Here is a 72,089-nt window from a genome sequence, read left to right on the forward strand (position 1 = left end):
GCTCGGTGTAGTTTCACCAATCCACAAACACCTTGGACTATTGAGCATCCAACTACTCTCTACTACATCTTTTCTTGTCTTCAAGTTGATCTCTTCAAATGGATCAAGTTCTTATTGTTCAAATATAGAATTATCAATATCAGATGGTTCTTCTACAATGGTTGGCATTATCTTAGTTCTTACAACTACATAAAACCATAGAATATATTCCTCCCTTTTAGAATCTCTTCCACGAGAAACCACACGCATCATTCAAACTATTACATATACTCAAAACTTGAAGAAAGGCTCACAAGCAACACTTAAATGGCTCTAGGCTTCTTCTGGTGTAATGACATCAAGTGCTTTGGATAGTGCATGATTTAGAAGATAAACCATTGTATTCACAACTTCAACCCAATATGCATGTCCCAAGTGAGAATCCTTCAACATGTTATGAACCATCTTCATGATGCAATTTCTTTGTTCAACAACTCCATTTTGTTGACGTGTGTAAGTTGTAGTAAGTTGACACTGAATTTCATTGTCCTTCAAGTAGATAGATAATTCTATGTTGGTGTATTCCTATTAAAATAATATTGCAATATCGATATAATGGTCATCGTAGTCATTTAGTTAGTATTTAGAAACTTCCATTTATGTAATTTAATCTTTAGTTAGTTTTAGAAGGTTTCTTTTTTGTCTTTTGTGTTTCTATTCTCGATAATTTATGTTATGGAAAGATCATCATGTAATTATCTATATAAGGAGTATTCCTCTCCTTAATTAATTACAACATCGAAATATAATTTCATGGTATGAGAGCTTAGGTTTGTTTTTCGAAAAAAAAAATAGTAAAATTTTATGGGTTTTCTAATTTTTTCCACAAAAAATCATGGAAGGGTTTTGCTTGATTTTTTTCACAAAAAACAAAGAGTTTTATTATTGTTTACTACTCATGATGGCCACTAATAAAGTTTTGTATGATTTTTTAGGTCATGGATGGATTTTCTAATTTTCTCCGTGAAAAATCATGGGGAGTTTTTGTACAATTTTCTCCTAAGAAATCATGGATGGGTTTTTTTATTTTTCTCCACAAAAAATCATGGAGGGTTTTGCACGATTTTCTCTTCAAAAACTATGGTTTCTCTATTTCTTTTTTGCATACTTTTTTCACACAAAAATCTTGGGATTTTTTCTCTCTCGGAGGGTTTTCTGATTTTTTTTCATAAAAAATCATGAAGGGTGTTGTTGTTTTCTGAATTTTTTATTATGATGGGTTTTTTGCACGAGTTTTTAGAAGTTGATCTCGATGTCTCTAGATAAAGGGTGGGATGACTTTGTTACCCAGCATCATGTTGGAAGGATTGTGGTAAACTTGGTCATATCTAGAAGTTTTGCATAACCAAGGATGGTCTCAGCAGTATGTTCATGTTGCATAGAGTTCTAACGAGAAGGGGCAGCCTTTTATGTATTCGTAACCAAATGACCTACAGATTATGTCAATTATTCTATAGGGTAGTTAGTAGAATGACCATTAAGTGAGGGTATTAAAATAATATTGTAATATTGATATAATGGTCATCTTAGCCATTTAGTTAGTATTTAGAAACTTAAATTTATGTCTTTCATCTTAGTTAGTTTTAGGAAGCTTCTTTTCTGTCTTCCATGTTTCTATTCTCGATTGTTTCCATTTTGGAAAGATAATCTTGCAATTTTTTTATATAACTCCTTAATTAATTACAACATCTAATTATCATTTCAATTCCCCCCCTCAATCTAAGCAGAGGACACAAATACGATAATTTGTATCTTTCTCCTCAAGAGTGTGAAACTCTTTGAAGTAGGAAAAGGCTTCATCTTTACTCTACAAGAAATAGACCCACACTTTCCTTGTGTGATCATCAACAAAAAGTTAAAAGTACTTGAATCCATTGTGACTAAGTGCCATGGGTCCACACAAATTGGTATGCACTAACAACAAAGGATGACTTGCACAATGCTCACCAAGATAGAAGCATGCTCGTTGTTGTTTTGTAGAAATACAACTTGAACAAATAGCATTTGACTTCTCAAGTGAGGGAAGCCCTTCTACAATGTTTTTCTTACTAAGTGCTAGCAAATAATTAGTGCTCAAATTAACAAATCAGCAATGCCATAACATTGCAAAATCACTATCCTTAGTAACTAAGCCCTGATTATTGGCAATTGTATCAAACCTAAACATTTTTCCAAATCCAATGACACTTGCAACAATTTTTTCACTTGCAACTCCTTTTTATCCTGATTTATATCAAATTCAATCCTTTGGTTGTGATCAAGTAATTGATTAATAGATAGGAGATTTTTGGTTAGTCATGGCACATACAAAACTTTAGTGACCATGCAACAATGTATGCCAAATTGCAAATAGATGTTGTTGATACCTTGAATTTCATAGGTGGTATAATCTCCAAGAGAGACTTTACCATGATGAGGTTTCAATGTGAGAAACCACTCTTGTCCAGTCGTGCTTTGTAGACCCAAGTTTGCATACCAAATTGAGGTCGATTGTGAACTATCTTTTGAAGTGTGAGATGAAAACATGTATTTCTCTTCTAGAGAATCTTATTCTTCAACAACATTGCCATGTTGCTTCTATTTGTTCTTCTACTTCGATCTTGTATTACTACTTTGAAATTGCTTCTTTGGATTTGATTTGTTGGATGATCCTTTGGCCAAGGAGTTGAACCAACAATTTTTCACATCATGTCCAATTCTTTTACATTTCGACACTTCTTCTAAGATCTATATGAATTACTAAATTTGTGAGATCCACCAAGTACTTCTTAGGCCTCTTGCCTTTGTGGTGTGTGGTCATTGCATGATCTTCCTCCCCATGATCTTGGCTTCGAGACACTTCTTTCTGGAGTAAATTCATGAACTTCTCAAAAGTGTGTGTTGGTTATGTGATATTAAAAGTCATCAAAACACTTTGTATCCAAATGGCAATCCTTGCAAGACAATGGGTGCTAGGACAGCATCTTCAACTATTTCTCTTAAAGTTTGTATGGAAGCTCTCAACTCAACAATTCTTTTGAGAAAAGATTCCAGTTGTTCTCCATTCTTCATCTTCAAACTGTGTAGCCGACTTTGTAAATCAAGGATCCAATTTTAATTCTTCGCCTCATACACTATTCTAAGCTTGTCCCATGCATCTTTGGTTGTGGACAAGTCTTGAATAATAGGTTGAACTTCATCAGACACATTGAATATGATGATCAGTTTGGCCTTTCTGTCAGCTTAAACAAATTTCTTCTCCTTGTCATTAGTCTTATGTCGTGTAGTGGTACCATTGATGACATGCCAAACTTCCTCAAACTTGAGCTGAGTTTTGAGTGTGGTCATCCATGCAAAATAATCGTTTCCATATAATAGTTAAGAGATTGGAAGAAGGAAATTCAGAGAACTTACCGCCATTGTGTTAGCAAGTTATTTTATTGATAAGCAATACAATGAAGAGGAGAGGAAAGTATAGGAATAAATTTAACACATCCATAGGGCTGAATGTCTCTTCAAAATCAATCTCCTCAACTTGTGCATATGCTTTGCAAACAAGACTTGCCTTATTCCTAACAATTTTTCCATCCTCATTAAGTTTGTTCCTAAACACCCATTTAGCACCAATTACATTCTTATTGGTAGGTCTAGGAACTAACTCCCATGTTTTATTTTTTCTCAATTTGGCTCAACTCCTCTTCCATTGCTTTGATCTAACTTTCATCTTTGTTGGCGTCATTGTATGTCTTAGGTTCCATTTCAAAAGATAGATGAACTTCATCATTTGATTTTACAAGTCGTGCTCTTGTTTGAACTCATCATCTTTGTAACCTATAAACTGTTGCTCGGGATGATTTTTTCACAAATTCTAAAAAGGTCTTTTCAACAATATTTTTAAAAGTTTTCTCATCACTATTTACAGTATTTGTTTCAACAACATGTTCAAAAGTCTGTGCATCATCATTTTCAAAATCTTTTTCAACAACATTTTCAGATTATTTTCTATCATTAGGTTCTGACTTAGATTCTTTTGTGTTATCTTCCTGCACAATTTCATGAATTTTGACATTAACACTTTCTACAACTTTTTTCAACCTATTGTTATAGCATTTATAAGCCTTGGTACCAGTAGAATATCCAAAAAATAAACCCTCATCACATCTAGATTCAAAATACCCAAACCATCTTCATCTTTTTTAATAAAATATGTACTACGAAAAACCCTAAAGTATTTAACAGAAGCAAGTCTGCTATACCATAATTCATACCGTTTGGCCTCAATTGTACTCTATTAAGAGTACATGTCATTGTATGAACTGCTTCCACCCAAAACCTATCAGATATCTTCACTTCATTAAGTAGGGTTCTTGTCATTTCTGATTGTTCGATTCCTTCTCTCAACTACACCATTTTGCTGTGGTGTTCAATTTGAATTCAAAATTGAATTTTTGAGATTTACCTTTACAATCTCCATAGCTCTTTGTGCTAAAAGACTATCCTTGCAACTCTCTCTCTCCTTAAAGCTTCTTTGAATATGATAAGTCCAGCCATGCTTGACTTACAAAAATATATTTCAAGGAAGTCAACAAACCAATAATGTTTTGCAACATTAAGAAAATCGTTGCAAACCTTGTGATACTCGATTGCACCAAGAACCCAAAGGTGATTATAATTTTATTAATAAATTTTTTTGCACTTCTTGAATCGTCTACAAATGTTCTCACCCAATCAAGTTTGTCTATCTCCTTTAAAAGAAGGTCAAGACAATGTGTTGCATAAGGGGTCAAAAAAGTGACTGATGTTTCTCTTCAAGCAATTTCCCAACTGCCACATATGTTGTTGCATTGTCAATTATGATTTAAACTACATTATATATACCATCTCCAAGACAACTTTCTCTTAGACTCAATGTTTCTAAAAATTTTACTGTGTTAGAGGCATCAACTAAATTCAAAAAAATTAACTCACTATTTGAAACTACAAAAAAAAAATGGATATTGGTGCAATTCTTTCCATCTATCCATCCATCTAAAAGAATAGTGCAGCCATACTTGCTCCATTGCTTCTTTTGTTCGTCCACTTAAATCTTTCAATATAGTTCCCAAATTCTACCAATAAAGATTGCTCAACACATAAAAGGTTATTGAAATATCAACAATTGGCACATGCCTTATCTAATTCTTTATGAACCTTTCTATTTCACTCTGTACCTTCCAATGACGATTGTTCCAAATCAAAAAAGTTAGGTGGCGTGAATGTAGGTGCTCTACTTGAAGTAGAAGTGGATATCAATCTACTTTGTATGCATAGACCATGAAGGAAGCCCACTATGCCTTTAAATGTCGTTTCTTCATTTGTTTTTACTTGCATTTGATGACTATGACCAATAGTTTCCTCCTGGATGTTGTTATGGCTGTCCTAGTTTTCTCCCTTGTAATTTTTCCTCCTCTACAAATGCAAGTGTGTTCATCTCTCTACGATGTTGGTACAAGGCTTGGCACTACAATGAGTAATGCTTGTAAGATGGTATTTGAAGCGATTTATGCCTCCATAATATAGGTTCTCACATTTCATGTAAACAACTATCTCAGGTGTCAGTACTTGTACGACATATTTTCAAGCAGGGTCTCTAGCTCCAACAAGATGAGTGCTTATAACTGACATCGATTAGATTGAGCTTGATGCATAGGCTTCTTTATTTGTGATTATATCTTATCTAACCTAAAAGAAAAAAGTACCACATTTTAGCTTTTAAATACAAAGAAACAATCTAAATTCAAACATAACTTATTATAAATGAACATAAATCTAACCTAAAATTAGTATAAATCAACATTTATTAGTTTAAATAAACATAAATTCAATATCACCTCTTCGCAAAATAGGTTAAAATCAGAAAAAAAATGTGTAATGCTTACAAAAATAAAAACAAAAAAAATTTACTAACTTGCTCTCAAAATTCTTCAAATTTGCCTAAAAATCCTTGCAGTTGACACAAATTTTCTCTTCAAGTTCCATGTGAGTAAGTGCGAAGACATTATTGCATTTATAGGGCAAAATTGCAACTTTTTTTACTACTTTAACCATATTTTCAACATGTCTAGAGAGTTTTTAGCTCAAACTCAACAAGTTTCACGTTAGTACTCGCCAAAAAAAAAAAAAGGTTAGTTTGACAAAAACTCAACAAGTTTTCCTTATGAGTTTTCTAATGAGTAACTCATTTGTGCGCGAAAAATCAATGAGTACTCCCTGACTCAGCCAACTATGCTCTCAACAACATCATCCAAGGCATTAACATTAATACCTTCAAAGGAATGATTATTAATGTTGAAAATAGCCCACAATGCTAAGATGGTGGGATCACATCCCTGATCAACTAAGTGTTGATGCCATGTACAAGAGACAAAGGTAACAATGGCACCATGATCCACTTCATGGTTGCTGCACCAAAGATGACTAGAAGGCCAAATAACACAACATGCTAGAGGCAATATCAGAAAATTTTACCTCTTGTAAATAGGCAACAACCAGACCTGGAAAACGTTGTCAAGTGTCATTTACAACATACATCCACAGGAGGTCCATCAGACCTCAAACATAATTCATGAATGCATGTCTATAACATACTTTATAGAAACATATATTTATTTTTGTACCAATTCTGGTTACCAACCAACTGCAATGGTTGACACTAGATATATACGAAATGAGTCCTTAATTCTTTTTGGCCACCACTGGCTCACACACAGACACTTTACCTTCGTCTAAACCATCCATCTCCATGGAGATTGGCAAAGTTCCATCTTTGTACTGTATTCTAACATGTTCTTGCTCTGCACTTTCATTCTAAGTTCCTATTTTACACCATCTCCTCCTCATCAACTCACATGATTTTAACACGTGCCCATGCTATCTTTCGAGCACACCTATGTCAACCTCTGGCAGATATTGTAATAGTTATGTTAAATACAGTTTGATTTAAAGCTAATCAAAACTACATTGACATATACTTCATTGCATACCCATTTTAAAACAGCATTTGGGTTCGACTGAGCTAGGCATCAGATGAAAAATAATTCACCAATCCAAGCAGTTTGCATTTCAATTACATGTCACTCTGCTAGCTTGGGCCCAGTTACAGTGCCTCATAGTTGTTATATTTGCTGTTTAGTAAGCACTTATGTTGGGTGGTGTTCTGGGTTGAATATGGCCTGTCATATTATAGAGTTAGAAAATTGCTAGAGCAACTTGACTGTAGTTAAGTTAGTCTGTTTAGGTTCGATATGGAGTCCTCCTGTTAACTGATGGATTCATTCCAGTGGTTCTTACAACAGCACCACAGTTATATTTTGTGTCATCATATATATTTTTTGCAGTGGACCCTGATTGATACAAATCAATTACCATGAAAAATTTTGAAAAAAAACATTCATTTATTATTTAATACAAATAGTGATGTTTCGCCATTAAAAAATTGTGGAAACTAATCAAAAGGAACAGAACGAGTCCTAAATCAAAACTTGAATATCCAGAAATATGGGAAAATCTTCAACATGCTGATAGTGTCAGTTGTTCATTGATGGGCTGCTAAAATCGTCCTGTGGTTCTTTACTTTTTTTTTTCCTTTTTATCTTGCCACTAATCTGTTCACAATTCTCAGAGTCACTAATCGTCCTCCGGTTCTTTTCTGTTTTTTGCCTTTTTATCTTGCCACTAATCTGTTCACAATTCTCAGAGTCACTAATCATCCTCCGGTTCTTTTCTTTTTCTTCCCTTTTTATCTTACCACTAATCTGTTCACAATTCTCAGAGTCACTAATCATCGTGTGGTTTTTTTCTTTTTTTTTCCCTTTTTATCTTGCCACTTATCTGTTCACAATTCTCAATGTCACGTCTATCTCTCTTGTTTATAGAATCTTTTAAATTAACCTCCTGTACATCTTTATTCTATGCTTCAGTCTCTTTCTTCAATTCAGGCTTAATATCCTTGCACTCTTCGGTGGACTGTTCCAGCTCAGGACTCACCCTGCCTTCAGCCTGAAGTTGAAGCAAGAACTGAGGATCTCCTGTAACAGATTTCAACAGGTCAGTGATTTAAATTACTACTACTAGCACTTATGAAATCAAAGGAACAATCAGGATACCTAATAAATATGCAGCTGTCTAAGGAGAATGCAAACAATGATAAAACTTACCGACTTGTTCTTCGATGGCTTGAAAAGCTACAACGACAGCCTTTGCTTCAGCTTCCCTCTTACTCTTTGCAACACCGCCAACATAGGAAACCCCCCCAATTTGTACCGTTGAAATAAAATCTACCGTCTCTGTAAATGGAAACGTAGGAGAATCTATGCCCATATTTACAAGAAGTTCTGTAAGGAGTTTTTTGCCCATTGTCTCCTGCTTTGTTGTCACAAACAATTGAACAAGACAATTAGCATATATCTTGATATTTGACAATATTAGGATTTTACATAAAATGAACACCATCATATTTCACAAACAATTCAACATATCCTTGGAACATATTCCCATTATAAAAAGAGCATCAACTACAAAGCCCCAAACAAGTTTTTTGAGCCAGCACTATAACATCAAATTATACTTGCCTACACAGTTGAGGCCTACATTGACTTAGAAAGTTTGCAAACCGTGTAAAATTTTCTAGTTGAAGTGCACTAAGAGAAAAATTATTATTATTAATATAACACCCATAAGGTGGCAAAGAATGTATCAATGAGACATTTACCAGCATCTTTGATTATTAATTGATAGTTTACAGCACATTTAAGATGTGATCTTTGCATAGAAATGCGCTTATAGGAACCAAGGCATATCACCTTATGACTTGGAGCAGTAGCGAAAAAATAAAAATAAATAAAAAACCAAAAAGTAAAGATATTTTAGATTTTTCAATACTGAGAAACAATCCACCAAGCAACTGATGGGATCTGACAATTGATCGCAATTGACAAGAGAAAACTCCTTCCTAGATAAGGAGTGATTCCAATCTTATTTGGGACTCGATAAGACTGTCAGCTACAATACCCATGACCACAGAGCGATTCCAATCTTATTTGGGACTTGATAAGACTGTTAGCTACAATACCCATGACCACAGAGCTTAGTAGAATTACTTGCACTCAGGATTGACTAGGCAAGCCAAAAGTATAAATAGAATTCAATTACTTAGGAATAAATCAGAAGAAAAATGGAAAACTGAAAATCACGTAAGTATTCATATAGAAAAAAAACATTTTTTCGAAAGGTGACCTGGGAAGAAAGAATAAATATTTCTTAATTCATATGTCAACAATGTGTGAGTGAAAAAGTGAACCTGTAGCTGCAAGCACAACACTTCAATTAATTCATTATATGCATAGTTAATAATCAATAATCAATAAGTAATAAACCATAGCAAAGCGACCAATTGCCTTCTAAAAGATGCGAGTATAAGATTGCTCTAATATCAGTGACTAGACTACACCAAGACGAAGGATTTAATCTATATGATATTAACTATATGGATGCAAGATAGATGAATAATTCAAGCAATAATAAATTCAAGAAATGATGGATGCAAGCAATAATGAATGCAAAATGGATGCAAATAATCTAAAAAGCACAATAATCTTCAATGACTCTAGAGCGAAATTAGCGTGATAATAATCTCCAAGCGTATTCTCAAAAATCTCTGGGGTGAATTGGAATGAGAGCTGAAGACTGAATTTATAGAGAATCACAAGAGAGATGATGAAAAAGCTTAATTTTGGATTAATTGAAAAATTTGAGAAATGATGTTCAGTTAACCTTGAGATAGATTCCAATTATAGTTTAATTGAAATGCATTCAAATTAGAAGTCCAAGTTGCATTGGAAAATAATAATAAATTAATTCCATGCATATATGATGAAAATAGATAATTCCATGCACATATTTGATTTATTCAAGAAAAAGGTCTTTTCAATGCAATTGAACTTCTTTTTTCTGAAAAGCTTTGAGTTCCATTTTTAGAGAATAATTTAATAATTCAATTAAATTGCTTTTCTGATTTCAAGTTGTAAATTTAGAAAAAGAAATAATATCTCAAGTTTGATTTCTCTCTCAATTCAATTCTTTTTTTGTTTTATTTTCAATTCAACTCTTTGTAATAAATTAATTCATCTTTTGTAATAAACTAATCCTTTTTGCATGATTGAATGGCAAATTTATTAATTAATTAAATATGCAAGGATATTTAATAAATTAAAATGGGATAATTGATCAAAAAGATATTATTGGAAATGATTTGATTAATTAAATAAACATTTAATTAATATTGAGTAGTTGATTTGCCATGTGATATTTGATGATTAAAGAATTAACAATGTGCTCAAGACTGATTTAATTGCCTTTGGTTAAGACCTTGGTGATGTTGTCGAGATTAGGAGCCCATGGTTTAGATGACCAATTTTAGGGTATTACATTTGCCCCTCTTTGAATTAATGTGCGAGCAGCGCGTTGGTTCAAAGAATGTGTGATATCTAGGAGATGTCAGTTCTGAACTTAATTGATCACGAACTAGATGAAAAGCAAGGTGTTTAGCTTGATTTGAAGCGACAAAGCTGAATGAAGTCTGATTAAAGTGATACCGATCCCGAACTTGATTGAACTGAGGAACGGTAGAAGACAAAAGATACCGAACTTGAACTTGATTGATCAAGAAGCGAATCTTACTGATCTAGAACTTGATTGATCTTTAGATACAGTGAGTGATGATAAAAATCGATCTTGAACTTGATTGATCAAGACACGATTAGCGAAGAATGAACCGTTCAGCTTGATCAAGAAACGAATATTGAACACCTGCTTAGATTTAGTGTGATCAAAGATACTTTTGAAACTTTTGATTGAGTTTAAACGAATAATCAACTTGATTTGAAGCGATGAAATTGATTAACGTTAAGAGATTAATTCAAATGAAAGACAAATATCAGCTTGACTTGAAGCAATGAAACTAATATGCCCCTAGCGATTGATTCGATTCAGATGATCGAGAGATCTCAACTTGATGTGAAGCGATGAAGCTGAGATGCCCCTTAGCAATAAGAATTGATTTTCTTTAGTTGAAAAGATTTTGCTGGACTTTTGATGAAGATTTGAAAAATTTTCTCGACTTGTGAGATGTGAAGTCATAAAGTCACAAATATGCCCCCTCGGGAGCGAAATCGAAAGATAATGAGGGTACTTGATTATAGGCGATTTGGTGGCGAAATTAAGTTTTTTGAGCACAAATTGATTCTGAGGAAAAAAAAATTTTAAATGTAGGTGTTGATTGATGAAAAATTGAGTGCAAAGTTGATCGAAATGTTGATGTGTAGAACAAAATTGAATTAAGATTCAACGTTGAAATTGAGCGCAATTTGAAGAAAGAATGAGCATTTGATGAAAAGGGCGCTAAGTGGTCGAAATTGTGAAATTGACTAGCAAAAGGATCTCGAATTTTGATTTCGATCCCGAAAATGGAATCAGAGCAGGCAAATTAGCTAAGGGTACAATTTTCATGACCATCGGAGCAAGTTGAAAAATTAGGTTTTAGGCTATATATGGGACGAAAGTGTCATTTTCAAATCATTTTAACCCTCCAAGTTTGAAAATTCAAAAAGCCTTCTGCAAAGAAAAATGATGGTCCCTACTCGTTAGCATCGATTTGAGCGCCAGAGAAGACATAATCAACCTCGAAACTATGAGCCAGCGGTAAGTGATCGATCTTAAGCCTCTTTATGTTTCCAATTTTGAATTTTTTTATGCTTTTTTGAAGTTTTTCACGGGTTTTGGGTCGGGTGTCTCGGTTTATCGTGCGAGACAGGATCCTGTCTCATACGAGAAACTGGTAAAAAATATTTTTTTGTTTGAGCCTACTAGTTTTGTCGTACGGGGTCCACCCTCGTGTCGTACGACAGGTCTATTAAAAGACCATTTTGTCATGCGATGTGTAAAAGTTTATCGTTCGAGGTTGTTTTCTCGTATGAAAGCCATTCTTGGCTCGTACGAGATGTTGCTTGACTATGTTTTGTCGTTCGAAAGATAGTGATCATTTTTGAAAGTGTAAACATGAAATTTTGGTTTTGTATTTGACTTATTTGGATTTGTGTGATGTTTAACTTCTCTTGTAGGCTCATTTGGAATATTTTCTAATGATCGTTGTTGGGTTTTTGCAGGTTCGATTACCTCCTGTGCTCTTCAGATGTGTATATCCACCTACGATGGCATTAGTTCGTCATTTATCTGAGGTTGAGCAGGCTCATGTTGATTTATGCGGCTTGACTCATCTATTGCGATTACCTGATATCTGTGTGAACCACGGAATGCTCACGACATTGGTTGAGCATTTTCATTCGGAGCAGAATACATTTCATTTGCCAGTCGGGGAGTTGACTATCACTCCCGAGGATGTGTATAGGATCCTTCGTATCCCTTTTGCTAGGGATAAGGTGGATTATGATACCGCTTGTTACCTAGACTACAGGCACTTAGGAACGTATTCAGGGACCCAGACATTTTGACTCGTTCCATGAGTTGGGACATACTTATGAGCAAGTATAGTGAGGAGTATCCCCTGGCATGTGTTCTAACAGGGTTCATTGGCTGCTACTTGATGCCGAACAGAGGGCAGTAGGGTTTCCAGAGCGGATGGGGCCGGATGCTAGAGAGGTTGATAGAGACCCCTCAGAGACTTGGCTGGGGTTCTTGTTTATTGGCCCACATGTATCGGGAGATGCATGAGATTGTTTACAGAGATGGGCGGATCATGGCTGCAGGTGTATACATTTTATAGGTGTGGGCTTGGGAGCACCGTCCCGTTTGTCGGCCGATTGTAGATGACAGTAGAGAGCTTGGGAAACCGATCATTTACAGGTATGCCGGATATATCACATAGCCCCATCTGGGCAAGATAGACTTCTGGAGACGGCAACTTGATGACCTGATAGCCATCGTATGGAGACCATACAGAGGATTGGAGCTGTGGGATGATTGGCGGAGGGTTCACAGGGACCTTTTTGTGACACGCCCACTGATAGGGAGATCATAGACTGTTGTGGAGCGATTCGTCATTTCACGAGTGATGAGTCAGTATGGCCGGCCTCAGGGGATCTCGCAGGAGTATATAGCCTACGCACGCTATGCCAATGAGGAGAGGCAAGGATGGTCTCCACGGTTGTCATATGCTTTGGCTATGCAGGAGCTGATAGGTTTACATCACCTGAGATGGGATTACCTGGAGGATGTAGTGGATGTGGGGGTATTGCCCCAATATAGGGATTACTTTCAGCAGCATCCGTTCCCTCGATTTACAGATCCGGGAGAGCAGGCTCCTCATATTGAGGATTTGGAGGATGATGCCCCTGCACCGGCACAGGGACAGGGCCAGAGGCAGGAACAGGCACAGAGATCAAAGGATCCACGACAGACTGGTGGTGATCCTGATGCTAGCAGTAGCAGGGTGCCAGCTGATGTTGGACAGCAGAGGGGTGAGGGTGGATCCCTTGGGAGAGTAGGCGTGAGGTTGGGTGGCGGAGAGGAGGAGCGAGCAGCTCCGAGGCAGGTCCGGCAACGGCAGGATGAGCAGAGTGGAGCCACAGGTGGAGATGGTGGTGGAGAGCCTGCGAGAGAGCAGGGGGCCGACACGGGATGGTCGATGAGAGCACGTCTTGCAGAGCTGCAGTCACAGTTGACAGTGGCTTAGACTCAATTGGTGGAGCGAGACCGATAGCTGGTCGAGGTGAGGGCTGAGCGTGATCGCCGGATCACAGCATTGAGAGTAGAGTTGAGAGAAGAGATAGAGTCTCTACGACAGGAGGTTCTTCTCCAGAGCAGTAGGGCAACATATTATGTGGCGGCATATAGTGTCGTAGTTCCTATTGCACAGCAGGTGCAACCCTATTCATAGTATACGGCACGATCGGAGGGAGCTCAGGCACCGCGCCAAGATCCCGAACATCAGGCTCCTCCTCCTCCACCACGCAATGAAGGAGAGGGCACCAGCTAGATGATTCATTTGTAGCTCGGATTTTTTTTTTTTTTGTAGACACCTATTTTTTGACACCTATATGATTCTTGCTCCGATGGGAGTTTGTATATGTCATTGGACATGATTTTGTACTCTTATACTTGACATTATATATATATGAGATCTGATTTGACTTCATCGTACTTGTGTTGATTCGCTTATGAGATGTCTCCTATATGCTTTATTCTATATGTATGCATTTCTTTTCCATATGAATGTATGTAATGCAAATGATTATGAATGTATATTTTTGTTTCTTGTATATGCAAATAAATGATAATGCAAATGAATAAAATGAAATGTATGAAGCTATATGAAATGTTATGTATGTAGCTAAACATCTCAAAACACAAGTACTCGATCGGAGAAATAATGATAAAAAGACCACTTAGCGTAAGTAATGATGATGCTTTCAGCTCTCCTTCAGAAGATAAAGAGATTATTACCATACCGAAATCACTCTAGATTCACAAAAATGCAAAATGATATGCAAAATGATATGCGAAATGCAACCTAAACCTAGTCACTGGATTTAAAATACTTAAGATTCATCACTGAGCATAACAAACACAACAGGCAGGTTAGAGTTCCTTTCTTTTTTAATGTGCAATATTAATTATCTTGTCCACAATGACCCTTTTTTTGGTTCATATCCTTGGACAGATTTCACACGGACCTGAATTGCATCATAAAGAAATTCCCTCAAAACAAACAAAGAAATGATATGGACCTCCTTGTAGCATACAAATAAGCAGAGTCGAGGTATGTGAGGCGATTTCACCTTGATGTGAAGGCTCTTATCACAGACACCCAGCTAATTTATATGTTTCCAGATCATCGGGATCATTCCTACAAGCAGAAAACAAAGAAAATATTATGCCCCCAATCCTTGCTCCTCTTAGTCACAATAGACTTCCTTGAGTTACTCAGAGGGACAATAATCGAAAAATCAATATAAAAGATAGCATACAAAGAAAATTTTCATTTATAGCTCAAACTGTTTAGTGATTGTTTTGCTTGTGAACTCAGTGATAAAACTCTTTGGTAGTTAGGAGACAGGTGACTGACTCGGAGTGGATGAACAGGTTTCACTGACCAAAAAAATGACTTGGTTGACACTGCTTAGGATATGTAATGTGCTCTGTCGAGTAACCTAAGACTAGGATGTTGATTAGTTTAAAGTCATGAGGGTTCCAACGAACCAGGATGTCACAAAAGTGACTGAAAATATGTACAAGCGAAAACAAAAGAGGCATGAAAGCGGGAAATGCCAACGTTGCGTTGATAGATGGAGCGCTTGAGTACAAGAGGCGCCTGTTTGCCAGGTTTTCACCTGCTTGGCAGAGATTCATTTTTTTTTTTTACCAAGGTGCCTGTTTACCAGGTTTTCACCAGGGCAATTTCTCTCTTTATATATATATATATTTTTTTTTTTTTCTTTTCTTTTGTTTTTTTGTTTTTTTGGATTTCTTTAGAACTTTTTCTGATTTTTAGGATTTTTTTTCAGGACTTTTTTCAGCTGTACATGTTTGCTGGAGCAGAGAGTGCTAAGCGAAGAATTTCTTCAAGTGGATGGTTTTAATCGGTTCACAGAGCTATTCTTCTTCTGAGTTTGAGAGTTGATAGGCACCAGAGCCATATGCTGCAGTAACAATGTAGGGACCCAGCCAGTTGGGTTCAAACTTCCCTTTATTGTCGCGAAACTGTTGATTTTTTGGATTTTCTCTCAGAACTAGGTCACCAACTTGAAATTCTCTTTTTTGAACCTTCTTGTTATATCCTCTGGACATTCTCTTCTGATACACTCTGAGATGATCAAACGCCACTTGCCGACACTCATCCAGCAATTCAAGTTCTTGCAATCTAGATATTCTATGATCTTCATCAGTAACAAGACCTTGCAACAAAACTCTTAGAGACGGTATTTCTACTTCAATAGGTAATACTGTTTCGAACCCATACACCAAAGAGAAAGGTGTAGCCCCAATAAGTGTTCTGATACTGGTTCTGTAAGCCCATAGTGTAGGATTGAGCTGCAGATGCCAATCCTTCCCATACTTGTTCATTGTTTTGTGCAAGATAGTCAGTAGGTTTTTGTTAGACGCCTCAACTTGTCCATTACCTTGAGGGTAATATACTGATGACCAGTGTTGCTTTATTCTGAATTTCTCACAAAGCTCATCCAAATCTTTATTCTTGAATTATCCTCCATTATCAGTCACGATGGACGAAGGTATCCCATACCTGCAAATTATATAGTTTAGGATGAATAAGGCGACTTGTTTACCAGTTGCTTTGATGAGCGAAACTGCCTCTACCCACTTGGTGAAATACTCAGTGGCAGTTATGATGAATTTATGTCCGTTGGATGAAGTCAAATATATCTGACCAATGAGATCGAAGGCCCATTGCTGAAAAGGCCAGTGTGTTATAAATGGTATGAGGTCCCTTGCCGGGGCATGTATGAGATTTCCATGAAGCTAACATTTCTCACAAGTTTTAGCAAATTTTATGGCGTCTTTTTCCATATCTGGCCAATAGTAGCTAGCCCGTAATAGTTTCCGAGCTAAAGTAAAACCATTCGAATGAGATCCACAAGTACCTTCATGGACTTCTGATAATGCACGTTTAGATTCTTCAGTTTCTAGACATCTAATCAATGTACCGTCAAAACCTCGTCCAAATAAATTGTTAGCTATGATAACATATCGCGAAGCGTTTCAAGTTAGGTTTCTTTTCTCATTACGAGTAAGGTTTTTTAGGGATAATTTGATTGCATAGATAGGAATAGATGTGGCTGTATCGGGATGAGTCATGTCCAATAATAGAACAGACTATTTGGGTCTCAGGAGAATCATAAGCGGGGTAGTATAACTCTTCCACCAGGAAATCAAAGTGAAAATTGGACTCCTGTAGCTCAGGTATAGATGTCAAGGTGGCCATAGCATCTGCTGCTCTATTCGCTGATCTAAGAATCTGTTGGAATGATACAAAAGCAAAGTACTTCTTGAGATCGTCCACCATCCTCTTGTAAGGCATCAATTTCTCATCTCGAGTCTGATATGTATCGTTGATTTGATTGATGACTAGCTGAGAATCTTCATAGATATGTAATTCAGCAACCTTCCATTCAATAGCTAGTTTTATTCCATTCACTAAAGCTTCATATTCTGCAATATTGTTTGTGCAGGGAAACATAATCTTGTAAGACTTCGGGATTGAATGCTTCTGAGGAGTAATAAATAATATGTCAACACTTGAACCATTTTGAGTAAAGGAACCATTGAAGAACATCTTCCAAGGTTGTTGAGTAAGATGCATTATTAATTCATCTAGGAACTCGATGTGTAGTGGTTGAGTATCCTCAAGTGGAGCTTCAACAAGTTGATCAACAATTACCTATCCTTTTATGGCTTTGTGTTCCACATATTCAATGTCAAACTCTGTAAGGATCATGACCCATTTTGTCAATCTTCATGTAAGTGTTTCTTTATTAAGAAGATACTTGAGTGGACCGATTTTGGCCACCAACTTGAATGAATGTGCTAGCATGTAGTGCCTCAGTTTCTGTGATGCAAAGACTAATGCCAAGCATGCTTTTTCTATTATACTATAGCTCATTTCATAAGACACCAATGTCCTCCTGATGTAATAAATAGCTTTTTCCTTTTTGTTGTCATCTTGTTGTGCCAGAAGTGCCCCCAATGATGAATCAGTTGCTGATATATATAAGATTAGTGGCTTACCCTGAATAAGTGGCATCAATATCAATGGATTAGACAGGTACTCTTTTATTTGTTGAAGATGTTGTTCACACTGCTGATCCCAGTTGTATATTATTCCTTTCCTCAATACCTTCGTGAAAGGTTGAGCTTTGTCTGCTAGTTGATAAATGAATCTTCTAATGGATTGGAGACGTCCCTGTAGACTTCTCATTTGATTGATGTTCTTCGGAGGCGGCATTTCCATTATAGCTTGGACCTTCTCAGGATCAACCTTGATCCCCTTCTTTGAAATGATGTAGCCAAGTAGTTTACCAAATGTCACTCTGAATGCACACTTCTTTGAATTTAATCGGAGCTTGAACTTTTCCATTCTGTCAAGTATAGGACCTAACTCTTGAATATGCGTTGATCTTTTCATAGTCTTCACTAAGGTGTCATCAACATAATCTTCCATATTTTTATGCATCATGTCATGAAAGATAGTTGTAACTACTCTTTGATAGGTCGCCCCAGCGTTCTTTAACCCAAATGGCATGACATTCCAACAAAAGGTTCCCCACACACAGGTGAAAGTTGTCTTTTCTTGATCTCCAGGAGCGATTTTAATCTGATTGTAGCCAGAAAATCCGTCCATTAGTTAGTACATCTCATACCCAGCTGTCATGTCGACTATCATATCAATATTTGGCAATGGAAAGTCGTCTTTTGGACATGCTTTGTTGAGATCTCTAAAATATGTACAAACTTTGATAGATTTATCTGTCTTCAACACAGGTGCTATGTTGGAAATCCATTCAGCATAATCTATTGCTCTGATAAATCCAGCTTTGAGCAGTTTCTCTAGTTCAGCTTTGACCAATAACGCTACATGTGGGTGCATCTTACAGAGTTTTTGTTTAACTGGTTTTACTCCTAGCGTGATTGAGAGGTGATGCATTATGAGATCAGGATCTAAGCCTGGCATATCAGAGTACATCTATGCAAAGTTTATTTTCTTTTCTAAGAATAGTTGAGTGAACTCCTTCAATTCTTCTTCTGATAGTGATTGAGCTACGTGAATGATTTGTGGTGTCTCTTGATTCCCAATATTCACTGGCTGAGTTGGCTCGATCAATATGGAAGACCACTCCTGGAAATGACTGGGCAGTATACCAAGTACCTCACCTTCAGGTGCCTCAAAGAGGTTTTCACCTTTATGTATGTCCTTTATTTTCTCTTTTTTAGATTCTGACACTACCACAATATGGTTTTCGCCATCAGATCTTTTATTTTTATTTTTCTTGTTTTTGCGACTAAGATACTTGATATCTTCAGTCATATTTTCACTTTGTTCACTGGTGGAAGAGTTTATAGGTTCGACTGCATTGAGACAATAGGATAATGTACAGTCATTGGCAAAAGTAGGTATATCCATGCGTTGGTTCTGTAAAGTACAATCAATCAATTCGGGATGTACTAAGGACAAATTTTGGATAGGTTCAAGAGCGTTCACGGTGTGGTTATCAGAGCTGCAGATCGAAAAGTCGAGTTCCAGAATGATACCTTGCGTAAGTGTCTCGAGACCAGGAAGAGTCAGATCATGATTATTAAAGTTCATGTTAGAATTTAATCGATCTAATCCAATAGACATACTTGTAACATCGTTTACTATACCAGACTGGACGTCATATCGTGGTTTAACAACAATAAGACTAGTAGGCAACTTTTCATTGTTTGTATTAGATGATTCAGAATTTGAGGCTGAGTGGATATCATCATGAATAAGACTGTCATCAGAGTCATCAGAGTCATCAGATGGAGTTTCCAAGCCTCTTTTAGGTGATTTAATAAGCATATGTATGGTATCAATACCAACATCTTTAATGCTACAAGTTCCTTCATGTTGTGGTTCATTTGTCATTTGTATCTGACACACCTGTTGACATGATCTCATTGTTTCTGTGATTTGTTGTCGTCTACTCCATTCAGCTTCTTTTGGACTGATGACTGGTTCTTGTTCTGTAGCTTCTAACTCTTCCTGTGTAGTGCTATAACTGATTTGTTCTATTTTAGGTTAAGGGCACATAGATGAGAAGCTTTCCGGTATTCTTCCTTCTTTCAATCCTTGTTCATAATTTGCTTGCCTCTTTTGTCTAATTTCTTGTATTTCCTTCTCTAGTTTTATGCGCATCAGCTCTTGAGTATCATCTATGACACCACTAGATTCTTCTGGAGTTTCTGTAGTGGATGTGTCTGAAAGATAGTCAGGACCCCATTCATACTCATTTGAATCAGTCTCTGAATCATCTACTTGTTGTCTACCAGTATATGTGACTGGAACTTTTAATGGTGCAAACAATTCTTTGATTCTTATCATTTCATCTCTTATATCCTCATGAACCTCAACTTCTTGTATTATCGTAGTTGATACCATCGAAGCCTGATCACTGACTATTTCTTCTTTCTTGACTATTGATTCCTCTTTCTCTTTTCTACACTCTACTTTTGTTTGTTTAGTGTCTGCTTCATGTAATGTTAAAGGCGATATCTTTTTCGAGAACTTAGACTTAGAAACATGTTTTTGGTCTGATGTCTTTTTCGGATTATATCCCAGTCCAGCCTTATCATTTGTGGATTTGGTTTGTAGTTGAATTGGTTTAGTAATACCTTCTTTTTGTTTTCCCAGAGGACCAGTACCTGAGTATCCCATACGTTGAATTATTTTATAGCCAGGACCATATTGGTTCGAGGAAATCTCACAATGTCGTACCTCCTCATTTGGACTATCTTCCTTAAAGAGCCAGTTAAGCACAACATCCTCTTCTATTTCATCTAACAAGGAGGTAGACGACTGTACAAAGAGACCATCATATATGGTATTTGGAGCCAAAGTTTGTGTTCTCATAGCCTCTGATGGCTTGCCCAACTGTTTTGGTGATGGAGAGAGAGAAACTAATGACAGTACCGGTTCTATCTTGTAGCCATCCATGCCAGTATCTATAATCTTCAATCTCTTTTTTAAGTCTTTCATCAATGTTTCTGGATCTTCATTTGGAGAGGCTGCCCTATTATGAGGCACAAAAGTATCTTCACCTTTTGTCAATGCATTACAGATGACATTTGTATCAGCAGGAATAATGACTTCAGCTCCGTTATAAGGAAACTTTAAGCATTGGTGATATGTTGACAGTACTGCCTTCATTTCATGAATCCACGGCCTGCTCAATAGTATATTGTATGACAATGGAATATAGAGAACCTGGAAAAAGACATCTCTCTCTACCGGTCCCACTCTAATTGGTAATGATACTAGACCTTTGGAGGTCCTTTCTTCCTCATCATAGGCTTTTATTGTTATTTTCTTGCAAGGATCAATAACATTTTCAGAGAATCCTAGTTGTGTAAGCAGATGATAAGTACAGATATTCAACCCTGCACCTCCATCTATCAAAACATGTTTAACTCTGTGTTTGTAAATCATGGCCTCAATATGCAATGGCTAGTTATGTGGATGATTTGATGAATTGTCATCTTCTTCAGATAAGGTCAAATAGTGAGGTGAAGTCAGATGACCCACCATAGACTGAAACCGATCAATGTCTATATCTTTTGGAATGTTGGTAGTGAGCAATGCTTTGTCTAGGATTTCCTTGTGAGCAGATGAGAGTTGTAGCAATTCAAAAATTGAAATTTGAGCATTTGTCCTTTTTAACTGTTCAACCACGCTGTATCCAGAGGATGATGATGAAGTTAACTTTTTAAATTTGTCCAAGGTTTATTCTTTTTGTTTTTTTGACAAAGCTGTTGGATTTGATGTTTCTTGAGACGGGTTGGAAGAACTAGCTCCTTGGAGGGTAACTTTCTTTTGAGATCGGGTCAGAGCTCTTGCATATCGTGATTCATTTGGTTTATCTTGAACTATAATCACATTGCAATATTCCGAGTGTGAAGGCTCAATCATGTTGATAACATTGTCCTAGTTGGCATAAATATAATTTACCTTCGCACCTCCTTTGGTCTTTGAGGAATCACCTTTTTCGTAAGCAGGCAAAGGGTCTTTAAATGCTTTATGATCAACATTGGTTGGATGATTCCCAACAACAACTTTACCAGTGTCTATGAGATCTTGAATCTCATGTTTTAGCTTCATGCAATTGTTTATGTTATGACCCTTATTCTGATGGAAGTCACAATGTTCATTTTCTCTCCACCATCTTGGTTTGACATCTGGATCATATGGTCTGGAGTTATCTGGTAGTGTTATCAAGTTGTTTGCCAATAGAGTTTTGAAAAAAGATTCATATGATTCTTCGAGAGGAGTAAAATCACATTTAGGTTTGGAAAGCCAAGGCTTTTCTTTGAATCATTCCTTTGCTTTCTTTGGTGAATTCTCTACGGCAGCCTCAGCAACTTTAAGTGCTTGTGTACCACTAGCCAAGTTGAATATTGTGGATTTTGAGTTAATTTTAACAGTGTCTACTACTCCATCGTTAACAACATTCTTATTGTTGTCTTTGCCAAATTTCCAATACTTGTTTTTCTATTTAGAGCTAGATCATGTTTGTGTTTCTTTCCAAGGTGTGATATCCCCCTTCTTTATGAGCACATCTTCCATTCGAATGGCATTATCTACCATTTTGTTAAATGATGGGTGTACTTGCATTTGTACGCTATATTTCAGTTCGGGGACCAAGTTATTGACAAATATATCCATTTTCTCAAAGTCTAGAATAGGTCATGGGTACCTAAAGAACATCTTTCTCCAGCATTGGAGAAAAGTAAGAAGAGGTTCCCCTGTTTTCTGTTGAGTATTACAAAGATCGATCATAGTCACAGGATGTTGAATGTTGTATGAGTATTGTTGTAAAAATAGTTGGATTAGTTCTTCAAATGTTTTTATTCCTTTGGGTAGACTTGAGAACCATTCCATTTCTTGACCCCCCAAACTCCTTGGGAAGAGACGCATGAGGTACGTTTGATCGTGCATGAACTCCATACAAGCAACACTAAATTCCCTAACATGATCTTGAGGATCTGAGGTACCATCATATTTGTCAAATTTTGGGATTTCCACTCGTGGAGGAAATGGAGGCATGTGTCGATTCTTGTCAAATGGAAAGGGACATATTGTTTCCAGAGAATATTGTTTTGGAGACTTGTCCTTATTCTTCAGCTCTGTGACCTCCATCCACAAAGCTAGTAACTGTTTGTGTACCATGAGTATAGGTGAGTCTTCCTTTTTAGTAACAAGTGTCTGAACATCATATCCAGTAGGAAGTTTGGCACCTTGTTTTGCTAGTTCTAAGAAATAGTCTTCCTTTTCTCGGGTCATGATAACTTTCATCATTTTTCTAAAGTCTTTGTCCTTTTGATAGTCAAGGATTTATTTTTCTGGAGGTTCAGTGTCTTCGTCAGTCTCACTTGATGATGTGGAGTCATTATGATTTTCGGGAATATAACGGTCATTTTTGTTTCCATCATTGTATTTTGTCTCATGTATAGTGGGAGATTCAGATTCATCAAAAATTGGTATGCCCGATGATGACGGCATGTCAGTGAGTGGATCCTTCACGTAGAATGGATTATCTTGATAGGTGAAGGTTTGTCCTTTGCCTTTGGCTTCTTTCTTATGAGAACTCCTGGTTTGAATAGGCATTTTTATGGATTAGTGTGACCTAAAGTTGTTTTGTGATGTAGAGGTCAAGATCAATTTCAGAGCTAGTTATTCTGTTTGGAGTATTTGTTTGGGAGAAACAACTGAGATTCAGTCTGGTTTCAAGAACAATCTATCCTGTATAAGACATTTAGCCAAGTTGATTCTAAGAATAGTGTAAGATTCAGTCTGGTTTTAGGAATGATCTATCCTGTATAAGACGTTATCTAAGTGACTAAAATTTGATAGGTAGTTGATTGAACTAGTTGAAAGGTGATCGACCAAATCATGCAACGCAAATGGTAGAGGTACACTATCTTGATCTGTTTATGCTCAGGAAAATGATAACCAGTATTATGTTTGTTGTAAGCTGTTTTTAGGAAACTTTGACTGTTCTGTTCTGACAAAACCAGAGACTCGTACGACAGTATTTTCTAGATCGGACGACAATTTAGCAGCTACAAGACGATAATAGTTTTGTTTCGTATGAGTTGCTGCCTCGTACCGTACGACAAATGGGCATGTGCAGGATGACAAAAGACTGAGGGCAATTTTGTCTCGTACGAGATAGGATACAGTGCAGGACGATAGATGACTCAGACTTGTACGACAGATAATATGGTATAGGATGACAAACCAGTAGACTCATACGACACAAGACCTGGTACAACACGATGGATTATCAGACTCGTACAACTGTTCACAGGACAGAGCCTAGAAATTTTGAGTTTTTCCGATTGCTGAGTATGATAAATGAGTATGACTAATTCTGAGATGGACTGATTTTTGACCAGGATAGACTAGTTTCTGACTCGGACAGATTTTCGACTTAAAATGGACTAGTTTCTGACACGGACAAAGTTTCGACTTAGGATGGACTAGTTTCTGACACAGACAAAGTTTCGACTCAGGATGGACTTGTTTCTGACACTGACAGAGTTTTGACTTAGGATGGACTAGTTTCTAACACGAACAGAGTTTCGACTCACTGAGTTGTTTCTGGTCTTCACCAATTTTTGGTATTTCAGTTTTTGTTTCAGGGATGAAAACACATAAAACAAGTAGTATGTATAGTGACTCCAATCACAACATGAAAAACCCTAAGGAATTTGGTGAGGAAAGAAAACCTTTGCTTGTAGACTCAGGTACACACCCAATAGCTAATCAGAATATGGCCGCTGAGTCTCACACAATGGATTCTCAACGTCGTATTATCTGACTCCAAATGCTAATGGGGGCACAAAATGACAAGTATCTTGGGAGAGTTACTATCTCTCTTGCACAAAGATTATCTCCCTTTCGTAGGTGAACCGAGTAGCTTCTAATTTTAAATTGGATTTAGTCAGGGATCCGTTCGGCACGTCGAGGTATAAACTCAATTAAGAGGTCTCCCAGCCTTGAAAACCAAGGTTTAATATACCCGAAGGTACGAAGGAGAACTATTCCCGAGCACTGTCGTTGACTTGATTTTCATCAAATCATGTTTTTTTTATAGTGGGTTGGAGTACTTGGCGTCTAGCCATTCCCACTTAGGTCATTCCCCTCTCACCTGCTGTAAAGGCTATAGAGTTATTAGCTCCTTGGGAGGGCAAGCCTGCTAAAGATGTTGCAATCAATCTTAAGAAAATACTTCAAGGGTCTAGATTTCTGATTGTCTAGAAGAAGACAAGAGCATACTCTCCTACCTCTTAGATTTTTCTAAAAGCACGAAAGACAGATTTTGTTCACTAACCAGATAGCAAGTTAGGTTCCAAAAAATGAATTTAAAGAATACACGCTGCTTGGTCGATTCTCCTTGGGCAACCTGCAAAGACAACGAATCAGTAGTCATATTGTCTTTGTGCGACAAGCATATTCTTCGACAAGCGTTCTGCAAAAACTAGTTAGGCTGTGAAAAACTCTGAGAGAGACAGATAAACAGTCAGGGTCAGTCGTCAGAATAATCAATCAGAAATGATAAAATTATGAAATTTGCCTCTTTTACCAGAAAATACAGAATCGTACGACAGACACTTGACTCATATGAGACAAGATTTAGTATCGTATGAAAGAAGATTGCTGATGATGTCTGCTCGTACGACAGAGGACTTCTGCTCGTACGACAAAGGATTTCTGCTCGTACGATAGAGGATCTGCTCGTACGATAGGATATTGCAATTTGTACGACACCTGCAGTTTGTCGTTTTAGCTTGTAAAAATTGTCATATGAGATGTACGGATGAAAAACCGAAAAATCTGAAATTTGGAAAATAACCAAAAAAAAAAAAGTGGTCAGTCTTGGAGGCCGAAAAAGTGTAGTCTTTGGGCCCCATGGTGGGCGCCAGAGATGTGTGTGTGAAAAAGTGAACTTGTAGCTAAAAGAACAACACTTCAATTAAGTCATTATATGCATGGTTACTAATCAATAATCAATAAGTAATAAACCATAGCAAAGCGACCAATTGCCTTCTAAAAGATGCGAGTATAAGATCGCTCTCAGATTTTTATAAGCAATACCAGTGACTAGACTACACCAAGACGAAGGATTTAATCTATATGATATTAACTATATGGATGCATGATGGATGAATAATTCAAGCAATAATAAATTCAAGCAATGATGGATGCAAGCAATAATGAATGTAAAATGGATGCAAATAATCTAAAAAGCACAATAATCTTCAATGACTCCAGAGCAAAATTAGCGTGATAATAATCTCCAAGCGTGTTCTCAAAAATCTCTGGGGTGAATTGGAATGAGAGCTAAAGACTGAATTTATAGAGAATCACAAGAGAGATGATGAAAAAGCTTAATTTTGGATTAATTGAAAAATTTGAGAAATCATGTTCAGTTAACCTTGAGATAGATTCCAATTATAGTTTAATTGAAATGCATTCAAATTAGAAGTCCAAGTTGCATTGGAAAATAATAATAAATTAATTCCATGCATATATGATGAAAATAGATAATTCCATGCACATATTTGATTTATTCAAAAAAAAGGTCTTTTCAATGCAACTGAACTTCTTTTTTCTGAAAAGCTTTGAGTTCCATTTTTAGAGAATAATTCAATAATTCAATTAAATTGCTTTTCTGATTTCAAGTTCTGTGAGGCCTCACCTCGACTCAGTTTGACATTCAGTGGATTTTATATTTTAGACTACTACAGATACTCTGTTTTGATGCTTTTTTTGAGACTTAGAAATTATATGATTTCAGGATATTGGATAACATTGCTATGAATTGATGTTTTACTTACATGCTTTATGAGATAGAACACTACATGATTATTAGATAGAATGATATTGCAATGATAGATGTCGTTAATGAATTTGCAGGACTTTACTTTGAATATAGAACTATGATGTATGTTTAGTTTATGTGAATTGGGATGAAAATTGCTTATGTGAATTTGCTTGACAAAAGATGTATTCAATCTGTGCAGATGGAAATTGTATGCAAGTAATGATGTGCATTGTTATATTATTGAATTATATTTTATATGAATATTCGGGAGTACTAATGTGTAAATTGAGATGCGCAGGAAATTTACCATGTGACCATGGAAAATTACGGAGAATCAAACCTAGACTTATGTATGTTCGTAAAGCCAGGGTTTGTCTATTTGGAGAGACAACACCCCGTTTGTGTTGTATTTTATTCGTATCAGTATATGCTGCATGTGTGTTATGTGTTATTTAAATTTTTTTTGTGTAAAAACCTCAAGAGACAATTTCATGTTTATTTTGTAAAAGTATTTTATTAGTGTCACTTGACACATGTGTGGATTTAAATTTAAATATTTTATCTTGTCTCTTGATGGGAAAGTGTTAATTATTATTAGTTTTAAATAAAATAATGTGTTGTCAAAAAGATATTTTGAGAATATAATATTTGGAGTGGTCAACTTATGTTTGACCCGAAAATAAACTTCAGAGGGGTTTAAAATGGGTTAAATGAACACCTAGGGGTAGTTTATTAGGGTTTCCTGAAGCCCATAAGGTATACCTAGGGGTTAGGGGTAATTTTAGGCAAGTTTCTACTTTATTATGATCTTTTTAACGCTTTAAAAATTGGCTTTTTTGGGTTGAGCGAAAATTGAAAATTGAAGTGAAAATCAAATCAAGATTTTCCCTCTTGGAAGGAAAGTCTTTTTGCATTTTTGCTTTCTTCCTTCTTTTTGTTGATTTTTTTTAGAATCCTGTGAGAACTCAGTGAGTGAGCTTCTTAAGGAAGATTTTTGGGGAATAGCTGGTTAATCACCCACTCTCCATTTTTGGAGACAGAAGAAAATTTGGAAGAAAAATAATGTTATGGGATAAAGAAATTGATTAAGGAAAATAAAGAATTGTGGATTGGGCAGCTCTTCTTCAGATATCATTATAACCTTTGGGCAGATTAAGGTTGGTTTCATTTTTACTTTTAATGACCTGTTTTTTTTTGTTTATTTCTGAAAGTTGTTGAATAAGAAAATCTGTATTCTTGAAAATGAAAGTTTGAAAATCTTTTGGTTTTGTTTTATGAATGAATGTGTTTTGGGAGTTTTCTCAAGATCTCTCTTTCTCTTGGGAGAGAAGAGGATCTTGAGGGTGGTAGCAGTGACAGCCCTCGAGTGAGAGACTCTCTTTGGAGAGCGATCACAAGGGATCTTTGTGTGACCCTTGCTGCATGGCCTATTTGTGCAATGGGGGTCATAAGGAGGGTTATAAGGCTAGAATGCCTTTGGGGGGCATAAGGATTATGGGGTTGAGATTTGATATTGTATTTGTGCCATGAGGTGGCTTCTTGTTATTTCATACTTGCAGAATTCTCCTCAGGGTATTTGGTCCACTACCACCCTTGAAAATGTTCACCACCAGAGTGTGGTGCTGTGAAAGCCAGGTTGGGAATGTGTCTGGAATATTTGTATGCTTTGTGTTTCTTTGTGTTTGCCTGTTTGTACCCGTCTAGGAATTGGTTCTCCGAGCTCGGGGGTGGCTACCAGTTAGCCTAGGCTGGGAGGTGAGCACTCCGTGGTCAGTTTGTGTTTTCTATTATGCAGGAAATTCGGAAGAAAGAGGATAGGATTCATGAAAGATATTCAGAAGATTGTATTTGAAGATATTTGAATTCAGTTGCAGATGTATGTTTAAAGTTGTTGTAAATGAATGCCTCAAATTCAAGAGAAAGGAGAAGCAAGTTGAAATTTGTAATAGTAGACTTGAAATCTTAATGTTGTGACTGTTCAGAGAAATCATTCTGTAGATTTGGTAGAATATTTTAGAAATGTTTTAAAGAAAGAAAAGCTTGTTATTTCTACTTCGGGTTTATAAAAAAAAAAAAGGGGTTTAAATTGTGTTGCATGCAAAAAGCTTCTTGTATTATGGAAAGAAATAAAAGATTGGTTTTTTTTTCATTTTGACTTTAATTATATTTCACTTGTGGCAAATAAAAGATTATTGTTGTTGAAAGATTTCTATGCATTTTTTTTTTATAAAAAAAGTTGTTTTAAGTAAATATCCTATTTTAAAAAAAAAAGAATATATAAATGGATTTCTTTATTTCCAGAAAAAAGTATAATGTATCTTTATAAAATACTTTGAATTGTATTTTTGTTAACATTGATTTAAAAGCTAGCTTTATAAATGAATTTATATATATATATATATATATAAATATATATTTTTATTTTAGATTAAACTTAATGTTATCTTTTTCTTTATTATATTAGTTTAGAATTTTGTATGTAAAATTCTCTTCAAAAAAAAACCTTATATAAATTTATATTGAAATAAATTTCATTTTTATTTTTACTATGCTTATTTAAGTTATTTATAAATATATATATATATATATATATACATATAAATATTATTATGTATTTTAATTAAAAAAAAAATTTAATTTTAAAAAAAAAATCTAAAACGAAGTTTAGGGGTCCCCGCGGGCTCCTCTGTGCGTACGCACAGTGGACGGCCGCGGCCGCCACTGTGTGGCCACACAGTGGTGCCGCCAGCGGCGCCCACTGTGTGGGCACACAGTGGAGCAGCGGCGCCCACTGTGCGCTCACACAGTGGCGCGCACGCGGCCGGACCCGTTTTGCTCCCCCGTGACCTGCATTAAAATATTAATGGAATTCATGGTCGCCAAGGGCTTCGGCCCGGCCATGAAATTTAGCAGTTAAAAAATATATATATATAATAATATAAAGGGTTTAAAACCCTAACCGAGTGGAGGTTAGGGCAGGTTAATGTTAATTAAAATAATAATTAAATTATTTACCAGTTTAGTTAAATATACATATATATATGTTTCCATAAATACATATGGAAATTATATATATATATATGTATATAAATGTATGAATTTGAGCATTTTTGTATAAGTAATTAAATTTTAAATATATAAATATATGCATAAACAATTATGTATATATGTATATATTTATTTAATCCTGATTTTAACTTTGGTTAAATTATAAAGAGAAATATAAAAGAATTAAAAAGACTATAAAGTCATATTGGAGGATAAATTAAAATATCTCTCCTAATACTTCTAGTATGAATAATTTAACAAAACTATTAATTAAATATCTTTCGGAGATAAAAGTTAAACCAGTAGGTTTACCGCGATTAGAATATAACTGATTGTCGATGCTTCGTTCGTTTCAGAATGAGCTCGAACTTATTAATGGAATTTTCTCTAGCGCTTGTCGCAAGAGTGTGCTTTTAAATTAAATTAGTATCCCTTTTAAAAAAAAATTTGTTCCGTTTTTGCCCTAAATTTTGGGCATGACAAGTTCTAAATTTAGAAAAAGAAATAATATCTCAAGTTTGATTTCTCTCTCAATTCAATTCTTTTTTGTTTTATTTTCAATTCAACTCTTTGTAATAAATTAATTCATCTTTTGTAATAAATTAATCTTTTTTGCATGATTGAATGGCAAATTTATTAATTAATTAAATATGCAAGGATATTTAATAAATTAAAATGGGATAATTGATCAAAATGATATTATTGGAAATGATTTGATTAATTAAATAAATATTTAATTAATATTGAGTAGTTGATTTGCCATGTGATATTTGATTATTAAAGAATTAATAATGTGCTCAAGATTGATTTAATTGCCTTTGGTTAAGACCTTGGTGATGTTGTCGAGATTAGGGGCCCATGGTTTGGATGACCAATTTTAGGGTATTACAAACAACACCTCAGGCTTAGTAGAAAAGGGAGGAAGGGGTGAAAGTGGAGTGATGGTGGATGTTCACTGTACTCAACTTTTCATAACTGTTTGTAAGTTTCTGCTGACAGCTGTAAAGAGTTTCCAAAAACGCATCTACTACAAGTAGGAATACAAAGAAGTAATAAATAAAAAGATTCAAGAATGAAGATATTCCTGTCTTCAAATGTGAAGCTCTCACAATTATGACTGTTTAAGATTCTCCAACTTCACCTTTAATTGTTTGAAGAATGAAGATTTGGTCAAGAATAATGAGGACTTAGTGTTGGAGAAAACAGTGATAAAATTATAAGAAATGGCAAGTGTTATGAAAGTCCATATGCTCTTGAAGACCTTATTTTGAGCTTGGTGGAGGTCCATATGGTCTTAAAAGCCTTATTTTGAGCTTGGTGAAGATCCATGTGTTCTTCAAGACTAAAAGGCTTTTATTTGAGCTTGATGGACGGGCCTTATTTTTAAGCTTGGTGGAGGGGACTCCATACCTCAACAACACCCTGTATCACCAAAACCAATAAATAAATAAATAAAATAAAAAGTGTGTGTCTCACCAGCCAAATGTATGTGTCTCACTAGCCGCCATTCCCAAATTTGGGGACTGCCATTCCAAAACTGGAACATAGAAAATTACAATTTTATGAGGCCCGTGCCTCCCTTCTTAATGCTTTAAGCTTAGCTTTAGCTTACAATTTATGCTTCCTATTTTCAATTAGAGATACTAGTTACTACTCGTCCAAGCTTACATAAGCAAGCATAAAATCAAAGCTACAATGGTACAAGGCAAATCATACGAAATTCACTTCATTTTTGGCAAGTTCGGGGGGGATGCTTGCCTGTTAATTGTAGCTTTCCCATCTAGCACAATTCAAAACATTTTTAAATATTTCTACTTCTTCACCATAGAGATTTGAACTCTCACGCTAGAAAATGTACTATTCCCGTGTACTCAGAAAAAGCAAACAAACAACCGCATTCATAACCAGACAAACAGATGACAATAAAGAACCAATCCAACCACAGTGTCAGCATTTGGGCACGCACCCAAACCCCTGTTGTTCAAAAATAATCTTTGCATTAACTCAGAGAGAAGCGTATTGATTGTTATTCTCATCTGGGAAACTAACTGTGCCAAAAAAAAAAATGGTAAATAGGTGTCTTTTGGTACAATTCCAAATTTTTATTTCTAATCGTTTCATCACTAAACATAAAATACTTGCAGTAAATGAAAGAGGAAATATTAAGTGTCTACAAGCATGTGCGCATACATATGCAACCTTATGCACATGTATATAGATGAATGTACATACTATAGTTATGAAACTCTCTTGGTTTTGAAAACATAACTTTTATTTGCAAAATTGTACTAATGAGGAGAATGTGCTCCCAAGTTCACTCTTTCTTTCCAAAGAGACAAAGACTGACTTAGCGTCACACTCCATAGGAAAGGTTTGAAAGAATAACAGGCCTGACTAGGTTAAGCACGAACAAGTTAGGGGTCCCAACCTAAATCAGTTAAAACTAGTCTTGCTGACTCAACCTGGGAAACATGCCTTATCTCTGCAGAGACTCATGTAGCAAGTCCACAAGGCTTGCAAGTTACCCTGAAAATAAGACTCTAAAGGCACTCAATGAAATAAGTATAAGGGAAAATGTCGACTTGAAACATAAAAACATATTAGCAATGCAGTGGACAGAGGACTCAAAACATTTTTTTGCTATACAGAGGACTCATTTTGGGCAAATTTTTATGACTTTAATTAATTTCTCAGTGATTGTAATAAATTTTGCGATTACTATCATAACGAGTCTTGTCAGGTTTTCACCTTGGCTTAAATTGGGTCTCACTAACCCAAGCCATACCATCTCAATATTAAGGTAAACATTTTTTATTTCAAGTTGGTGAGGCTGAGGGCTCAAAACCACACTAAACACAATTCGCTTGACCAGGTTACTGCATTCGCTACTGGACGCACTCACTGATCTACCATGCAAAAAATAGCATGTGGACACAAACTTGTTGCTCATAAGTAATGCACAGCAATAGCCTTCCCTAAAATAGCAAGGCCTAGTTATCCATCAAATAAATAAAATTACCTTCATACGAGTTTCTAATAAATGCCCTTCAAATACCCCTGAAAAATGTAGGTTTTGGAATTGATTCTACAACTAAAAATCCTCACATTATTAATCTGCATAACTGACAAAAGTGCTTGCCCTTCTATACCTCAATGGGTGCATATGGATGTATATATAGAAACATCCAACTTGTTGATCACAAGCAATGCACACTCCACACTACAAGACTAACTTGTCGCGCCCTAATGACAACAATACCTAATAATCCCCTTTCTGCATACTCACAAACAAGGTTTTCCCTACCATACATGGATGTGCAGATAGAATCACACAAATATATACATATTACAAACACATTCACATACACACTGTTATCCAGCAATCATGTATGTCCACACAAAAACATATACATATATAATACAGTCCAATTACAGCATCTCTCCTAAGTATCCATGATTAAACCTGATATCTTCCTAATAACCATGAGTAGCCACAAAAAGATTAGTTTTGTAGGTCACCCCAAGTAAATACCAATTTTGTATACAAGATATTGTTTTTACAATCAAAAAACCTTTTGAGCATTTGGGCTAATCCAAAATTTAAAAAGTTACCTCAAAACGACAACCGGATTGTTTGATGGCCTATATAGCAACCTGAGCAGCAGACAGTTCTGCAGCTTTTTTGTGCTTGTAAACACCACTGGATTCGTATTTCGAGCCATTGATAGTGACAAAAGATCTGAAACTTGGTTGCCACTCGTAACCCTCATTCAAATTCTCATACGCGGGCAGTGCCCAACGCATCTTCATCGCATACTTTTGCAATATGCTCTTGGAAGACACCATAAAAACACTGAGAGCTCAACACACTTAAAAAAACACTGACAAAGTCAAACTTATAGTTTTTATGTTAAGGGTTGTTAGTTTCTCTGCTTCGTGGATTGGAGTCATGCATTAATGTTATTATGTAAATAAATAAATGTAACTGTTGGGTTTCCTTTCTCAAGGGGTTTACATCAAGAGATGTGACTGTTGGGTTTCGATCCTTGGAATCTTTTGAACTGATATATGTTGGATTTTTGAATTGAATAGATTACTTTTTGGCTTGCTTCAATTTTGTGTTTACCTTGTTCATGTAAACAAATCTACAATATGTAGGTTTTCACTCAAGTGTTGTCATCGGAATCCATAATTCGGATCAATATTGTTAAGTATGTCAATTTTTTTTTGAAATATATTGACAAAGTAACTTATTTTCGAAAATAAATATTTTAAGCATTTTAAAAATATTTAAATTTAAAAAGAAAGTGTAACATTCAAGTAAAAATGTTATATATATACAATATAGTAAATACAACAAAATATATATTTTTTATATACAAGGACAAATTTGAAAGTATGTACCTTCACTCATTATAATGAGAGTTGATGTAGGCGAGACCCTTCCTTTTTCCTGATAATTGTGTATGGATTGTTTTTCATTCTTGAATATCGATCGAAGGAGAATGGTGGTTCTATTCAAAGATCCTTTAATGAATTAACTCTAGATATAGTTGCAAAAGTTAGCCCTTGTCTTTCTATTTTACCTATATTAATTGTTGCTTTAGGGAGTGTTAGTCCTTGGGATTTGTGTATGGTGATTGCCCATGTCATGGATAGTGCTATTTGTCTATGATTACCTAGCGAGATTGGTGTTATAGGTATACTTTTTGGGTCATCTTGGTTCCAAGGCGGACCATGGTAATTATCAAATCAAACAACTACATACACATATAGATCTGGGGGTTTTGAGCCATTTGTGTACACAATATGTAGTACCTCTCCAAGAGACCCATTGACAAGCCTTGATTGAATCCATAGGTTTGTTGTTAACAGTGATACATTTGTTTTACACCTTGGATTTGTCAGATATTAGTTATGATATAGTGTAGAGGAATAACTTTACTCAAATAGGGTAAGGATGTCCATGAAAGAAAATGCAACTAACATTATGTGTTATGTGCCTTCGCAGTTCCACAACCTGCGTGGCCAACACCTTCTTTAGCCACACGATACGACGGATGCGACTAACATTGTGTGTTATGTGCCTTTGCACTTTCACAGCTTGCATGGCCAACACCCTCTTTAGCCACGCGATACGGCGAATGCAACTAACATTGTGGGTTATGCGCCTTCACAGTTTCACGACCTGCGTGACCAACACCTTTTTTAGCCACGCGATACAACGAATGCGACTAACATTGCATGTTATGCGTCTTCGCAGTTTCGCAGCCTATGTGGCCAACACCTTCTTTAGCCACGCGAATCGGCAATTTCAACTAACATGTTGTGTTACGCGCCTTCGTTGTTTCGCGACCTGCATGACCAACACCTTCTTTAGCCACGCGATACGACGAATGCGACTAACATTGCATGTTATGCGCCTTCGCAATTTCACAACCTGCGTGGCCAACACCTTCTTTAGCCAGGTGATACATCGAATGCGACTAAAATTGCGTGTTATATGCCTTCACAGTTTCGCGGCCTGCATGGCCAATACCTTCTTTAGCCACACAAATGGACAGTTGCTATAACTCCCTACTCATCCATGTCACCCAAAAACACTTATGTTTCATTAACTATATTGTGCTTGAAAAGACCATTGATGATTGTATGAGAATGTCAATTGTATTAGTAGTAAACCAGAAAGTAAATGGAAACTGTTAGAATAGAGAAAATGGTGTTTTATGGTTTCAAGATGAAAAGACTCATACGATTTTTATATATAATACCATATTTAATAAACTTTAAACATCGTCATACAACATAAAAAATTATAATCATTTAGTTTTCTACAAGGAGAACAAGAACAAAAAATGTTCAATAACCACCACATCTCAATTCTAAAATTTTCTTGGTTTCAATAGGCTAAATATTTCTTGCACTTTTAAAAGTTGTGAATTATGGGCTTGTGAGTTGACATTTTGTATTGACAAAAGAAAGACATGGACTGCATTGAGGTCAAAGGTATGTTTTTCAAACATTTCAATTATTCATTTTATACTTTCAGATATTCACAAGCTCCGGGTCATTATGTCATTGCTAATAAATTGTTTGGCAGTAGTTTTGGATGTGCGATTTCCATTGCCAATTAACTTTTATGGTCACTGTTTATGAAAACTCTCTTCTCAAAACCGTACTTTAAATTAAATAAAAGTTGAAACTTTAATCAACTTTTCTTGTAATAAACAATCTACTTTCTCTGCTTGTTATTGGTGTGTGGGGGAGAAAGCGTATATGTAACCATTCTAAACCATACTTTTAATCTCCAATGCAACTAAACCAAACTTACTTTGTAAAGCTTCTGCATCTTCTATTCCTTGTACTTGGAGATTGCCAAACACTTTTTCAGTAAGCTATTAATTTGAACACTTGTATTGTTCTACAACTTGCTTAGATGTCTTTAGTGATTTTGCACTTTAAACATTTATGAGATTTCACCTACGAGATAAAGTGTTTGCACAACTCTTTGTGAAGATTTGAACTCCTAAAGGATTTTTGAAGCCTTGTTATGGGAAGTACCATTTTCCCTGGAATGACTCCTGCACCATTATCTCCTTTTGCTCTTCTTCTCAAACTGTATAAGATAGAGAAAATAGTATACATGTTGGAGGAAAACTTATGTGCAAAGCAATAAAATTCCACATTTCTACAAGGTGCAAGTCTTGTCCATAGACATTCCAATTGAACAAAAGCAATCCACAACCAATTTTGTAGCACTGGGCAGGAACTGCGCTACCCTACAACCCTTGTTAGTGATGGGAGCAAGGAGAAGATCAGGCATTGGACACTTTTCAAAAGAGAAAAGTGCTCATAAAATAGAAATTGTGTCGGTCGTTCATAATTCACGCGAAGAAGGAAAAATATAGAAGTCTGTGTTAAAAGGATACTAAGAGAAAGTGGATGGAGGGGTGAAGGAAGCCCAAAACCCTGACAAAATTTTGGTGTAATATGCTACACAAAATTATCCACATTAAACTCTCATCTAACCCATTAGGTTTTGTTCACTATTTAGGAATTGAAAAAATTCTTAAAATAATGTGCTCAGTGAGCAGGAAATCAAATGCCAAAACGAGCATAAGAAAAGACACACAACCACATAGGACAAAATAGTTTTATTTGCATACTGTAATTATTGAGGCAATGTGAGTGAATATGGAAGGGCGCTAGGCAAGAAGAATTTAGAAACAATGAAAAATCTAAGGGACATGCAGGGAAAGTACGGCACCAATAGTAGAGTGGTAAGACACCAAGCATATATGAAAGAAGAGATTTAAAAATTGAAAGGCAAGCATACAGGGAAAGTACTGCACCAATAGCAAAGTGGTAAGTAAGACACCAAGAAGAAATAGAGATTATGGGTGTAACTAATGAAAGAGAAAGAGAAGGATTTAGGGGCAAATAGCTTTGTCCATAAGTCAGAAAAAGACACGAGTAGAAGTTAAACCAACACATAAAAATTAGCACAAGAATAAAGAAAAGACTGCAGGGCATGTGTATGAGTACGCAAGAAGAAGTGAAATTAGTTTGCAGATTTAAAAGAATAGATTGCAAAATAAAAGATTGGGGTGGCTTAGAGTTAAGTTGTTGTATTAATGTTTTGTGCAGTAATAGTTTATTTGGATTTGAATTGTCTCTATAAATGAGTGAAAAGAACATATTCCAAATGGAACAGAGGCATAGTAGAATTAAAATGGGGAGCGTATGATTTGGCTTTGGGATGATCAACTGCATGAGCCTAAATAATTGGGCTGCCTCAAAATAAGGATTCTGAACCACTTGTTTTTTTTTGCTATTTTGGTGGGTAGGTGCATTGGCATGTTGAACGGTTTTTTTTAATCGTAGAGGAAAACCTAGAATTGTAGGAGGTTGTTGCATCATAAGTACCAAATATGGATTTAACACAATGTCTCCTAAAATAATTACAATAGGGAGGGGAGACATGAATGGCTGAAATTTAAATATTTGAATAAAAAGCAATTCTGAAAGTCAATTTCCTATTAGTTTAATTTCATATATTGTTCGAAGAGTACTCACTATTGATATTTGTGTGGTCTTTAATCCGTCAAACCAATATGCTGCAAGCGGTGGATGAATATTTGTCTGGAAATACATTGTATATACAAACTGATGTATTTATAGAGTCTACAGGCCACCGACACATTCCGAGGTGACTATGTAGTACAATATCTTAGAAGAGATCAAACAAGATCAAATTTTTATTCAATAAGTTATTGCAAATCAAATTTTTTACCTGATATGCATTTATTTCTCCATTTACGACTACAACTTGTTCACTAAATTAAATGAAACAATAAGCGAAAAGGGGAAGTTATTCACTAATGCATTTATGGTCAATTTTGATACTGTTTTACAGCTACAAGTTTTGTTGGAGTTGATATGTTTTATAGCTGTAAGTTTCGTTGGAATTGATATGTTTTACAACTACAAGATTTTTTTGAAAGATTTCACATTGATTAGTAATTAGTAAATCACTTTTCTAATCTGAAAATGCATTCAATTTCCAACTTATATGTTGAGAAATTTACCAACCTGTATTTTTGGGAAGTTTACCGAGGCAGAGTCTAGTTTTGTGGCGTGAGATAGGTTTTGGAGTGAAACCTCGCGCTATATAGCCTATCGGCTAATTAACTAGCATTTGTACCTTGGTGTGCAATGGGTACGTCAAGAGGTATGGAAGGTCAATTAAGAAAAAAATGGTGTTTTTGGATAAATTTGTGTAGTACATGAGTTAAATTAGATATATTCATTTTGGGAGATATAAAGTGAATTTAAAGATAAATGATCTCAAGGACTAAAAAATTGATTATATTTTTCATTGGAGATAGTAAAAAAGGGTGGTCATTTCCCTCACTTTTGCTAGAGTTTATTTCCAATAATTTTGGTTCTCCAAGATTAAAATCCGTGTGCCTTTAATTTGATTGTGTAAGAGTGTATAATTATTAGTTCCTTCATTGCAACTAATATATTTTGTATGGTTTTATGCATAGGCTTGCTAGGCAAGAACTAAGCAAGATAAAAAGCATGAGAAGTGTATGTAATGAAGATAATAAATGATGTATGCACTAGCAAATGGAAAGAAATCGATGTCACTTTCTATATGGAATAGCAATAAGACCGATTATATAACTTTCAAAGGGCTAAATGTAATGTTCCATAGTGGTTCATGGATGGGGACAAGGATGAGAACAATGGGGGATGCATTTCAGGTATGATAGTCTAGAGGCCATTCTTTTGGGATGGTAGGGGATGATAGTATATGTATATTATTCAAAGAGAGAGAAAGAGAGAACTTTTTATAAGATTAAGTAATATTGAGTAATATGACGTCAAATTTAAGAGAATGACAATAACATAGCAACTTTGAATATATGATGACGACAATATAATAGAAATAAAATTAATCATAAAAATAGTATTACAACAATAAATATATTATGATCTCAATTCATAGCTAATGATATAAGTCTTAAAATAGCTATATAACAGGCAACAATTATATAAGTTTCTCCAAGTCAGATTCATAAGAAATTTTAAATCAATCTTCTTTTAATGCCATGAAGTAATATTTAAAACATTGCAAAAAAATTCCTTACCACCAGTAACATTTGGTTGTCCCCATGATGGTTAAGGGATGTATCATATGTCCCAAGTTGTCTTAGGGACAACCAAACATCCCATAACATTTCCTTTCCTATATTATGTTTCAATAATATTTTGAGATTTAGAAGATTTTTGGAGAGGATCAAGAGACATCCCTTGTCATCCCACCATACCCAAAATGCATGGTACTAGTTTTTAGAAATCTAAAATATGATATTTTATTTGTATTTGTTATTTATATATTATACTTGTATCATTTTCAAACTAATTTAAATTCATATATTATAATATAATAATTAAAAAGATCTTAAAAATAAAATCAAAATTAAAAAATTTAAATATATTTTATTTAGATGTTAATAATGTAATTTATATAAATCAAATATTATATATAATATGCACACATTAATTAAATGTATTCATCAAAGTTTTAAATATAAGTCAATATTCTTGATTAAATTATTATTGCTAATAAACTTCCAATTTCCATGTGGATGATGGAAGTGGCCATTCAAACAAGGTAGCAATAGCTATCAACCATAGTTTACCAACCAAACATAACTACAACTCATTGTTTCACTGATTTTTTTAAGGCAGCCAACTACGTTATTAACCCAATCTGATGTGGGGTGGTGGGGCATGTTATGGTCTAGACAATCGATGCATAGGACATGGTTGGTGGTGTTCTCTTTGTTTCCAAGTAGTCAAAATGCGCTTCTCTGTATGTGAGATCATCCCAACTAGGCAATGAGCAACTGACACGTATTTATCATCAAATATTAGTGGAGCTTGAACCGGGCAAAGGGTTTATCGAGATTTGAAATCATGATAAACACCTCAGAATAATTAAAAGAGGTGTTAGAATTGGTACGTAGGAGTCAGTAGTTGAGCCTCATAGGGGATTCTGATAAATACTACCTAGGTACTTTCTTCTGGGAAAAGTTACAGGCATTGTGTACGAAGGCTAATGTTGATTTTTAATAATATAGAAAAGTGGGATGCGTCTATTCTGGCTCCAAAATGACAATATGGATTGACTAACACGCATGTTAGTCGCGTGATTTACACCGTTGATTTTGCAATTAATGACTGCGATTGACTAACCTGTCACTAGCACGCTGTACGAAAGGTCTGTTTTAGAGCCAGAATAGACGCAGCCAGAAAAGTGGGAGTCAACAGTGTGGAGATCACGATGCGACGGAAAATTGTGTGAATTCAAATAAGAAAAATGAGTTCAGTCAAGACTTTCTCAATTGTCTTGCATGATTTCTTGTAAATTTTCAACCCTTGATGTTAAAAAATAGGTCACCCATCTTAAATAAAGAGACACCTTCGGCGTAATTAGATGCATTAAATGAGTTCTAAGCATTACGTGTTCTTGTCGGTGGTTAAGAGTACGTAGTTTATTTGCTAGCACTTGCATCAGAAGGAGATGCAAGGGTTACACTGATAGGAAAATATTTATAAGTTAATATAGAATAGATGTATATTATTTATTGTGTTTATAATTGTGATTATTTTGTAATTGAGAATCGTATAAGTATAAATATACCACAATTTCTAACAAATTTTCAACTAAAGGATGAACTTTACTCTTGTACATGGTGAAATGTTAGGACCAAAGAAACATTATTGAAATGGTAATAATCTATAATTCTGGAAAGGATCAAGAAAATAGAAATATATTACAATTTCAAAAAAGTTCCAACTAAAAGTAAAAGTATGCTAAAAATAATTATTTAAATGCTAAAATGAATTTTAAACAAAGTTTCAACTAAAAGTAAAAGTATGTTAAAAATAATTATTTAAATGTTAGAATCATATATTAGTGATGTCTTCATAAAAAGATGTATAACAAATGGAAAAAAATTAATATCAAATAATAAAATAAGAAGAACATTCTATCCTAAATTTTTAAACAAATACCTTACTCCTCATTGTTTTTCTTAAGATGTGATTGTTCTTATTTTTATTAAAGGAATGTATGTCAAACACAACAGTTCCTCTAAGAACAATAAGAAGGACCAAGGTACCGATAAAAAAAACTAAGAAGGACCAACATATAAACATTGAATACCGGAATAGAAAAAACAGATACCGACAAGCAATAAAACTCAAGAATGAAACAGAGAATTAACACAATGCAACCATACCACATAACACCATGATTTGTACGTGGAAAACCTGGTGAAGGGAAAAACCACGATGAGAAGCCTACCCATAGTTAGATGATACTTCTGCAGAAAGTATGTGATACAATAAGGGGCCTGAACATGCAGGAAGGCACACTGCCTAGAGTGTATTGCTCATTACAAAGGAGTCTCACTGACTTCAGAGAGGTTATAACCACCTCAAGATAATTGGACAACAATCTAGCAAAATGAACTGTCAGAGATAACCTCTACCATACCTGATTACAGTCTCGGTTAAGCTCAATACCGAAGGCCTTTGACCTCTTACTTAAACCCAATTCGATCACTTATGATTGACAAGATCTCCTTCGCATATGATATTTCATTCCACAACCACAACACCCGGTCTACAATGAGATCTTACATCATTTTATACAAACCCTAAGGCCTAAACCAATTAGGTCAGCCACCTAAAAGATATTACAATAAGATCATTACATACATCCATATTACAATGATATGCCATGTCGACTTTAGACCAAAACAACATTAACCAATCCATAAAACATCTTGGTAACGTGTAGAGAACATGTTAACATGATACCAAGCCATAACCTAGATAGATACCGGACCTAATCTGAGTCCACCATGCCAAAGTGACGTCTCCAATCAGTCAAGGCACGATCAAGGATCACCTTCTGCATCCCGAATTCCATCTAGAAGTTGCACCAACACCACTTATGCATCCTGTCAAAGATTCTCAGTAAAAGCTCTGTCGGTTAAACCTTAAACCCTTACTAGTAACACTAGTTCTTCTACCGGTAACCAACCATAACAACTAGTGTTGACATCAATGACAAAACATCAATGCGACACATAATCAATTCCTCCATATTGCCAACAATTTATAATTTAAATTAGCAAGGTATGTTGGCATTTGCATGAAGATTGCATTAATGATATGTTATGTTGTCATTGGTGTCAATTGAACTGGTAATGGTATTTATGATATTGCTGATATTGTTGTTATTATTGATATTGTCTTGTAATCGGTAGGAAGAGCTTTGTGGAAGATGTTGTAAACTGGTATGTTAGTTTGTGAGTTGAACTGGTAAACTGGTGTATAAAGTTAAACCCTTTTTTATGCAATGTAACCAGTAAACCTTACCAGTTGTTTTTTTGTTAAACCCTAACCGATCAAGTTTGTTGGTTTAAGATCTAATGATGAGCGGTAATGATGGCGACACATGTGATCATTGAATGAGGATTAGTTTAGATTGTTTTGGCGTGTTTGTTCGTTTGTTTGATTGTCTAGGGAATGAGCAAAGTGGATTGCATCTAATGCATAGCGCGTGATGAGTTACAAAGTCCGATGAAGAGGTGATCATGGAGCGGTTGGAATTTTTTTGAAGAATGTGAAAAGATTGTTATGATTTCTAACGGTCAAGATTGAACCGACTTGTTTGTAATCTCTATGAGAGAATTAGGTTTTTGTTGTGTTACCGACATAATTGATTTGTATTTAAGGTCGATGAAGTTGTTTGTAAAGTTGTTGGCAAAGTGTTGGCTGAAACCAGTTGAGTGTGTGGTTGCCTAACCGGAGAATGGATCTGTAATTTGTGTAGAAGCAGATTGAAGCTTAAAAGGATCTGATCAAGCAAATGTAGTGCTATTCAGACAAATCAAAAAACCTATTATTTTCTACCAATTACAACAGAATTGAAATCCTCTAACCGGGTAAGCTCTAACAAGCTTGGTTACTTCTTAAATCCTCTAACAAGGTGGTCCATTAGCTTGGATTCTCAAACCCTCTATTAAGGTTACTCCTAACGGGGTATTTTGCTTTTTCATCAAGGCATTTTGTAAATCCCTTAACCGGGTGATTCCTAACATAAACAATTCTTTAACAGGACTTATTATAAAAGCTTTAACAGGCTTGGCTCCTAAGAGGGCGAACTTCAGAAGAGTTCATATAGCTATCCTTGTGAGTCTCATCTCACCTTGGTTTTTACCTATTTGGGTTTTCCACATATAAACATTTGTGTCAAGTGGTGAATGTTTTTGTGGTTATGATCTTATTTGTTGATTTGATTGACTACTTAACTATTCTGATAAGGCATGATAACTGGAAGCATTGAGAGATTGAATATGTTGAGATATGATTATGCATTCTGATGTTTACAAGATTGAAGTTGTTTAATGTTAAGTTGTTATAACAGTTAACCGGTTGATGTTGAGTATTGATCTTGATAGTGAAAGTCTACTTTGTGAGTTTAAATTTGAGATTGTGAAGTTTCTATCAGTTTTTCAGTATACTGATTCACCCTCCCCCCCCTCTTAGTATTCTACCGGATACTTATTCTTTCATCATTACCATCAAGGTATGCAAAATATTTTTGTAATACAAAATGTTTTTACAATGTATGAAGAAGTTTAACTTAGGATATTGATTACATTGAGTAGATTTGTTGCTGGTTACACAGATTTCCCTATTTATGAGGTTTTTTTCTTAATTGTCATTTACGGTTTCTTGACAAAGGTTTCAAGCTCCATGATCTGTCTCTAGAATATAAGTCCTCATTGCTTTTTTGAATGTCATCTCAGCTTTGTCCACTATCAATATTTTCATTGTTACAATAGATATAAACCTCATCATGGCTCCAATGATAGCATAAGCTCTTTGAAATGGATAAGAAATCTACTCTCTCAAATGTTGTCTTTTACCTTTCTCATTTTTAGTTGACATGAGTTTGGCTACTGTGCTAGTATGATGCACGGGGGAACAACTGGGATAGCTACAATAGTAGAGCAAGGGATTGAAAATCCTTGTGTGACCAGTTCAAATCTAGTTCCTAGCATGTATACTTTTATAAGTATGAAAAAGGATCAATAGACCTTATTATCTACCACCTTTTCGCTTTTTATGGGATCACATTATGCTCTATCCTCTTATGTGCATCTATGTTTGTCCAAAGAGAGATTTGCTAGCAGTGTTCCCTATACTATTACTACTGCTAACAATATTCCCTATACTATTCCTATCACTTCCATGTTTCATACTTTTAGTTTTCCTTCTCTTCATAATTGTCTTCTAGCTTGCTTAGGATTGTCTAACTTATCTTTGTCTCATATTACTATCATAGGACCATGCATACTTGTCACAAATACATGAAATGTATTTATCACTGTCACATTTGATCTGCAAGCTTATTTAGTAATGCCCTTAGAGCCTTTGCCTTGTATTTTTTTTCATCCCTTTTATTACTTTCCTTTTGTCTCAACATGAATATAATTGAGTTCTTATGCATTTTTCTCTTTTCATGGAGTTCATGTTTTTTGTGTGCTTTTATTCCTTCTCTTAGGCTTAAATACTTTCATGTTGAAAACCTTCATGACACATTATCAACTGCACTAAGGGTTTAATGAAGATTTTGAGAAGGCTTTTTACATTAGACAAAAATGTATATTGTATCCTTTGTGATCACTTCTTATTTAAGGAATTTTTCTTAGTATCACCTTTGTGTCTCTCAAACTTTATGTTTACTCTACATTGCTTTCAACTGATTGCCATTTATTTAACTTTTTCCTTGACTTGTCACTTAGGAAGCCTTGTGCATAGCCTTCTTGTAGTCTTAACAGTCATGCAACACTGTTATCTTCTCTTGGCTATATGTTTGTCATTTATTTAACTATCACATTGACCTGTCACTTAAGAAGTCTTGTGCATAACCTTCTTGTAGTCTTAATAGTCATGAAATACTATTATCTTCTCTTGTCTATATGTTTGTCAATTTGGTCATCTTGGCACTAATATCAGTCTTCTTGTAGCATGATAACTATGCTCATGAAATCCTCATCTATGCTTTTGAAACACTGTCCTTTGGATGAATCATGACCTACCTTACTATCATCTCACTTGCTTGATATGTATCTCCCTGTCACTTTATATTTTATATGACTCCTATCTTGTCAACTATCAACACAATCCATATGATTTGAGATCTGCCATTATCTTCCATTATTATCATAAAAGTTGTCATTGGTATGTATGAACCCTACCATGTTTGTGGTAAGTCTCCTTGACAATACACTATCTTTTTCTCTTCACAAGTCTAGGAAATACTTCTGTCATTGTAATTTTATTTTCTATTTGTGCCTTTCTCTACCCTACTCTAGGGTGCTTCTATCTCATGTTAATCCCAAAGTTTATTTATTATACCCAAGGCAATAAATAGTCTTATTTTCTTTCACTATCGTAAGGAACTACTCTATTATCTTTGCTTTGTAACACTCCATACCATGGTGACTTGGTTATACATTCAAACTATCCTCAAACATAACTATAGCCCGTTTATCTATTCTTATTTCTACCAAGCCATGATTATGCCTACTTTACTCATTATTGTCTACATTCCTTCTTTCCATTTTTTTCTATTAATGCAGCTAATATTTTCCATTAATACATTGACATTTAGGGCTATTGGGACTGTCACACATCCGAGTCATATACTATGTGTATTTTTAGACTTCAGGATTGATGATAGGTCTACAAGCCTCTCACTGCAATTTCGGGCTTAATCAATGTCAATGGTTTGCTATGGGTTTTGATAAAACTTTGCTCCAACAATCCCCCATTCACTAACCAAGCATGCATATATTGACAACTCATAACAAGAGACAAGATTTATGGTAGAGACCCCTTCTCTGATGGACGCGTCTATTCTGGCTCCAAAAGTGACATTTCATACCAACGACATGCATCGACAAACATGTTTGAGACATGCATACCATGCCAATTTGGCGTAGCGGCTGGACCCATAGTATGTGACGTGGACTTGTCGTGGACTCATCGGTTTCAATCGTCGGGGCCCACGTGAAACTACGTGGACATGCCAGAGGATGACGGATCTTGGGCCGCGGCTCGCTTACTGGTTAGCAGCGATGTGTTGTGCATAACACACACATTAAACGCCATGATAAAGAAACAACCGGCGGTGAGTGTAGAAACTGCATCTGGATAACAAACCGGCGGGAAAAAGAGGGCGCAGGCTTAAAAAAAAAGCCATAAAATAAAAAAACCCATCGACGATTTAAGAAACTGCGTTAAGATGACATATCGACGGGAAAAAGAGGGTGCTACTTCCAAAACACGTTGGCTCCAAAATGAAGGTTTCGTACAACGTGTTAGTGACAGGTTAGTCAATCGCAACCGTTCATTGCAAAATCGACGATGTACAATGCGTGACTAACATGCATGTTAGTCAATCTGTACTATCATTTTGGAGCTAGAATAGATGCGTCCCTGTACCTTCATTTCAAAAAACGTGGCACCATTTTCTGCCTAACGTGGAAAAAAGGAAGACTAATATGCAATTAAAACATAAGGGCAGGTTGCGAGTCATTGTTGAACTGCTATTGTTGAAGAAGCAGGTTGTGAGTCCTTGTTGAAGGGCTCTTGTTGTAGTGGTAGGTTGCGTTGTTGAAGGGCGTCCGATTGTTGAAGGAGGCTACATTTTTTAAGGGCGTGAGGTATGTGGAAATCGGCCTCTACAAGTCGTCTTTTTCCTCTTTGTGTTTGGATTTTATTAAAAATGATGGACGCGTATATTCTGGGTTTGCATTGTTTGTTTTCGTTTCTTATTTTTCTTTATATGTAGTGGGAAAAATTTTTTGTTGTGGAGGTAGAATAGGGAGAAATTTTTCTTGTTTTGGAGGCAGAATAGGGAGAAAATTTACTTGTCTAACCGTCGTGTTAGGGTTCGATACCGCGTGGGATGCGTGTTTGCTGGCTCCAAAAAGCCTTACATCACAACTCCTGACTAACAATCCATGGTAGTAGCCGTCCGATAGTGGGTCATCTTTTTATCTTTGTGATTGTAGATTTTGGATTGGATGGGTGGGATTGGGTTAGAATGTGCATTAGGTATTCACGTTAGGGTTAGTCACGTTAGGGTTACAAGCCGCGTCAGTGTTAGAAGGCGAGTCAGGGTTAGCGGCATTAGGTTAGAATGCAGGTTGGGGTTTGAAGGCGGGTTAGGGTTAGCGGTGTTAGGGTTAGATGGCGGGTCAGGATTAGCCGCATTAGGGTTAGAATTGGTGTTAGGTTTTTGGTCGATCCTGTTTGGGCAAAGCTATTCAGACGCACTTCTAGCTCTAAAATGACGGAATGGATTTACCATCGATTTTGCAATAAATGGTTGTGATTGACTAACACATTGTTATCGTGTTATACGAAAGGTCCGACGGTGCAAAATGAGAGACTAACACTATTTCCCCGATGACTTTCTTTTCGCTACAACCTTCACCGATGGACATTTTCACTATTGTGCTTTTCGGTATAAGTCTTACCGATAGCCTCATCAGTTATCGACAAGACAATTTTCTTCTTTTGTCGCTTATGTCGATTTTGTTGTTCGCGGGACAAAAGGAAATGGTGGCCAGGCAGTCCACAAATCGGCGAAATTGACTGACACAACGTGTTAGTCGATTTCACTGATTCACGGACTGCCTGGCCGCCATTTCCTTTTGTCCCGCAAAACAACGAAATCGACTAACATGTCATGTTAGTCAATTTCGCTGATTCGCGGACTGTCTGGCCATCATTTCCTTTTGCCTCGCGAAACGATGAAATTGACTAACATTATTTCTCCGATGACTTTCTTTTTGGTACTACCTTCTCCGATGGACATTTTCACTATAAGTCTTACTGATAGCCTCATTGGTTATCGACAAGATAATTTAATACTTTTGCCACTTATGTTCACCATACCGATGAGCCTTATCGGTATATGCTTCTCTGATATAACCGCCGTTGACTTCATACTATAATCGATGAGACTGATGTCGATAGTTTCGACCTTGGATTTCCATGCATTCTTATCGGTATATGATACGCCGATCAAAAGCTAGTATTTATTGCCTGTGTTTTTATCGGGGTGACTTAGCCCGATAGTGTAACTTTTCATTATTTGTAATTTACTTCCTCTTCAAGATACAAAAGATTAATAATCAAACAAGAACTTCTTTCATCCATAAGGGCGCCTTTTCTCATTATGCTTCCTGAGATGTGGACGCGTCTATTCTGGCTCCAAAACCACAGTACGGATTGACTAACACGCATGTTAGTTGCGTGTTTTACACCATCGATTTTGCAATTAATGGCTGCGATTGACTAACCTATCGCTAACACAGTGTACGAAAGGTCCGTTTTGGAGACAGAAAATAACATAAACTAATACACACTATCTCAATCAAAATAGATTTATTAAAAAATAAAATAAATACAAAATTTAATATACTTAATCAAATACATTAAAAAAATTGACTTCTTTGCAGCTTTAACATGCAATATTAACTCTGTATATTAAAGGCTTCGGCCCCCATGGGAGCGGAGTTCGCATCAGAGGCATTTATTTTGGCTCAAAAATGATAGTATGGATTTACTAACACACGTGTTAGTAGAGCGTTTTACACTGTTGATTTTGCAATTAACGACTGCAATTGACTAACCTGTCGCTAACACGCAGTACGAAAGGTCCGCTTTGGAGCAGGAGCACCTATTGTACAGCATGTTAGCGTTGTGTTAGTCAATCCCTGCCCGTTGATTATAAAATCGACAGTGTAAAATGTGCGACTAACAGGCATGTTAGTCATTGTGTACTACCGTTTTAGAGCGGTCATGCGCGAAAGCGCATAACGCGCCTTGTTAGTCGATAAAACTTTTTATTAGCTGTGTGCGTCATATGAATCCAAGGTCTTCGTAGGAGCATGATATGGATATGTGTAAGTGTACACAAACGTCCACAGACTATGGTGCAGAATACAAGTACTTAGATTCTAGAATAACATTGAACATTAGGTAGATGAATTTAGTTATTAGAAAGCACTAAAAAATTAAGGCATAGGTTGATAAAAATTCAAATAATTTATAGACATCGTTGTTAGTCTGACAAATTTGCATGTCCATTTTGGAATCACAGGTATCTCAATTTCAAATATGGAGGCCAACTTTTCTTTAGAGACAAGCAAAACACAGGTCGCATTTTGGGGACGAATAAGCGATGATAGGTTGATGAACCTATTTATCTATGAAGACACCGTATTCCTTTCCACGGTGAAGTTGATCCTTGGACTTGAGTATGTAGATGGTGGATGGAAGTACAGAACGAATGCAGACATACTGTCTTTGTTTATGGCATGATGTTTGGAGCTCTGACCTATTCTGAAAGTCAGAGAAATCATGAACAGGTGTGTCAAGAAGGAATGGCTAGGGGGAATGGAAGCTTTATTAGGTTTGGAATGATACATGGATGACTTTGAAAGTGTGGACGAAGCATGGATTCACGTGAGTGAATTCACTCCTCCCTTTTGATTGTTCTTTCTCTGGAGTGCCACATTCGATAAAGAGGCAAGAAGAAGTGTAGCGCAGGCTAGAATGTATGGTATTGTGCAATACCTTGAGATAGTCGATGTCTAGCAAGCGTGTGTGGAGATGGAAAAATGGGGACCTTGGTCAGAATATAGAGCACTTGTGCAACAAACAGTTCCTGCATGCACAAAACAACGGGGTCGACCTTGTGGAAGAGGAACAACTAAGAAGGGTCGTGTGCTGCAGTTTGGTGAAGGCTCCAGCAGGGAGACATAAATGAACTAAGTTAGGAACATGGAAGTGTTGGATGTGGAAGAGGGCACGGTCACTGTTCACATGGAGTAGCGAGATGGAACATAAAACCTTTTTTGAAGCAAGGACTGCGTTTTTTTTTTAAATGTTTTTGAATGTGTTATGTATGGACCGTTATGTATACCGACTTCGATGGTCTAGTCAGCTAGCCGTTGAGGTTTATCTTTTAGAATGTAAAATTTTTCAGAATTAATATAAAATATAGCTTTACCGGACAAAAATAAAAATTGTTGACACCAACTGATACTCTTATCTTCCCTGTTTTGAAATTGTTGTTAGCATTTCATTATATATGGTGAAAAAACATTTTTTGATTGTATGTGCATGAAATTGTTCTATAACATCAAACTCTAGTACTTGAATATATATGACTACAAATAAAATTAAATTCTTGTAGCACAATTGAGTTTCTATTCTGGATCGGTAAGAAATTGGAGGATTTCAATATATATGGTGGAAAAAAATCGATAACCTTATCTTCCTCTTTTGTGCTCGACTTTGTCTCCCTCATCGGGTATCAGCGTAACCCAAAACTCCTCTCACCGATGATTTGAGTTATCCTGATGACTTGGTATTTCTACCTTTCGGTATTGCCTCATCAGAGTAAGTTATGCCGATGATACCACCTTTGCCGTCTAGCCCATCGGGTATCGGAGTAGCGTGGGATGACATTCTCCGATGACCCTGCTGGTCTCGATTTTCGACTACCTTGTTTTCTCTTCACAATCTTGTGCCTCTGTTTACAAAAGAAGAGAACAACAAGAATATGAAACAAGACAACAATTAACGAGGTTTACAAGGACAAACCTCCTACACTTCAAGCTTTAATAAGCTTAGGGGGGTAGACCTAATTGTGACTATTTTCTCACAACCTATTAGATGGTTTACAGAAAACTAGTGCAAGTTTATGCAAACTTCTTTGATTCAGTACAACCAAACATGAATGAAAAATTGTTTTGATTATATGGGACCACAAAGATGTCACGAATACTAGCAATTTAGACCAGCGCCTTATCCGGGCATCAGAGTCATCAAAAAATCAGATTGAGATCTGACAACAAAATTCGTATACATATCATTATTTTTTATCTATTAAATCTATATATGCCTAACATATGCAGACTTGTAATCTGTACTAGATCTGGTCATCAAATTCATGCGAACATACTGATATCAATGAAGATGAATTAAGTATATTTAATTTTCCTCCTTGAGAAAAAATCTTAAAACATTCCCATTAATTGCCTTGCAAATCATCTATTTAAACAATCCTTGATTATTTAATAAAAATGAAAACCAGTATGTAAACACAAAGACAACACAGATCTGAGTTCAAAATATTTTGACTGTATATTGTTATTCCCTCATCAAAAATTACAGTGATACAAGAATGACTCAAAATGGCAAAAACAAAGTCTGCATATATTTTGCCAGAACTTTGATACAAAATTTTGTGATCCCCTTCTAGGTAGTCCTAGTATCCATTTATAAAATTTTGGATGCAACAAGCTTCAGACTTCCCTAGAAGAATATTCCTATCTTAACCAAAATTCCCTCCAAAAGTTTCATCGATTACAAAACTGCAACTGAGGTAGGAGCATAATTGATTTTGGAATGTACTCTTCCACGACTGATTAGTTGTCCAGCTAGAAAATGGTCAACTAACTTCTCTATAATTATAAATCAGGCGCCAGATGATTTCAATCCTTCAAGGTTCAAGTTACCCAAAAATCCGTTGTAAAAAACCAACTACTTCAAGATGCCTGTGAACTGCCACATGCTGGAACATCAGTGGGATCTTCCTGTTCTTCTGTCTCTTTCACAACATACTTGCTTTCCCATAACTTAAACACCTCATCATTGGGCCAAGGGAAGCTGATAATTTTTTGCTTCTGTTTATTCAAACCTTTCCATGTCACCCTTAATTGTTTAACCTCTTTCTCTAGAAAGCCAAAATGTGACTTTATCTTTTGAATTTCTTCAATAGTTTGAACAAACAACGAAGTATCATCCATGTTTATAATATTATTTATTATTTGAGATAGCCTATGACCTAGCTCCTCAATCCATACTTCCTTATCTTTCATTTTATTGGCACTTAAGAAGCCCCCAGGAAACAATTCAAACTTTTTATTTGCATATTCCTTTCAGAACAAATTTGCCCTTCTTTCGATATTTACCCTTTCTACTGCAAACCTGGACAAGTCTTTTACTAATTCATAAGTAGATTTGATTGTATCATCAACACCTACTTCTTCTTGGGATAATGAATATATGGACTCTAAGTCCACCTCTTTGGCAATCCATTTGTCCAAAACTGGCTCCAAAGTAGCCTTTTCCTCTTTCAAAGAATCCAAAAGAGTCATTATTCTTTTCATATTCAGATATACAATTGCTGCCCCAATAGTATTAGCAAATTTCAAAATGGTACCTCTAACCTTTTCCTCATATTTATTTGCAAAAATCGACTGAGCTTGCTTCAATTTTTCAATTTCATCTTGAACATTTTCAGTTGACTGGAAGACAGGAGTCATGGGGGAAGGTGGAAATTCAAGGATAGGACTGGAAGGAGGGGGCCTAGTAGGAGAAGAAGCAATCATTAGTTGAGAGCACTCACCCTTATGCGGTTGTCCTTCCAATTTACCCTTTAACTCTGCAATGGTGTTGTCTTTGGAAGTTATTTCAAGCTTTACTTCATTATAGGCCTTGAGGACTACTTCTAATTTTACTTGAAGGTCAACTTTCTCTTTTGCCTCCTTCTTGGCCACTGCCATTCCAAATTTAGCAGACTCTAAAGTCATGCTAGCAGCTTCTATTACTCCTGTATCTTTGACTCTCTTTACTATCAAACCCCCTGAGTAGTCAGATCCTGAGGATTCTCCCCTTCTTCTATTCTCTTCTCTTTTTAATGACCATATTACCAGAGTTGCATGGTCATTACTATAAGATATCCCCTCCAAGAGTTTTGTTTCTTTTCTCACTGCATAAAAAATTACAGCATCTGCTATATCCCATTCTGGGAGAATTAACACTCCAACACTTTCGTTCAATTTTCTCCCCTCCTTAGGGGTAATCACCTCAAACTCCTTTAGCATTTCTTTCTTTATTTTTGCTTCAATAGAAGATGAATATTTATTTGGTTTCTCACCTTTTCTTTTTTTACATCTCTTCTTAAATTGATCCATATGCTTTCTCCAACAAAATTGTAAAAAGGCTCCTGACTTCACAAAATTGTCATCGACCAAAAATTCATCACTGGCCTGTTTTATAACAGGATCCAATTCTCTGCCAGCAAATTCCTTAGTAGTTAGGTCCATTTTAGCACCTCCTAGCTCCTCTGGTATTCCCTCCTACAATTCTCCAAAAGTGAAAGAAATATCTCCCACGCTTCCTAATTGCATTAATTGCTTAGCTACGGCCTGCTCATCACCTATAGGTAATGGGGATTGGGAAGGTGAATACAAAGCTTCACTTGGTCAGGCCTCTTCTTCTGATCTCTACCTCTTTGGGGAGGTTTGGGACTCAGGAGCATCCTTTATTGGCCTTTTTCCCTTTGATGTGGAAGGTTCATCCCTCTTAGGCATCACCACATTATAGCCCAATTTCTTGTACATTACATACTCTCCAGGGGGAATGATCTTAGAAAAAATGGGTTTGGTCAAAATGAGCTTGGCCTTCTCAGGTTCTGCCTTTATTATTGCATCCTTTTTCTCATTTAAAGTTTGCATGGCATCCTCAAAATACTCTATCAAAATTTTTATCTTTTCCCCAAATGGGTTAAAACTCTTTAATGGATCATAATTATTATCAAAATGTTGGACAAAATCAAGAGTTTTCTTATATACTGACCATTTTTCTTTCCTCACCTCTTGCTCAGCCAAGTTAAACTCATTCCTTATTAAATCTTTGGGGAAGTGGAACTGATGAACTTTGGCCCCACACCTGACCTTCTTTCTAAACATACCATTGAAAAAATCTTCTAGATCAGCAAATCTGGCAACTGTTGTTGGCAATCTGTATGGCTTGAAGAATTTATCAAAATGCAACCAACCCCCTTTAGTAATAACAAATTGACATGCCATGGTAATGGTTGGAAAAATTGTTCCTCTGCCCTTATTTGTCAATTTTGTTTCCTGCAAACCCCCAATCTGCCTTATGATTTCAGCAATACATATTTTCAAGGGGACCTGATAAGGGAGCAAGTATGGGGTTCCCCTAAAGCTATACACTCTAAAGACAGTAGAACCAGGATATAGAATTATATCACCCCAATTATGTACAATTTTAATGTCTTCTGCAAACTCCTTGGCTCTGATAAATTCAAGGAGAACTTTTGGGATCCTAGGGTTCTCTTGACATAGAATAATTCTTAGCTTGGATGCAAAGCATCTGTCAAATTTCAGATAACTAGCATCTTCTCTATCTCAAGATAAATCTGTACTCCATAATTATATAGGCATGTCTTCGCCATCTTTTTCTCTTAATAGGTCCATACCCTTTGCAAAATATTCTGCACCCTTGAACAAAAACATGTGCATTAACATAGAATACCAGTCAAAAGGTCTATCCACTTTGGCATTATTGATCCCAATCAACCCCTCATGGATGGCATTTGCAAGATTAGATGCAAAGTCATAAGCTACTGCTATGGATGATTAAGAATTTGTGCCATCATGAGCATGTAGTGAGTTGGCATAGCATTCTCTGCATCTTCTCCAAAAATGTGACATAGAGACCAATATATACCTCTAGCCCTCAAAGTGAAGAAATTCATAGGGAAAGGTTCAACTATACTAGGCCCTACCAATGTTAGCCTTCCTATCTTTGCGAAGAATTCCCTCATTGGTCCACTCCTAAGATGATCCTTTTGAGCATCATAAACCTTCCTTAGCATTTCAAAATCAATAGGCTCTAAATAACTTGAGGGTTCATTTAGCCGGAATACCTTTTTAACCTCATCAGTTGTAATTTCAATCAGAGGGCCTCCACTTATAATCCTTACAATCCTGGTAATAGGGTCATAGTTCTTCACAATTTGGGTCAACAAGTCAATATCCATGAAGACTCCAGGGACCACCAATTTCCCGACATCTAATTCCCATAGGTTGTTTGTAGGAGCAGGTGCATTTCGTTGACTAAACCCTACCCTGAACAGACCTAGACCAGACATGCCTATCTGAGGATCTCTTAGCCAACATCCTTTGTCATACAAACCATCACCAATCTATAGGTGAGAAGACTTGGGCACAAGTTCCTTTAGTTTGGCAGCATTATTTATGGACTGAACCAATTGTTCCAGAAAATCATCGCAGATAGCCCTTTCCTGATAGTTTACTTTTCCTTTAAATTCCCGTCGTAGTGCCATTTTAACAATCTACGATTTATCTTACTTCAACTTTTACTCAAACAAAATTTCAAAATTTCTAGAACTAGACAATATCAACACACAAGCAGAAATTGCAAATCACAGTCGCAAAACAACTTACTTGTCGCCTGAGAACTCACAGAAGATGCACACCTTGTCTCTGCTAACCTTCATGAATGTCTTTTACAATTACAATCTCAAAACAAGGTTTTATGAAGCAACCTCGACGGCAAATCGACATTAATTACCATCAATGGAGCCATAGGCTCTGCAATTAATTTATTTGAATTTCAAATTTCTGCTCCAATGGACCAAAGGGTTTCTTCAGTATGCTTTTTCCTTCAGTCGCTGATCCGCGAAGAGTAAAACTCTAGCAACTCTCCATCGCGGTCTAGTGACAATCGTTAGATCATGCAGACTTACCACACCCTTTAACCATGTAGGCTTTCAAAGAGGGCCAACCATACTTCATGCACTTGCCTTTTGTCACTGAGTCACGATGGGTAAAAGGAATTGCATCTTCCTATTGCGGTCTCACGACTACCGTTGATTTTCCTTGGACCTAACCACAGTTTAAAGCTCTTTTTCCTCTTCACACTTTTCGGGCCCACCATTCAGTCATTGATCTGTGAAGAGTAAAAGGACTCGCAACTATTCATCGTGATCTAGCGACAACCATCAGATCAAATCCTTACTGCTCAAACTTTAAGATCCCTTCATCACTTAATCCCCAGCGCTTAACTGCCAGCGTTGGATCTCTGACCGGTTCCGCCACTAGCAGCTTGTCGCTGAGTCACGATGGGTACTCAACATGAAACTTCCCATTGTGGTATTATGACCACCACTGGATCAAAATAGACCTGCCCGAATTTTAAGAACTTGATGCATACGCTAGAAAACCATACTTAGACTTAGGAAAATTAAAGCGATCCAACTTAAAAGACGAAACCCGCCTAGACTTAAAACTCAAATGGCCCCTTTTCAACGACATAAAGACCCTTCCAGTTAAGTGGAGAAAAAGGTAATGAACAAACAAATTTTCCTTAGAGACAATAAGGCATGAAGGTTTTTTATCAAATGTTCTCGAAATTATTAAACCCAAAACCTTTAGAAACCATTGTCTTGCAGACAAGGAACAATCTGAAAAATTGTGGAAAAATTTAGGGATATGAGGAATATTTCAACACCATCCAAAATACTGATAACAACAGCTCTGACTGGGGATGGTTGGACATGAGATCAAGACAAGATCCTAGCAAAACTCTGGGACGCAGACCAAAATAAAACCCTAACCAAAGCAAACCTAGTATATACAATTCTTACAGCAAGTGTGCACGGATAAAAATAATTATGAGAAGTAGTTCTTCAGGAATTGTCCATGCACTGGTATTTCTTGTAGCTCACCATTCATCCTTTGTAGAAAGTATGAGTCTTTTCCATTGACATCAAAGACAATAAAAGGGTCTATCCATAATGATTCAAACTTCTTGTGCTTTCCCTTATCATGTTCTCTAGCATTCCATTGAAGAACCATAATTCATGGACAAATTGTTGCTCATGCATTGGGCCATAGCTATTCTGGCTCCAAAAAAAACCTTTCATACAACATGATAGAAATGTGTTAGTCAATCCCAGTCGTTTATTGCAAAATCGACGGTTTAAAATGCATGACTAGCATGTGTGTTAGTCAATCTGCTCATGAACCCTTGCTCAGGCCAAGAGCAATACAAATTTGTAAACACACCTCAAACCTACACCAAAATAAATTACAAACACCTCCTGAGCAATAAAATAAAATACACTAAACCACTATGAAAGAACAGTCGCAAGGTCAATCCATTTGGTACAAACTGCTGCTACAAAAATGACAAAATTACAAGGTAAAATCTGGAAATTATCTTCAAAATTTATTCAAACTTGCTCACAAATGTTCCAACCTGTGTAGAATCATTCTCAGAGCATTTTATATGCCATTTTGGTCATAACCAAATCTTCATTGGTTTCCTAACCACCGATTTGCTCAAAAAATGCAAAGTTTCTCAAAAAGTTACAAAAAGTTGTCAAGCAACAATGACAACTTTTGCTCAAATGTGCATTTTTGCCTTTTATGCATTTTTACTTATACTGAACCTCCTAGCATGAATTCCTAACATTAAACTGACATGCCTAAATGTCTAATGAGGCTTTACAAGTTGTTTTACATCATAATGCAAATTTATGCCATTTTAGGCTTACAAGGGCTCATAGGCCAGATTCGAGAAAAGTAACAACCTAGGTGACAATCATCCTTCAAATGACTATAAAACACACATGTGGAGCTCTAAGTAGTCCATTATTCAAACACCTAATCCAAAATATGGATCATCACCTCAAAATGTGGAAAATGCATAAAAAATGGTTAAAAGCTAGGTGCTCCTGCACCAATGGGTGTCCAACTTACCTATTTCAAGAACTTTGGAGATTCAACATTATACATTATGATTGTAATTAAATATTAGACTATGTAAACACAAATTTAGAGATAGACTCATTTAATAGTATTTGGAAACCTTGGTAAATAGTTTCCTAACACCTCACTTGGTATGACCAATCTCTTTAGCATGGTCTTAATTTCCCTATCTCTTCCATTTGGTGGAACAAGCTATTTTAGTATAAGGAACGCCCTTTACTCTTCATCAACAAGTTTAAAGGAAAGAGGTTTTTTAGGAAAGGCTTCTATATGTTCAAAGAATTGGGGCACCTCCCAAGCTCCAACAAACATCGTGAACCAACACGGATCTTGAGTTGTCTTATGATTGCGCATCGGATGTCGGTGAATGTGGTTCGAGCATGGGAGCTTCATTTTAGCTAGAGGTAGGCCATACCTTAGTGGAAGGACAAACCTGAGACCTTTGTTTTGTCATGCACTTTGGCAGATTGGTATCAGGCCGGTTAGATAAAGTACATACGAGCAAGGACTTGACAAGTTCTCATAATAATAAAGATATGTTATTCAGATGAACCTTGATTGGAATTAGGGCCTGTTTTGGTCTCTAGAATTCTCTAGAAAGTTTGAAACTTTATATAAGGAATGGTTCAGATTGCAGTCTTAAGCCTGGAAGTATTGATCTCAACCAATGGTGCATCATTTTGGTCTCAGTTGCCTGTGTAGAGAGGAATCGATCCAGGCCCAATGCAACCGGCTATTTCAAGCAAACGATGTGCTCTGGAATGCTGTATGGCAGGTGGCTAATGGTATATTGGGTGCTAATAAACACTGGTGTGATGGGTTTGTTTATGAGGCTGTCATTTGCCCTATGGTTGACATATTTGATTCAAAGGAAGTGAGCATACAGTGGATTGACGACTTTTTCTGCCCATCTGATGGACAAGCCCTGGCAAATGCCATTCTAGAGTTGGATTTTGATTATTGGGTAATCACCCTCGACATCTATTTTAACCACACCAATTACATCTCCTCTGAATCGGAGGGGTCAGACAGTGAAGACGAGGAAATTTCCCAAAAAAGGGCAACACGGGAGAGGAGGAAGAACTTTATCCAAGAGGCATGTGAGGTGTTTAGGGTAGGGGTGAGGAATGAGAATCTGGATCCCTTCCGTAGACTACTCAACTCTGATGATAACTGGCTCTCGGCACCAACCACTGTCAAAGTAATGGAGATTGGAGAGAACATGGTTGTCATACTCCAACACATTGGGAATTAGTTTTGTTGTTTATCTATAATTTCCTGTTTTGCATGTCACTTGAAACTACACTTCTATGACCCTATTGCAGACAATAGGAATAATTTTGTAAAATTAGCAGTAGCACTATTTTAGGTACTTACCCACTATGTTATAAAACATCTTGTCATGGTAAATAGAAAAAAAAGTCAGATGACACTATGTTAAAAATGGCTCACCATTGTAGGTGCATGGAGCTCCTATGATGGTCATTTTGTAGCCAATATTTTGACGTTTAAATATGTCATTTTCATCTACATGTACTGATGATGAATGGTAGACATTACAATTTGTAAAGAAACAATGCTTCTTACACTTCATGCTGCCAATTTTTTAACACAATGTGTGTTAAGTATTGATGTAGTCAAATACAAATTTTCTGTCACATGAAGTATTGATCTATAGTTGTTAGTTTTGCCTTTTCTACTTTCTAGTTAAAAGCATACCCATAAAAAAGTTAAATTACATCAAACAAGGGAATTGTACCTCTAAAATTTAGAGGAAAAATCACTTATTTAATAGTGATTTCTTCAACTATTAGTGATATTTGTCTTTATTGGTTCAGTAATTCAAGTCATTTGAATTATTATTTAAAAAAGACAAATTTGTTTACTAATAATAGGGAATGGTTTAATGAATGTACACAATGCAAGAATACTCAATCTTTCAATAGTTACTGTTATAGATACAACAAGTTTGGTCATAAGGCAAGTAACTGCATATCCAATACAAGAAGTAGAAATGATCCACAAGACATTACATGTTATAATTGTAACAAATACAAAAAATATTAATAATTATTGCAAAGGAAATAATACCAAGTCTTTTCTTTCACAGAAGATGGAAAATATGTAGGTTCAAATATTAGAAGAAAAAGAAAGATGATTACACTTGTTTGCACAAAATGAATTTCATTTTTACGGACTTATGTTACATAACACTATAAGTTCCAACAAACAATCTGAAAAGACAATAATCTTACTTATGTTCTGTGTCTTACAGAATACACATCGACTCTCTATATATACATGACTAAAATGATATAAATAAAAGGACACACCCTTTCATTTGTACAAACAAACACTAACAAAATTCCTAACTATCCCTCTTAACTGCTATAACTAAAACACATGACAATAACATAGATTAGCCTTTTCCATCCAGCCGCTGACTACATTTCTAGATGTGCTGAAGATATTTTTCCTCTTTATATGTAGTAGCGTTGAAGATAATACCTCTTACCACTATCTCTGCTGTAACAAAACCTTCAACTTGCTCCCTTGTTTTATTCATGTCCAACACATCCGCATGGGCAACACTAAGGGTTGAACTGAGTAGAGACCTGCATTCGGTAATCCACTAGTGCTTTTCCTTCATGACCCTTGTATCATCAACTACACCTGGAAATCCATGATTGACGATCCCTTTACACTCCTCATACTCGGTATTTAATTCTATAGTGAATTATTGATGAGTGTCAATTAGCCTTTTCACTTTATTTATCCTTTTGTCACTCAGTGTCTGATCCTACAGTAGCATGTTTAACCTATTAAGGATCCTCTGGTGCAATAATGTGTTATCCATGGTTTTCTGGTAAATAGTCCAAAATTCCTCCAATACCTAATGCAGCTTTTCAAACCATTTTGTCAATAAGACACATGCCGTGTCTGTCCTTATGCTCTGTATTCTTTCCTTCAATTTTTTTGTTTTCCTTGTACACCTCTTCACACTTCTTTTTGAATTTAGATTCATCTGGTACTTGGGGTACAGGCTGGCCCCTACTCCTCAAAAGTTCTTCATGCAACAATTTATACTTTCCTGCTCCTTTCATCAACATCATTATCTGTGCTTTGTTTAATTTTGAGATATCAACTCCCATATCTGTCATGACCATGGGATCAACCTCTCCAACCTTCAACTTCATCAAGTGTCCAAAAGCCTTCTCCACATCTATAATCTTTGGCCTTTTATTTGGGGGATAAAGAGCCCACAACTGCATAGCCTCATCATCTAGATCATATCTTGATTCGATGAAGATGCCATTCACACCCTGAATGTCCAATTTGAAATCCTTCTTCTCTGAATGTAACAAGCTATCAAAAATGAAGGACGCGCTAAGATCCCACCCTGGAAACAAGATAATCCCTGCCTCTACAAGAAGATGCCTTCCCCTTTATGGAGTCATGCTTTCCACTTCTGCATCAATAACTTCCTTTAGTTTCCTAAGCATCTTTGCCTCATTCTTTGGTGTTATGTCAAGCATTGCTTCTCTTAGCCTTTTCCCCTTGAAGTGATACAAGAAAGACTTGAGTTCCTTTGACTTGATGAAATCATCATCGGACACAAAAGAGGTATGCTCCTCTAGCCTAACATCCACATCAACATTTATCCTTGCAACAATTATGTCTTGTGCTTCAGGTTCTTCCCCCCTTTCGGGCCTCCTAAATCTTGAAATAGCTTCATTTTCTCATGATTCACTCTCTGCCTCTTCTTCCTCTCCTATCTCCTGCAGCCATTGCTTCTTCTCATCTAGTTTTCATTCTAAACTTTGGACTATTTGCATAGCCTCCTCAGACTCTTGATTCCTGAAGATATCCCAGGCTTCTACATACTCATGAAAGTAATCACCCAGATTTTTCTTTTTCCTGCCCTAGTGGATATAGCCCTTAGGGTCATAGTTCTTTCGAGCTATGTGCTCATAGAGGTTGTAGTCTTCTATCAACCTCTTGTCAATGATCTCATATGCTTTTGTGGAGATAATAATGAAATCACCAAAATGTAAGGTCCCAGGCAAGAAAACTTGCTTGTGAGCACCCCCAAAATGCATTGCATTTTAGACACTCATCTGCCTTACAATCTCCATATAAGCGATCCTGTCAGGTGCAGGCTTTGACAGCACATAAGGAGCTCCTTCAAACTTGAAAACCCTAACATAGGTGAAGTCTTGGCACACATACCAGTCACCCCAATTGTGGTTTACTTTGGTATCCCCATGTTCATGGGGTCTAAGGAATCTTTTGATTTCCTCCAAAAAAGACCCATCAAAAGACACTCCAAAAGCTCTGAATAAAGGCTGCACAAAAATCTCTTCAAACTTGATATAATGGGATCTCATGAAATGTGAATCCCACAATGACCACCATAACTATACAGGTTGCTCCTTTCCATCCTTACCACGAATATTCAACTTTAGCTGCTCAGGCCACATTCCCCTGAGTCATCCATAAAACAAGACCACATGCATCAACAAAGAGTAAAACTTAAAATATTTATGAGGGTTATTTTGAAGGCTCAAGAAAACCTCATGTATTTTCTCAACAACACAAGTAGCATAGTTGAATTGCCTCGGCTCATGCATCTATGTGTCGGAAGCAAGGACCAGAGGTCCTATCTGAGCTATATCAAGGACTTCAACTCCTCCCACCTGACCGCCTACCATATACTGCTTGAAGATATTGATATCAAATGGGGGTCCGTCCTCTTCTATCAATTTTCCTTTTTTGGCCTTATGAATGGCCAAATTCCATCCATTGTACATGGTGTCCATCTTTGTATACTCTTCCTCTGGCTTCTCAAAAGACAAAGGAACATTAGATTCAAAACCTAGACCAAAAACCTCTTGGATGGTGGCTACTGAGATATGGATGAAAGCGTCGCCATTTGGTAACTGGATACATCTTTTTGCAGCATTGTAAGCCCTAGCCAATGTTTTCATCAATTGGACATTTACAAAGACGTTAGGGACTACAAGCTTACCCAATCAAGTCATCCATGGGTTTGAAATTGGGGCCAACTTATTTCTCCTTATATAATGATATAAGAATAATTCATGACCTCTGATCCTGGTCCATACATCACCAATTTCTTTGAACTCATCCTCTAGCTGGTCACAGATGGGTAGGTTAACTTTTGATCTCCAGGATTTGGCTCTTAGTGAGCTAATTTGATCGATCATATCCTAGTTCACCTTTCATTTTGGTGCACCTTCTCCCCCTTTAGATTTCTTAGAAGCGCTTTCAGAGACTTCTGTGACCTTCCTCTTGCCCGTAGAACTAGAACCCTCCATATTTGAATCTTTCAAGCTTTCTGCAGTTTGATTCTCTGTAGTTTAATTTTTCTTCAATCTCTCTATTAGCTTCAAACTGTTATGCAAAATACTTGTACCAACTCTTCATATATGGATTTGATGGATTAAAAGCATTTACTCAACTAAAATCCTACTATGATTTGCCTCGTGTGAACACTAATCTACTCATTCTCTAATAATGGCGGGTTTAGGGTTTTACAATCAAATTCCGCAATGGCTAATTGGCATAACTATTCCGATAATTCAATTATTTGGCGCCACCCGTCCTTCAGTCGACATAGGTCTTACCGATCACTTCGCCTCCTGGCAAGGTTCTACTTTCACCTTTATATCACATCAGCGTAGGTCATTCCGATACACCCTCCCTTTATTCCTCCGTGGCATTCTACCTGTCGGGTTTCAGCATAGCTCCAAATATGTTCCTCCAATAGTGAAAAGTATTCTGATAAATCCCCCTTTGGCAGTCTGCATCTCATTCGTTACATCGGGTCACCTTATCGGGTATTGGGATAACTTATTTTATTTTTCCCCGATGACCCGATGACATTTACTTCATGCTTGTGGTTCCTTTTTACTTCTCCGGTCTATCGACATATAATTTCCTGATGAAACTTACCTATTGGTCATTGTGTTGCAAATCTTATCGGGTGTCAGGATAACCCTTCCTATGTTTAACCGATGACCCAATGATATCGGGCTCCAACCTGTTTGTTTTCAAATCCATCGACTTATGTTCCCCCGATGAGGTCTCCTTCTTGATAATCGCTTCAGATTCATCATTGGGTATCAACGTAGAGGAAAATGTCTTCCTCCGAAGGGCCGATGCCATCCCGATGACTTTACCTTGTCACTCTTTTAGTCACTTACTTTGGTGTAGGCTATCCCAATGAAACCTCATTTCCATCCATCATGATATATACCCTATCGGGCATCAGGGTACCTTTTTCTTACGTTGTCCAATATCCCGATGATTTCAAAACATACGCTCTGCATTCTCCTTAGTTGGTGCAAGTCATACCGATAACCTCCTCCTTTGTGCTCGACTTTGTCTTTCTTATCGGGTATCGGTGTAACCCAAAACTCCTTTCACCGTTAGTTTGAGCTACCCCGATGGCTTAGTACTCCCACTTTTTGGTGTTGCTTCATTGGATAAAGTCATGCCGATGACACCACCTTCTCCCATCTAGCCCATTGGGTATTGGGGTAGCACGAGATATCATTTTCTGACAACCCGATGAAATTTACTGTCTACTTCACATTGTCTTTCATCGGTGTAGGTTATACCGATCACCTCATCGACTATCAACGCAACATTTTTCTCATGCCTCCAATAATGAATGTTATGCCGATGAGAACCTTCTTCTAAACTTCCTTTTGGTGCTCCTTTGGAGTGATTGGTCTAGGTCATGCCGATAATTTTTCTCATTATTTATGCCAGTTGGTCTTATCGGGGTAACTTACACCGATAGTTCATTTTTGACAATTTATGCAAATTAAGCTCTTCTTCATATATCACTCGCACTTGTAACCTTTTATGGAAACTCTGCATGTGCTAATAGATGACAAAGACTATTCACATAGGCCCAGAGAATGCCTTATAAGGCTCCCAATGTTGTCATGATGAAACTTCCCCATGTAGTTCATACTTAGTGCCAACCCTTAGCATGCCCTAGAAGTGCTTGTCCAATTTTAAAAAATAGGGTCTCAGAGGGATTTTTTCTGATACTGCAGCACATATCCTGCACATACAATCCAACAATAAATTCTCTTATGTTTAAATGTACATATAAAACAACAAAGTAATTTCTAAAGGAGGCAGAGTTAAAACTAAAACTCTCCATTGTTAGCTTAGATCTATGCAATGCATGAGCAATAGTTTGTCCATGAATTAGGGAGATAACATATTCTGGCTCCAAAATGGTAGTACAGATTCACTAACATGTGTGTTAGTCATGCATTTTACACCGTCGATTTTGCAATAAACGGTTGGGATTGACTAACATGTTGCTATCATGTTGTATGAAAGGTCTGTTTTGGAGCCAGAATAGCCTCAACCCAATGCATGAGCAACAATTTGTCCATAAATTACGGAGATAACAGACTTTAAGTTGTGCTAACAGTAATGTAGCTTTGTGAAGTCATTTGTGCCAAGCGACCAATATCATGGCAAACACATTTGACATCAACCACTATCTCAAAACACTATCACATTGAAGGTATCATCACTGTGGCTATTTACCATTGATATTGTCTCTATCTTTGTCCGATATGTACAAGAACAAGATGGGAAAACACCAAAAAATGGCACAACATTATGGTATTGGAAGTTCAAGATGCTAGTGAAGGTTTGTGTCATTTCTGTTCAAGGGATATTCAGTGGACACCAATTTGTGTTGAAAATGATTCAACGAAAGACCTTTGTGCAACAATTCCACTTGGTAGATTGGATGCATTCATCAGAGGGGAATCGTTGCGCGAAGGTGTTGAAACCCAATTCCTCCGAAAGAGGCACCGTGAGCATGATAGTGGTGTGCACAACACGCATACAACAAAGATGTACAACCATTTCATAGACACATTATTTCCTATTCTTTGTCTACATTTAATGACATTACAACTCTTGTTGATAATACAAGAGTTGTTTTTGAAGGTATTGGTGTTCATATAGACCAGAAGACAATAGGAAAAAGTCACCGAATAAGAAGCGCGCCCACACATATCAGAAAAAAAGAGGTTGTACATGCCACTGCATTGTTAAGGTGTTATATGGTAGGCCAGATGTGGCCATCTTGATATTGAAGCAACCGTTGCATGTAGACAAGAATGGTGAAGCTTGTCATGGCGTGGATGATACCAGCAATGAGCTGTGCTCTCAATTTGCACCAAACCTTTCCGATGAATGCAAAGCATATATAGAGAGGTTATTGTTGATGGATGTGAGTGTTGATGCTATTGTAGCGTCCTAAAATTGCGACACTTGCAATTTCGACCGCATTTGGGTCTTCACGATGGCGACGCAACACTAAACTTGAATGGAGACCCCGAAACTTGCTCACGACACCAAAAACTGCATTTTCTTGCACCCTGGCCTGATCCTCCTTTGCACCTTGCTGTCCCGGGAGGTGGGACCAGAGCGCCCAGCGCCCTGGTCCCCTAGGACCATGGCGCCCAGCGCCCTGGTCCCCTAGGACCATGGCGCCCAGCGCCCTGGTCCCTGGCCCTATTTTGGGCCTGGTCTCCTATGGGACTTCGGGCCTTTTTGTTTGCAAATTGGAAAATAACATTTCCTGGTCGGCCTAAGGTCGGGAAAATCAGTCTTTTAACCCTAATTGGCAAGTATATAAACTACTTTTCCTCTCTCATTTTGGGGAGGAGGGAAAAAAGGTGGAAACAATATTCAAACATTCAAGCATTCAAGCATTCAAGCATTCCTTCAAGCAATTGATCATTCTAAGTCTCCATTCAAGGCTAAGTGTTGCATTCAAGACAAGGATTCAACCATTGAAGAGGAGATCACTTACAACACATTACATGCTACAACATACAACATACAACAAACAACAACATCTATACCTTCGCATATAAGGATACAAACATCCTTACAACAAGGTATTAGTACTTGTTTTACATTACATTTACAGCATTTCTCATTTCTTGGTTAATTCCAAAACCGGGGTTTGACCTAAGGGCAAACCCCTAATCCCTAACCCCCCAATCGTCTTCACTTTTCTGTGTGTAGGTTGCAGGTACGCGGCTGAAATTGAAGATCTGGAATCCTTGTGCAGAGACAAACAGATCCCCCTTCGTTTCGTAGATTTTTCGGAGGACCGTGTGCACGCCGGGCGCCATCGTCCCGTCAACTTTTGCTCAAATTTGCAGGACAGCGCTGTATCGACATTTTACAGCTAATTCCAGGTCCGCAGCTTCATCCTATATCCCTATCTCAGTTTATAAGCGAATCTTTCTCACTTTCTATGCATTCCTAGCTTAATTCTTCTATCAACATTCTTTACAAAAGAGGGTAGCCTTGCTGTCTTAACCCTTGAAACTCATTTAGCATCCAATCTTGCATTGTGTGGGATTGGATCTTGTGGGTTTCAACCCCTCTTTTGAATGTAAAGTCTCCCAAGTGAAAACCATCAACCCTAGAGACTCTCCCTTCTCTCTCCTCGGAGTTGGGGAGGGGAGAACGACTAGGGTTCGATCATTTTTCCGCTTTACATTTTGGTGAACCTGACGTGAACATCCTTTCTGATTATTCATAGGTAGATCTGAAAATTGGATTCCTTGATTACATTTCCATGTTTGATCTTTGGCAAAATTTTAGAGGTTAATTGCATAAAAACCCTAAATTTTCTTTTTAAGTAATTAAACTTGTGAAATGTTTAATTGTTAATGCTTGTTTCAGATCTGCCCTTCTATTACAAATTATCAATTCATATTTGTGCATTAATTTTGAAAATTAAGTGGTTAAGTGTCAAAACCCTAATTTTTGAAACCCTCTTGATTCAACCTTTGTCCGATAATTTCACTGATCAAAACATCTCCAAATCAGCTGTAACTTTGGATTCCGCAATAAAATCATAATATCTTTCATCCCTGAAAATTTGGAAAAAAGTTGCGAGGACCGTGTGCACTCCGAGCGCCATCGTCCCCGACATTTTTTCCGAAATTTCGGGAGCTAGATCTTACTGTATTTTTCTGCTAAAATCCAGAATTTTGGCTGATTTTATCAATTTTAACACTTTCAAAATTACAGTCAAAGTTGGTCTAGTGATTGCTTGTATTGAGGCTTCTAATCATTCAAAAATTGTTGAAATTGAAATTTGTGTCAAAATTGTGTTTCTTACAGTCCTAAATCTGAAAAGTGTGTTATCATTCATTCGAAATTTCAATGCTCTATTCAAATTTTTGCAATTTGTGACTTTTGAAATTAAGTGCTTAATTACAACAACTTTGATTTCCGCTTTCAAAATTGAATTTTGCGTGAAATTGAGTCAACTTTCAAATTTCAAAACTTGCATTACTGTTGGTATTCCCTCTAAAATCATAAAATTCAAAATTTCAGTTTCCCTCTCTTTTTCAAAATTCAAATTTTGCATTTTTCGACAATCTTGGTAGGGTTCAATTTTGAGATTGCAACTTTAATTTGGCCTATCTACAGATCGTAAAATCACTCAATTTTTTCAGGTTAGCTGTAAAATCATCATAACTTTCATCCCTGCAAATTTCGAAAAAAGTTGCGAGGACCGTGTGCACTCCGAGCGCCACGGTCCCAGACATTTTTTCCGAAACTTCGGGAGATTGTCCTGATTGTATTTAACAACTTAAATCTAGAAGATTGGCTGGTTTTACTGAAATTTGCTACCTCTAAAATTCAAAATCTTCTCTCTTTCTTTAGTGCATGAGTTTTACAACAATAAGCCCTACTTACACTATTCCCGTTAGACGAAGCCGTAGAATTAAGTCCATCCAAGGTTTAATTACTGAGGAGATGGAACCTAATTTGAATGGTCTTTTTAACGAGGACATGGGTAATTCCTCTAATCCTCTTAATGATGAAGAAGCTCTCCATGAGGTTTCTGTAGAACAACTTTCAAAATTGGATAACCAATTTGACGATTTTCGATAATGGATGTCTCAAGAATACCCTGATAGTCAAGCTCTTCCTTTAATTGAGGGTCTAAAACGTATGCTTCAAAGTGATAAGAATGGAATTGATATTTTGCGTGGTATTGCACACATTGTGGATTCAAATGTGATGCCTATGAAGAGTTGTGCTGAAACCTTAGGTTATACACAACCTCCTACTCAAGACAATCATTCTATTCCTTTGACGACTCCTATTGCTAGTATACCTACTTTTACATCAAACATAATGACTACTTCAACACAAGACATTCCTCCTATGATCACTAGTCATGGGGGCAATCCCTCTTCTTCAATTAACCCTCTTCCTTCATTCAATCCGACTTCTTCATTCATTCCTTCAATGAGTGTTCCTCTTATATCTCCACAAATGAACATGACACAAGGGGGCAATTCATTCAACCATTCCATTCCTCCTTGTAGTGTTCCTCCTTTCCAATCATCTCCTATGACTAACTATCATAGTGTCCCACCACCATACTCTCTACCTTCTTTCAATAACATAACACCTCCATCACAATCTAACACGTCTAATATGAACTCTTCGACTGAAGCGACCATTAACAATCTTGCACAAACTGTCTCTTCTTTACAGCAACAAATTGCCTCTATGAACCAATCTAAGTTTAGTGTGCCCACATTTGATGTTGCGAGCCCACTTTCTCTTGACATTGTTCGAGCTATCCCCCCTAAACATGTTGAAACTCTGCATTTGGAGCTTTATAATGGTAAGGGTGATCCTCTAACACATGTTAAGACCTTTCAAACAATATGTACTGATTTTGCTTATGACCAAAGGTTGCTTGCAAAACTGTTTACTAGAACATTAAGAGACAAAGCCCTACAATGGTATTGCTCGTTGCCTTCCTATTCTATTACTTCTTTCGAACAACTTGCAAATGCTTTCATTCAACAATTTCAAAACAATATAAGTCCTAAAGTTACTTTGATTGATTTAATGCATTGTAAACAAGGTGTTAAAGAAAAAGTGACTGATTTCATTGGTAGATATAAGCATTTGTATGCTCAAATTTCTTTTCCAGTGCCTGACAATGATATTCAAAGAATCTTTATTTCTAATTTACAAAAAGACATTAGAGAAAAACTCCTGTTTTCTGAGTTTACTTCTTTCCAACAGTTGTGCGCAACTCTTCACAATTATCAACTGACTGTGAGTCAAATGGAACAATCACATCCTATGGCTCCGAGTGATAAGGGTGATAGTAGTCAACAACCATTTGGGAAGTTTAAACCGAACAGAGAGTCCATTAAATTCAATGAAAACATCATCAACAACAATGTGAATGTAGCATCAGGTGTGTCTCCTATTTCTAAGTTTTTCAAGAGAGAAAGAAAGTTTACTCCTTTGAATGAATCATTGCATAGTATTATGAATAAGTTATTGGAACAAAATGTGCTTACTCTTCCTCCTATAAGGCAAATTGATCCTGCAAAGATTAATTCACCCTATTTTGATAACAAATCTTTTTGTCAATTTCATCATCAACCTGGGCATGATACTGAAAAATGTTTTGCTTTAAAGGGGAAAATTCAAGATTTGATTGATAATAATACTATCTCTGTTTCTGGTGTGAATGATAAAGGCAACAAATCTGTAGCTCTTCCTAACCAAAATCTTCAGATTTTTACTGATCCATTGCCTTCTCATACCTCTAATGCGATTGATACTACTGATTCCTCTGTCTCACCTGATGATCTCGTGTCTATGACTCCGAATGTGATTAATTTTGTGGAGCAACAAAAAATCCCTAAAGAACCTTCCATCACATTTGATTCCAGTGAAACTATCAGGGCACCTGATGGTCCTTTATCTATAGTTGCAAAAGTCAAGAACACACCTTGCCGTGGAGTGCTTATTGATCCTTCTTGTATGGTTAATGTCATTACTGAAGAATTTATTTTTACTTTGCAATTGAATCAAGTGATCTATGACAAAACAGATGTGATTGTGAAATTATTTGATGCATTTTCTTCTCCTGCAATTGGTTCTATTACATTACCTATTGAGGTCCGTAACAAATCCCTTGATGTGAACTTTGCTATTATTCCATCTTCCGAACAATTTCGTGTGAAGCTTGGCTATCCTTGGCTATCTTCCATGAAAGCTATTGCTTCTCCTATTCACAAGTGTTTGAAATTTCCCCATAATGGTGAAGTTGTTACTGTCAATCATAGTCTCTTTAAACCAGCTGAAAGAACTTCTAGCGTTCCTATTGATTATTTTTGGCCTAAACAATTCCAATCTCTTCCTCCGCAAAGTGATCATCTTTTCAAATCTTATCAAAAGTGGAAAAAAGATATGATCCTATCTCTAAGTGAACCTAGAACACCCAAACTTGACATTCCTATCATTCTTGAGAAGGAAGTTCTTCCTTTGAAAGATAAAACTAATGTCTTTCCTCAAGAAGATTCCCAACCCATTCCTATGGATGTGACTATGCCTATATCTAATAAACTTCCTAAAAGTAGACCTATCCCTCCTCGTCATGATGGACTTGGTCTCCTTCCTAAACCAACTATTCCTCCCTTATATGGAGCAGTTCCTCCTCCTTCCTCTTATGGAGAGAAGAGACCTTCCTCTTCTCCTATTATTCAACCTAAGAGACCACAACCTAAACACCCAAGTGATAAGGATGAGAACATTCCTCCTCCTCAATCTCCTAATCTTCCTACTAACACTAGGCAAAATCGTTCTGCACGTGAACGCCGACGAAAGCGTCGTCTTAGAGCTCAGGCAGCTGCCTCTCAAACTTTGCAATCCCCAAAAACACCTTCAACAAGCATTATTCCATTTTCTCCTCAGCCGACGATTGAGCCGAAATCTCCTAAACATAAGATGCATGATGGTCTTGATCCTGTGCGAGTTAAAGATCCTATTTTTATAAATCTTGATGATGATATAGATGAAAATGCTATTCATGATGCAAATGTTACTCTTGTTCATTCTGATAGTGAATATAAACTTGTTGATATTGATAACCATTTATCTAATGAATTTTATAAAGCACTTATCCTAGCTCCTAGACAAGAACAATGTGGCTTGGACCATGAACATAGCCCTTGTTTGGATC

At 36.5% G+C, this 72,089-nt stretch overlaps 1 protein-coding gene across 1 annotated transcript; it reads right to left on the reverse strand.

Annotated features, from left to right (window-relative positions):
* Positions 1-7,431: 7,431 nt before the first annotated feature.
* LOC131034547 (double-stranded RNA-binding protein 8) lies at positions 7,432-33,637 on the reverse strand. The gene is made up of 3 exons (XM_057966054.2): positions 33,312-33,637; positions 8,214-8,418; positions 7,432-8,084 (listed from the first exon to the last, which is right to left on the reverse strand). The coding sequence occupies exons 2-3, from the start codon at positions 8,410-8,412 to the stop codon at positions 7,966-7,968; spliced, it is 318 nt and encodes a 105-aa protein (XP_057822037.2). The 5' UTR covers positions 8,413-8,418; positions 33,312-33,637; the 3' UTR covers positions 7,432-7,965.
* Between the last annotated feature and the right edge of the window lie 38,452 nt (positions 33,638-72,089).

The sequence above is a fragment of the Cryptomeria japonica genome, chromosome 5 (assembly GCF_030272615.1).
Source record: "Cryptomeria japonica chromosome 5, Sugi_1.0, whole genome shotgun sequence".
Lineage (NCBI taxonomy): Eukaryota > Viridiplantae > Streptophyta > Pinopsida > Cupressales > Cupressaceae > Cryptomeria > Cryptomeria japonica.

What these genes read in the sequence shown, in the direction of transcription:
- LOC131034547 (XM_057966054.2), bottom strand. Translation starts at nt 8,412, where the DNA reads ATGGGCAAAAAACTCCTTACAGAACTTCTTGTAAATATGGGCATAGAT. An exon ending in AGCCATCGAAGAACAAGTCG is followed by an intron (nt 8,085 to 8,213) that starts GTAAGTTTTATC and finishes AATCTGTTACAG; the next exon opens with GAGATCCTCAGTTCTTGCTT.